The sequence below is a fragment of the Pinus tabuliformis genome, chromosome Q, assembly GCF_031772625.1.
Source record: "Pinus tabuliformis cultivar Carrire ecotype Pingquan chromosome Q, CPIR1, whole genome shotgun sequence".
In the NCBI taxonomy this organism is placed as follows: Eukaryota; Viridiplantae; Streptophyta; class Pinopsida; order Pinales; family Pinaceae; genus Pinus; species Pinus tabuliformis.
Window position 1 is genome coordinate 162,986,991 of NC_142296.1, and position 72,089 is coordinate 163,059,079.

Genomic DNA, 72,089 nt, shown 5'->3' on the forward strand with positions numbered 1-72,089 from the left:
TAAAACCATAAATTCTATCACAAAACAATTTCCTAAGAGATGTGCAATCTTTCAAAGCCTCTAGAATGGACGATATCAAGTCATTCTTATTAAGTAACAGACATTTTAAGTGATGCAACTTGCCCAATCTTTTCGGGATTGTGCTATAGAAACTATAAAAGTGAGGTTCAACATACAAAGAAAGGAGATGTTTCCCAAATGTGGAGGTATAGTCCCTTGCAGGCTCATGTTGTATAGATTTAGGAAAGATACGCATAGTTTCTGAGGATGGTAGGTGACACCAGTCCAATTGCAGACATGATTGGCAGCAAAATCCTAGTTGGCCAAGGCGTGAGAAGGATCATATGTGAGGGAGGTCTTGAATGCTTTTATGGATTCTATATCGACCTGCAGTCATTCACAACTTTTCTCATCATAATGATAAATCATGAGATGGGTGTTTGCAGAAACAAAGATGAGCATTAGTGCGGTGATGATGAGGATGAAATCCGTGGAAGCTTCCATCAGTCCTCAGATGGGCAATCGATAAAATTAAGGAAGTTTCTATTGCAGGGAGAAATAAAAGGAAGTGTCTGCTATAATCAGTTGGACTCAATAAAGGAGCAAAGGTTAATTATTTTTTCAAAGCATCAAATGAGCGTTGCGCGAAATCATCCCATAGAAATGGGACCCCTTTCTTGAGCAGTCTCATAAATCCTTTAGTAATTTCGGCATAATTAGTGATAAATCTCCTTAAGAAATTGTCTTTTCCTTGAAGACTCTGAAGTTGACGAATAGTGGATGGGGGAGGCAAATGAAGTATTTCCTCAACCTTGAAGGGATCTACACGAATCCCTTCAGTAAAAATGATGAATCCCAACAACTGACCAGACGTGACGGCGAAAACACACTTATTTGGATTCAAACGGATTTTGTAGAAATGACATCGTTTGAAAATTAATCAAAGAATCTTGGGATGATCAATCCCCTTTCGAGAATGAGCAGCTAAATCATTCAAGTAGGCTTCGATAATATGTTTGATATCGTGGAAAGCATATGACACGGCCCACTGAAAGGTAGCTCTAACATTCTTAAGTCCAAAAGGAATCTTCTTATATGCAAATGTACCCCAGGGGCAAATAAAATCTGTCTTATTATGATCTTCGGGAGGAATAGTGATTTGATTATAACTGGAAAATCAGTCCATAAAAGAGAAATTTTCATTACCTGCACACTCATCAATAATCTGATCAATAATTGGTGTGGGGTAATTATCTTTAGGACAAGCCTTATTCAAGTCCCTAAAGTCAATGCACGCACGAATCGTTCCTTGCTTCTTGTCAACTGGGATTGGATTTGAGACCCACTCAGTTAAAGGAATGGGGTATATGAAACCCGCCTTAAACAATTTTTCAACCTCAGCTTTGATAGCTGCTGCTTTCCTAGGTTTTACTGGTCGAAGCTTCTGGCGAATAGGTTTTTCATTTTCATATGTCTTGATCTCATAGATGGATATATCCCAGGCATTTCCTCATAAGACCAAGCAAATACGTCTCAAAACTCTTTAAAGATATCGGTATAAATTCAAATTTCTTCAGGGGATCAATCAGCTCCAATGAAGACATTCTCGATAACATTGGGATTCCTAGAGATGTTCACTGGAATAGTTTTTGAAATGACATACATGTTACCTTCGCCTGAAACTTGCGTTGGAGCCAAAGGATTTAAAACTGCGTAAACATCACCAGTAGATGAAGGACTGGGAAAGCTTGATTCTACTTCTCACAAATCAGGGAGGAAACATGACCGATGATGCAAATCATCCCACGACCTCTCAATACGCATCATTTCTTCTAGAATTGCTTATTTGGATGGAAAAACAGTATCTAGGAAATCCATAGTAGAAGTTGAATCTAGAGTTCAGGACAAAGCCACATCCCCATCCAGATCCTCCATTGAAAGAGGAGTAGGATCAGAGTCTGCAGTGTTAACTATAGATTCATAATGAATTTAAGCCGCAGACATAGGAAATGCCATTCCACCCACTTTCCCCTCATCTAAGGTGGTGGTAGAAGAGGGTAAGGGCCAAGGATTCGAAAAATAATGAGTTCCAAAGAACTCTCTTCGAGAAGGTGCCTTGGAAGATGAAATAGCACTAATACGAGCAATAGGAACAGGAAAATCAAAGGTAGCCATTAAGGAAGAATACATCCCAACTCCTAGATTCTCAATAGGCTGCTTTGGATTGTTCACTAAGGGAACCGTAGATTCAAAAGATGCATTGGATTCACTCGGAGAATAATCCATATGATTAACCGTTACAGTTCTCCCTTCATGAGGAAAACAGAGGATGTGGAATAATGATGATACAATAACATCCATCTCGTAAACCTAATTTCTTCTCAAAAGGATATTATAATCCAAATTTGCACCAACTATTTCTACTTCGATATTTACAACATTGCCCCCAACATAGATGGGAAAGGATGAAATAATCCCATGTGGCCTGGTGTGATCCAATAGCCTTCCAACATGATATAGAAATTACGCATGTGGAAGCTCCCTCATCAACTACGATTTGAAAGATATTGGTCTTTCGGTATGTAGACTTGATTTGAAAAGCCATATGATGTGGGAATCTCTTCTTGATATTCAACATGTCGAATGTAAGGACAAGAGAGTTCTTTGGATCTACCACTCCGATCGTAGTGAGCAATGCACTCCTTTGTGTTGGGCATGACTGGAGTACGTCTAACACTGACATGGCATAAGGACTCTGAGCTAGATCTTCTACAATGGAGTAGTTTTGAGCTGCCTTGGCATTGGGGTTGATTTTCGAACACTTTGTGGAGCCTTTCAGCATCTGAGGTATAGGCTCAACTATGGGCCTCTCGATATGGAGTGGCTCTGAAACATCAAGAGTACTCTTGGCCTTAGATGATTCTAGTTCACCATAATCATGTGACTGTGTAGAAATGTCAACATGTGAACTCATCATATAAACATTTGATGGATTTTCCCCTTCCTCGTTTCCCCCAGCTGGGGTACAAGTACTAGAATTCACGCCAACTAACAACTGCTGCCCTTAGGGAAAAGGGTTAGTTAGCACAACCTGGGAGCTAGAAGACCCTTTCTGAACCAACAAGTGTTGAGCGTCCTAAATATTTGGGAAAATATGAGTCAAATGGTCACCATTGCATAACCTGAATGGAAACTTGACTCTCTTCTTGGACTCATTTTTACCTTCCCCAGCATCACTGCCAGGCTTATTTGCATTTCCCTTCCCATCCTAATTCTTTTTCTTAACATGTCCTTTCTTCTTCCCATCATATTTTTGATTTCCTTTGGGGTCAGCAGTTTGAACGATGTTGATAAACGAAGGTTGAGAAGTAATGGGCACTGATGGTGATGCCTGAATAGAAGAAGTAGTTTGCAAAGACAACTGTTGCAATTGGTTTAGCAGGTTCATGGGGCTTCACTCATTGAACCTCTAACATAGCACGTGCATTCGTGGCATACTAAACAATACCCTCAATTTGACTACATATTGGAAAATACCTCTTAGAATCACTTTATCTAACCCCCTACCAATACTAACCCAATACACCTTCCCAATTTGAAAAGCCCCTAATTTCACTAGATATTGTAGGTATTAATTTTTTCTTACACATTTTTTATTACCCTTTATATTTATATCCCTTTATTTTCGTTAACAATGGTAAGTAGATTATGCACCTAGAAAGAATAACCTAAATACTAGGTAGCTAAAAACTTGAACGTTTTAATAAGAAGAGGCAGATATAAGTTGGTTGATTTACAAATAGATATTGTGAAATTTTTAATGGAAAATACATAGATTTGAAATCTCAATTGCATCTATCTTCTATTGAATACTGAAAAAGATGCACTACAATAGTTGAAAATAAAACCTCCATAACCAAAACAATGATGCGCCTTTTATCTTTCTTATAGAATAAGAAGAGGAGAGAAAGTACAATGAATATCGACACACACAAAATACTATTTGGTTGGACTTTATCAAATCATAGCCCTAACCTGATCACCTAGTGCACCATATTTGCATGCTAAGAGTGCCAAGTAAGTGTGTCTCCATCAAAAAATGAACTGGAGCATGCAATCATGTATCCCTTCCTTGAGATCTGTGTCCTCTACCTAATATGGGAATTTCTCATGCATACGCATTCTAATTGACTAAGGATCTGCAACCTGTTAGTAAGAATATAGCATGCATGCTAAAAATAGCATAAGAAAATCTCTAATAATAGAAAAAATCTATCCAAAATTGAAATTTCTAAATTTGGAACAACATCTAAACTAGAATTAATTGAAGATGTGACATGCGTGCCCTTAGCATGCATGCACTCTCTTCAAAACAATATTCTATTTCACTATATCCTATGGCATGCATGTGCCCTCTACCAATCAATAGTTTGTATCATTGTCTCCTTCACTTTCATTCAACCTATTCATCACTAGTGTAAGGAAAGGGTGAAGGTGTCGTATCTTTTGTCTTCTCTACTGCCCCATCATTGGGAGGATTGCTAGCATAGCAATAGGAAAAAAATCTTAACACACACATTAGAAATAGATTATATAGGTATTAGTAATGTGATACATGTCTGTTCTAGAGAAAGACTTCTTGGGACTGGAGGCAGAAGCACGAAGCGAGAGTAGAAGCGGGAAGTGGGAGTGGAAGTAGGAGTGAGGAGTGACATTTTCAAAATCTCCCAGGTTGGGAGCGATTTTGGGAGTGAATTTTATATAATATATAGTTTTATATATTTTGATGCATATATGTCAACAAAAGCTTGTAGAATGATGAATTTGTGATAAAAGCATAAAAACATGGATTAAACCATATAACATTATTCATCTAGTAGTTATAACCTTCATCAACCATAGGTCCACAAATTACAAGTTCTCAATTATATAGCATGTAAGGGTGCACATAAACAAAATAACATCAAGTGAAATCCATCTATTAACCAAAAATACATCAACAAATAGGCTTTGGATGACCTCTAGCATCCAAAAAAATCATGCCACATTAAATACCTACATATCATAAAAATCATTTCCTATCTTGGGATCCTTGCCATTAATATCAACCTCTAAGCATTAACATAAGATAGAAAAAACATAGCATGTTAAGTCAATATTTCGTTTGAGTGACAGGTACATTTTTAGTAGGGTCATGATAGATGAGTTTGACAACCAATATCACTATCATCAAGGCACATAGAGGGCTTGGTTATCTTGATTAAATATGAGTTCCATACCCTAATACATGACAAAATCCAATGGAAATGTTGTGGTCGCCCCAATCCTGAAATCCTGAAAAACTAATAAGTCTGTTGAATTTTAAGTGAGATCTAAAATTCTACTTTCTCCATATGAAATCTAGTGAGGTCAGAACCACTCTCAAACATCCATAGGGTTGAATATTAGGCTAATGTGGACCAAATATTACCATAGATTTTTCATTCTCCCTCCCACAATACTCTTGAACCTCTATTTCTCCAGCTCACTTGTTTTTTGCCTCCACGTGGCGAATGTATTGTATAAAAAATACCTTATAATACACATATTGCTATACAACATATAAAATCCCTTTACCCCCCTATTATATGCTCAATATATTATTTATTTATTTCCTCATTTTTTATCCCCCAATATGAACGCACGTGATATGGTATTGCTTTTTCAGCGAAGCCCCGTTGAGCAAGTTAGCCGTGCTATTATCAATTGATCCGACTAGCCTGTCAGCATGGGGACCCAACTTCAGCTTGGAAAGATCAACCTTAGATCTAGGAGCATCAGGTAAATTTTTCTCAAGAATCCCAAATTGAGAATATATGAGTTCTAGCTGTTGGGCTCTAAAAATACCCTGTTCTTCGGTGAATACACCAGAGAGCGATATATCCTTAGAAATTTCAGGCTACAAAGATTTGAGAAACCATTCAAGAAGGAATTCTTGGGGAATATTAGCTTTAATGAGCCTCTTCCTTCTCCTCCATTGTTGGATGTGATCAGAAATGTGGGTTGCCTCGTCTTGGTGGAAATTAGCTAAGAGCTTATTTCCAGCATCATAACGAATGAGCAACTGAAAATGGTTTAAAAATATGGTGGCCAAGCCAAATGAAGCGAAGGTTCCACGTGGATGCTCAATATACCATTTAGCCACATTCCCAGTAAGGGTGTGTTGAAATAGTCTCAACCTGATTGAATCATCAATTAGGAAGTTCGACGAACACCATAAATGGAAAGTGGTTATATGGTCAGTTGGATCTTCACCAGTCTTCCCTTCGAATTTGGGTATGTCCGATGGAAGTTTGGATGGAATCGGAGGCCAAACTGAGTTGTATCGGATAGGATCATTAGTCAACTTTGATAGATCTGGCAAGTTTAAAGTTGCCAGGAAAGGTAAGCGCAGAGGACCTTGAGGATTCCACCCACTCTGGGAAAAATTCCCAATGTTCTGAAAAGAATATCCTGGATATGTGAAGGCACCAGGTTCCCTGAGGTGATTCGTAGAAGTGCTTGAACCATAAGGAAAACCTCGTGGCCCAGATAAATTCAGAGTTTGTCCAACTCCTGCCGAAAAATTGCCATATCCAGTGAAATTTCCCCCTAGTGAGGTATTAAATGGAGCACAGAGCCCTTGGTAAAGGTTCCATGCATTAGAAAAGGGAGAGAAACTCTGAAATGAACTCATGGAGGAGTACGACATGTTCCCCTATTGGCTGAAAGAGAATTGATTCCCGACTCCCAAGTTGCTAACATCTGGATTAGTCCATCCTTGGAAAGGATTATAACCTTGATCTTTGTAGGGAAAACGTATTGATCCTAGAGACAGGTTAGAATGTGGTATATGACCACTCCCAAAAGGGAAACCTTGAAAAGAAGATGACCCACTCGCCATGGAAGTCATAGACGTGGAAATAGCAGATGGAAAAGTTATGGGAACAGAAGGAATTGCATTGGAAGGAATTCCAAAGGGGAAAGAACCAGTGTTGGAGGAAAAAATCTTAGGTTCCCCACTCGAAGATGGAATGGAGGCAGAGCCAAAGATTGTAGTGCTAGGAGTGATGGAAGGTACAAAAATTGTACGTCCTCCTTGTACTGAGAAAGGAGTATGTACACTAGTAGCACTCATAGTTGAAACCATGCTCTCAACAGTGGCCATTGAAGGAAAAGACTGATATAGATCAGGGCTCGAAGGCCTGTGGGTCAGGGTCCCGATGTATAATAGAACATCTGGATAATTGGGAGGGAGAGGAGAAGAAGGAGTCACAGGAGACTGAGGGAGTTCTTCAACCTCTATAATGTCTTCCGATTGGAAGAGGACTCTAGAAAGGATTGGAGTTTTCCTCTCCAAATCAAGCAACTTCCAAGTATTTTCGTTTCGGGTGATGAGGACTGAACACCAAAATACAAGAAAGTGAAATCAAGGACCTTTCAAAGATAGTTTGGGATAATGATGACCCAAACCTACCAGTGAAGGTGATAGAAATAGTTATGCTGACCCCCAGACAAAATCCTTTGCCGGTGAAAGTACCCAAGATTTGCAAGGGTACCCTCCAGAAGTACTAATGAATGTGATGCAACATCTACCTCAGGTGCTGCGGGATTCCCCTTCGTAGTGACCTATGTGGTCCCTAGGAATAACAACTATGGACACCAGTTCGTATCAAAAGTTGGGTGGAACAGTCTCAAGGCAGGATCCAACAAGTAGGAGAGGGGGTATCTCTCTTTCCTTGTCTTCACTCTCCCTCATGCTCGACTCCCAGTAGAAAGGAGCTTTCCTGGTCTTTCTAATGACACTGGATTTCACTCATTATTCAACATCTATGTTTAACAGTTTGAGTGGCCTTGGAGAGTTAAATCTCCACTCACCTATTCCAAGGCCCTAAAGAGCTAGAATTGTTGATGTAATTAATGACAAATAAAAAAATTTCTAGTTCTTTTTAATTAAGTGCTTGATTTTAAAAGGTTGTTCTTTAGGTTACGCATAAAATGAGAGTGAAACTTGTGGTGTTTTGACGCAAAAGAAATCAATAGAAACTTAGCTATATGAAAATGCAGCTATTTTTCTTCAATGAAAAGAGATTTCTATAAGGTTCTACAAATAAACTTGTAAAAACAATTTTTTTTCTTTTTTAGAAAAAATGCTCCACACACTCAAAATCTAACAAAAAGACTAAAATGCTTGTAGTGCAAATTAACTTAATGCAAACTATAATGATGGTGCAAGATTCTATGGATGCTCATACAATAATAAAATGTGTCCCTTCACAAGATAAATAGGCCAACTTGACTACAAGGAGGGCACAAATTCAATGACAAAATTCCCTCGAAACCAAGCAAAATTCCCCTGAAGTTCCAAGGGTGCCACACCACTTGCCCTTCAAGCATCCAGTGACTACGAGGGGAAATTATAGTGCAACGTCATAGACTACTATCATCTCTTATGTTGCCTGCTATAGTGAGACTAATGGTGTTGGGGATCAAGGAATCCGCCTTGATGCGCGCCCCCCGGTAAATTCCTCATGAGCGAACCAACTTTGGGACCTGCCCTCATGGCATCGTGATGTTTTCATCTTTTTATTTTTTAAAGAACCCAAAGAATTTTTTGAGAACACAAAGACTACTAAAATTCCAAGACCAAAAACAAGAATTAAGAGTCCCAAAATTCACAAGTTTTGCACATCATTAATATAATAAAACTTGAAACAACAAAGGACTACATAATTGCATAGATTGATCTGAAAAACAGTATAAGGGACTTCAGAAAACCAAAAGAACATCAAGAAAGACTTTCAAGATTTCCAAAGAGGCACTCAAAAACCATGAAAAACAAAATAGGTCAACCAAAAAAGGAAAGAAAAGAAAAGCAATCCGAAAGTTGGGTTATAAAAAAAACTGCAACAAATTTCTTATTCCGCAAAGTCAAAACAACCAAGAAATTCTACAAGAAGCCTTGAACCCAAAGCCCACACCGAAACTTTACTCAAAAAGAAAACCCTAGGTTGACTAGGTTTTTCAACAAGAAGAAGATTAGAAACTGAAAACTTGCATGAAAGCAAAGTTTTACTCACAGTGAATGACTAGAAAACAAAAAAACCACCAAGCAACAATCTTAACTGGGTCTAAGATTTTGAAAAATTTATTCAAAATAAGGTATATGTGACTGTGAAAAGACAAAGAAGTGTGTATATGTGACTCAAACAAATGAAACCCGCGTATACGTGAGTTTCTTTGAAGAGACTAGTGTGTATACACTACTGTATCCTCTGAAAAGCGTGTATATAAAGCTCAATAAATAAAAACAAAAAATCCATTTCTGATCCAAAAGATCAGACTTGATGCCCAGGAAGAAAACAAGTCACAGGCACTATAAAAGAAAGAGATCAATCAAGCAGGCCCTGATCAAGAAGAAACAACCCAATCTAGGAAAAACAAGAATGGTTTCCCTAGTGGAGTCACCAATTCTATTTCGAGTAGAATCACCCTAGGGTCTTGGGTTGGGAAGCCCAATAGAGCGGAGGGCATACAACATAAAGATACACACAAAAAAGTAGTCCTAATGCTTAAACAGTTAAACTTGGTACATAAGGTCTTACCCATAGATCCTATGTTTGAGGTCGTTCCCGTAGGGTTCAAACCCTCTTCTTCTTTCTTGCACTTTAATACCTACAATTCATTCAAGGCAAAGCATATACACCAAAAATAATAGAAAGCATGTTCATGATATAAAGGTTAGATCATATAATCATGTAAGAAAATAATCATTAACATGATATTTTATAAGCAAACCATGACATAAATTAATGCATAAAGACCATAATCATCAGGAAAACGACAATGCCTCTTTATTAATGTAAGCTAAAGAAAATATGGAATAAATACAACCTGAGTCGTCTATTGGCTCCAAGCGAAACCATCCTCTAGATCCGTCCTGCCCAGGCCTTAGCAATCCTCCTCCATAAGTATACACAAGGATGTCATGAAGGGATGATGAACATCTCAAGAAGGAAACAGGGGTTTCCTATGACTAGGAGTGCAGAAGGCATAGGGATATCTTCAGACTTGATCATGGATGTAATCAACTATAATATCAATATCTAATCCTTCCCATTCCTTTAGGCCTTCCCATGGAGATGTATTTATACTTCTCCAAATTAGTTTTTTCAGTTGGGAAAGAGTTGGGCCATGAGCTATAGTAGGTGGGTATCGGGTCAAACCCGTAAACCCCACTCGAATTAAGGGAGATTATATAGTTTTTAATGTTTTAACGCATATATGTGGGTTGGATATAGGCTGATCCACGTGTACACATGATTTAGATAGGGCATAATCGCGTATGGGATTTAAAACATTGCTTTTTAGAAAATGGACCAAGTTTGGTAGGGAAGGGTTGCCCTAGGCCATATCATAAAGCATCAAATCTACCAAGGGTGGTAAATGTTGCTATAACATATAGTGAGCTTATTTATGTACATTCTCACTTTATTTGGGTGTTCGACCTAGTGTCCTCATTCTCGTGTAAAATAAAAATTAAAACAAGAACGCACCATGAAAAGTCTTCAAACAAAGAACTTGATATATTCTCTTGAAACATCCTCTATTTTTGGCTTAAGAATGTCGTTATGTAGTCACCCACAGGGTCATAGAACTAACCAGTGAAATTTTTAGTTGCCTTATTTTCATGAAATATCTACTGACCAATATCCTTTTGATGAGGGTAGCCACAAACACTACTTGGCTCCTTTCCTTCTTCACATATGGGCCAGGAAAGGGAGGGTGATTTCTTTTCTTTGAGGACTTCAGGCTTAAAGCAATTTGGATCTAAAAGTCCCTTCCCCTTCTCAACTAGCCTGGGAGGCTCTTCAGAGGGAGTGCCTTCGTTTTGGTCGTGTCCCATTGATGTCTTTCTAGATGACCGAAGAGCATTTCTATTGTGCAACTAAGCCATTATGAAATCGAAGAACTGCTTGCAGCAATCATCCATCTCAGCATCATTTAGCGTTACATCAAGATCATCCTCCTCTTCTTCATGCGTCTTGACTTCTTGTTCTTCGTTAGAGAAAGAGGAATATTGTCATCGAAGGTTTATATTTTCTAACTCCAATTTTATCAGTCTATATAAGGAGTTCTTTATTAAGCTTTCCATCTCTTCCATTTCTTGACAAATGTATCTGCCAGAGTGTTTACAATTAATATTCAGACAGTGGAGTCACCAGGGTGATGAATGATAATGGGGGTTTGTGGAGTCACCAAGGTGATTATGAATGCAATAAGAACCTCTTTATTCACCTACACAAAGTGTGCTCAACTTGTCATATCCCAGGGGGAAAATCCTTCAATACGTTATGCGGCAATGGCACCAAAAGATGTTGTAGCTCCCAGAGACAACCTTGGATTTCTTACAAGACCAGTGCTTGGGCACATCTAGATTTGTGTGTCTAAAATGATTTGCAGGAAACTGGAGACATCACTTATGTTCTCTCTCTCTCTCTCTCTCTCTCTCTCTCTCTCTCTCTCTCTCTCTCTCTCTCTATATATATATATATATATATATATATATATATATATATATATATATATAGATATATATATATAGGAATTGGGCTGGTTCATTCATACAAAGATATGAGTTATGTATTTCGGGTATTTCTTCTCGTACACAGCTCACAGAAATATAACATAAAGGAGTGGAGGCCGATTAGTTTGAGGACTTACAGCTCAATAAGATTTATAGAGAAAATGAAAGAGGATAAGGAGAAGGATAACTCATCATATAGAGCTCATGGCATCAAGAATTCTATATTTGACACATAGAGCTTGAAGCAAGTAAGAAATCCTATACTTATTTCAGTTACAAGAAGATATAATGGACTGAAGGGAAAATGGGTGCTATGATTCATGTAGTGTAGTTTAAAGAGGTGGTTTTAGCAATACTCACAGGCACATGCATCAACCAATCAATACTCGTGAATCTATAAGGAGGTAAGAAACATTTCTAGCATCTATAATTGGATGAATTCAGAAGAAACATGAACATAATGGGTTTTAAAAGAGAGAAAAATGTACTGTAATACTCAAAGGGGGAATCACCACCATTTATTCATATTCTTAAAGATCTATATCTTAAAATTATAAAATCTGAAACAACATGTCTTTTTCTTGTAGATTTTTGAACCTAAATGAAGTCTTGCTTCCTCCTATTTATTCTGGAGAGGGGCACATGGACATTCATTACAAAAAAATATCTTTGGCCGAGTCTCAACTGTCAGGTTGACTAGCTGTCTCGGCCGTGATGGCTCTGTGGCCCAAAAATATTACGGAATTAATGACCACATTGAAAGAAGGCATGTTACAGGACAAAAATAAGTTAACAACTAGACATAAAAGTAAATGAAAAGTCTTTGTTCCCATCCTATGATCTCCTCTGCCTCAGGCTTTAATTTTCTCCCGGTATGGCCTCCTGTGCTACTCGACTGACCTCGTCACTTCTGCCTTTACTGCTTGAATGCCTTGTTATGTGGAGTATGGAGTGGGTTGATTGTAAGTGCCTATTTTGGTGGTCCTTCGTTGTGTATAGGAGTGAGGCTCCATGACGAGCCATTTAATATTACTGAGCCCCCCATACTATCTTCAACACTCTTCTTCATACTTACTTTAATGCCACAACTGCCGATCCATCCACCTTAAGAGCCATGTACCATGTTGTTGGGGTTGCGAGGCAACAAGACTTTTACTCTTGAAAGCGTTGCAGAGCGGCGGGCTGTGATGCTCCTTGTCCCCTTTTGGTTTAACACCTTTCTTATTTTCTTATCATATGACTGGGGGCTATGACCAAGTGTTGAGTCCTCAGGCACTAAGGCCTTTAGGCTCCTGTCCGAGGTATTTTTCCTTTGTTTTATGAAATCCCGCACTTCGGCGCTTTCCAAGTGTTGCCACTGTTATTTTCCCATGAACCCTGTGATCACTGATCTGCAGGGTCGGGCCCACCGGAAGTATCGCAATCACAGCACCGGAGAGGGGGACCTTCTACCTTCTTTCGCAACACTGGTTGCCTGTCTGGACATAGGAGCTTTATAAGCCAGATCACATAATATATCGCGTCCGGGAGGATCCCCGCTTATTGCAATCGCAAGCCTGTAAGGAACTCTGGTGTAGGATCACTTTAACCTGTGTGACCATCGATCGCCGATCTACAGGGGGTGATGTCATCACTGCCACGTGTCACCTTGTGATTGGTGACACATGTCACCCAGAAATGCCCCCATAGGACCCTGAAAACGCCGAATCTGTGTGCCACATTTCACCCATACTGCCACGTCAATAATGACATTAGTTGTCATGTCAGTTATAAGGGCCAATCATATCCGCCACGTGGCCCTCTAGAGGAGAGAGAAAATGTCCTGCCTAGCCTTGGTCTATTCGTGAATTCCTTTGTTAAATAGAATCAGCCCCTTCCCGGCGATCTAACACTATATCACAAATCGGCGACATCACAAGATTTTTAAGTTAAAACCTCTCCGCCATGCCGATCGCTGATTTTCCAGTCTTGCAGGACTACGATATTGCAGGATGCATGACTTTGACATGGCTGATCTGCGCATTTCATTGTGCCCAAGGCCCCCGACCTCCAATAAACCCTACCGCCATGTGGAGGATAGAGAAAGGGCCCGCCTGTCCCTGTCTTTGCATGCATTTCCTTTGTTAAACTATTTCAGCCCTCCCTGGTGATTTCACATTATATCGGTGGTTCCCCCCCACAATTCCTTAAGGATGGCCCATCAAGTATTGCGGGGGCCATGCAGGATTGTGTGATGCGGGATTTTCCCACCGTTGATTGTCGATAAGCCTATGAACTCCTAGGGCCCACCGATATGCCCGATAAGCCAATGTACAGGATTGAAATGATGTGAGATGCGGGATTGCGGGACTATGGGGTGCCCAATATGCTTGACTTACTATGCCCGGGGTCCTCTAATAAGCTCTTTTCCTTCATTTCAGGGCAATAAAACTCTTGATCTTCAACAGGTCATATCTTCTGATCCAGAAGTCCATTTTGGGACTTCTATATATTGTTGGAAAGCTCATTCTGGGCACTATGCAATGGATTGGGACTGAGTTGGCGCTGAGAGCTTCTATGGCCTGGGAATGTGGCTTCAAACTTCACTTCTCTTGGGCAACCTTGACCAACTGAAACCCACAATGCAGTGAGTGACAACACATGGGATACTTGCCTAAATATCCTTTGGATTTTATTTTTGGAAAATATGTTGCTATTAAATGTAATAACGACATAGACAAAGCAAGAAAGTTCACTGAACAAATACAATTAGTACACCAAAAGGTTCAAGAATAGCTTGAGAAAAGTCAAGGCAAGTACAAAGCAAGGCACGAAAAGCATTGTCAAGATCACAAGTTCCAAGTTGGAGATGAAGTTTGGATTCACATTAACAAAGAGAGGCTCCAAGGAGAAGGTAAACATCTCAAACCAATTAGATATGGTCCATTTAGAATTTTGGAAAAGATTGTTAACAATGCCTTCAGGTTGGATTTGCCTTCATATATGCAAATTTATGTGGTTGTTAATGTTGAGAATTTAAGGTTGTATGAGCCTCCTTTGATTGAAGATAAAGGAGAGAATATTCAAATCCCATCTATTGAAGAATTTTCTCGAGAATTCCATGATGTGCTTCAGCAAGACACTATACTTGACAGAAGAACAAGGACAACAAAAAGGGGAAGTATCGATTATCTTCGAGTGGGGCTCAAGGGTACAATACCTTCAAAAGCCAAATGGACAGAGGTTGGAAATGTGAGGGAACTATACCCTCACCTGTTGAACAATTGAAACTGATCCTTTTTGGGTCCAAAAGGCTTCTAGTGCGGAGGAATGATTAGGTGCTCAAAATTAGGCTCAAAAATCAAAGTGTCAGAATCTTGTTAAACTTTTCTTCAGATCGAAGAGCTCATCATTTTGATTCCAATGGTGTGAGTGACACTCAAATTTGAGCTCATATGCAGAAGTTAGAGCAAGTAAAAGTTCAGGTTTGATTTGGACACATGGTAGGATTGGATGATGTGGTAAGGTCCTTCAGTGAATGAGGAGGTGCCAAGTGGCAAGCCACCATTGGCTCCTGCATGTCACAAATTGCAATTGTAGGCAGGTCAGCATTAAAACTTGGCCCCTGGGCAGGGAAGGGTTGCGATGCGATAAGGCAGGCGGGAAGGCATTGAAGAATCAGCTGGAGGCATGATGCGATGGATTGCAATCACACATCGACAAAGGGAGGTCTTATAAAATCCCCACCCCCCCACCGCCTGGTAATATCAGGGTTGCGATGTGATATCGCAATCACATATCACAACAAGACAAGTCCTGCATTTGTATAGGACCATTGGTTTTCTACCTATTGTGATATCCCAGATGTGATAAGGTTAGGCTACAGTTTAATGTCCCGTCGGGTCCGCCATATCGCAATTGCACATTGCTCGCCACGTTCATAAATCATAAGACTTGATAGACTTCGCTGATTGTGATTTGCGATGGACAGTCAGTGCTGACAGATTATGGCCCACTGCGTGGCAAAATTCTCACTCGGTTAGCAGATTTTTGGAGCGAAAATGTGGGTTCCTGTCAGATGTGGAGAAATTTGTGAAGCGAATAATGGGAAAACAAGTGGAAGTCATAACTTCATCATTTTTCCACCAAATTGGATGCAAAAAGAGGCTAGATAGCCATTTTTTAGTATTTTGGACTAATTGGAGCAGGTTTCAAAAGCACTTGAGCATTGTAAACAAATATTTTTACATTTTTAAGCATAATAGAGAGGCCCAAGCCATTGGAAGCTAGACCAAGGAGATGTAGCCCAGGAGGGGTGAACTCCTTTATCATGTGATTTTCATAATGTGTTTTTGATGATTTTTTTTACATGTTTATGATGTTGTTCAGTTTCTAGTTTATGTTAAATTAATTATAAAATTAACATAAAAACTCTTCATTTCACTTGCAAAAAATTCATGAATCCTTAAGCATAATGAAAGCATTTTGTTAATAATCTGAGGAAGATATTAGCACTACAAACTAATGTTCTAAATCAGATCAGAGGGACAAGATGAGGTAGAAGGAAGTTAGTAGAGATAAACAATGGAAGCACTAACTTTGATAGGTTTTGGTGCCTTCATCATGTGGGAAGCACTAACTTTGATAGGTTTTGGTGCCTTCATCTTGTGGGAAGCACTAACTTTGATAGGTGGAAGATACATATTTAATGGTTGTGGCTTGCCACTTGATAACATTTCAAAACTCTTTGCCACCTCTAACTACATAAGTTTCCCTTGTGTGTGATTTTTCTTGTGCAACATCAAGATTAAATAAATAAACTTCCATGAGGGAAAAATTATGCAAATTGTAAACACATAATTTAATATGAAAAATATGAATCCCACCTATATATATATATATATATATATATATATATATATATATATATATATATATATATATATATATATATATATATATATATATATATATATATATATATATCCCCTTTGCAATGCCCAATTTTCAATTATTCACAAATAGTAGGTGCAAATCCTATATGTTTGAATAAAGAAACCATGAAACGTATTTCACTAAGTAGAAGGAAAGTTTAGTAGGTCAAACATGGGAAACAATGATGCAACAGTTCATCAAACATCCACCAATCAAATCTTTGTGGGTGCTTCATATCGGTGATGTGTGGTGGGTTGTAATAGGTTATAGAACAAGGATACATGGAAATGTTCCATAGGGAATTAGAAAATGATGAAATATTGGAGAAGAATAGGCCCTTTTGGAATGAACAATTCTAATCATTCTACTTTTAAACCTTTTCTAGTAATCATCATTGAAATATGACTAAGTAGTGGTTGGTTAGATTGGAATTTCCATTTCTTAAATTGTATTTTTGAATGCATTAAGGGAACAATGCCTTGAAAAACCCCTATCACACCTGACTTATGTAATTGTAACAACTCATATTTGTGAAACCTGTTGTAGCCAAATCCTACCAGGCAAAAATGATAAAGATTTTTCAAGATAAACTCATCGAATGTTTTCTATCTCACAGGGAGGACAACATTTTCATTGGGGGCTTGATATCACGTGACAAATTCCTTTTTAATTTTTTGCTGAGATTTTAATTTTATTAATTTTATTGGGTTTTATCCCAATCTCCAACCAAAGTCCACCAATCTACAACCATAACCCATAGAAGACACCAAGGCAAGAGCCCAAGGCCAAGTGGAAGTAACATTATATATGCACAACGCATTGGAAGGCATTGTGTATGATGGTAAATGTAAAGGGTATATTGTTGCCTCATAGATGTGGGATATTTTTTTTCAAAACAAATATGCATGTAACTAGTGCAATTTTGCAGTCAAGGAAGGTCAAGGTATTAACTGTTCTACAAAAGTTGCTCTATACAACAAGATGAAAGGCAAGATATTTAATACATGTAATTATTTGATAGAGTGAATTACGGTAGGTCTGGGAGAATATAAAGGATACCAAAATTGGAAATGGTGTTTACCTAATTTGGAGGAGCAAGTTGGAAAATGTATGCTTATTTTAGGAATTGTGAATTAAGTTCAGCGAATGAGTAGAAAAAATTCAATCTGACATGGATTAGGATGGTGGGATATAATGGCTTATGTAGATGAAGATAGGAATTTGAGCTTTCAAGGTTACTTAACTGAAATTCGTAGACTAGTGGGTCACCTAGTTGGATGTCCAATTATAGAATAATTAAGATCAATTATTTCCCACAACCCTGCAATTATGGAGGCATTTGGTTCACTTTCACAAAAAAGAGGAGTTGTTGATGTGGCACCTGAACAATTGGCTAACATTGAAATGCAAAGGGCTTCTTTATTAGAACTTGAGATATCCTACTATGCAAATGTTGAAGAAATCACTAAATGGAAAGTGTCACCTGAAATGGCTATCGAAAAGTGTAGGGAAACCTTTCTTGGAGAGAAGCAGAGAGCTTGCAAGTCAAGCCTAGCTGGATAAACAGAAGGACGCATGGGACTAGTGAGATTCTCAAGCTTCGACACTTATGAAGAAAAAGACAAGTGCACGTGGTACTTTTCTCGCAGCTGAACAACGGTTTGAGTCTCTTATAACTATTGAATGAGATGGAGACATGCATCCTATAAGGGGTAAAAGTTTTACTTGCAACATTTTCTAGGCCATTCTCTGAACTGGAACCCTACGATCGAAAGTTTCCTTTTTTTGGCATGAATCCTCCTTGATAAAGATCTCAGTGGGTCAGACAGAGATTGTCACTTCTACTTTTTCTAGATTTGAGTCAATCTTGAAGGTCACTAATATTTTAAAGGACCATACATTCTTTGTGTGGAAGATTGGTACTATCAATGCTTATCTTGATTCATGTATCTGTATTGTTTCACCAACTATAGATCATACCTTAGGTTTTAACCAAACAGTTAGTAGTCAAAAGAGAAGCTCTATGCACAACTAATGAATTTGTTGCAGTTTTATGAGGAGTTTGAGATAGGTGACCATGTTGGCACTCAACTTAGTGATGATAATGTTTTTCTAGTGAATTTATCTCAACTTCAAGATGTTCATGTTTTGGTTTTAAACGAAATTCCAAAACTCTGAAATCTAGTATTGACCAACATGGGCTCAGTTGAAAAATCATAATGATTTGGTGGATGTTGCCTAGATGAAGATTTTGAAGCATCATGAGTTGACAAAAATTAGTTAACTTTTGTGTGAGTACCAAAAGAAATCAATGTTTATTATATTCCTTTTCCAGATGACCAAATTTTGATGGGTCTACATATCCAAAGTTTAACAAGACTCAAGGTTTCACAAAATGGTATTGCAAAACCAACAATACGATTAATGGACGGTCCAGATTTATTGCACCACCCCTACCTCATTTTTCCAAAACCACGAAGAAGGGTGGTGCAAAATGGTTTTTGGTTTTATAAAACCACTAAGAGTTTTGATGATATACGCACAATGAATCTGGGACTTGCACATAGTTTTCCACTGCCACCAAGGTCTCCATACATCTAGGTCATCTCCACATGGCATGTGACAAAGATCAGACATGCACAGATTTAATATTTTTGTTTTAGTTAGAATGCCGATATATGTTTGTATTGTGATTTGCTTTTAAAAGGGCCAAAGTTTTATTTTTAACAAGGGGTCATATTTAATATATATGATATTAAATTAATATTTCTTGTAATTTTATTATTTCCAAACGCTTCAAAAAACTCATTTTTATAATTGTTTCAAGAATCTGTTTTTGAAACTGATTGAGACAATCAGTCACAGGGGGAGAAGCAAAAGATCAGAAATGAGTAAAAAGTAGGGGTTTGGAGTGTGAAGCTGATGATGATATGTAATGAAGGCATCTCTTAGAAACTTAAAAGTAAATACCAGTTTTGATTCCAATTCTTGGGGTAATTGCAGAAATATTTTCTTCTTATGTTTTTATCATTCATTAATGTTTTTGTTCCACTAATATGAGTGTAACGAAGCAACAGGTTGATTCAAATCAATTTTATGAATTTTCCTGGAATTAATGGCACTCATATTTTTGGTTTGAATCCCTTAATGGGAACTCCACCATACCAAGCATTCACCCATATTTCTTGTTCTTTGCATCATTTACTATAAAAGGACAAAGGTTGAGATTCTTAAGTGCCTTAATGATTAAGTCTTGTTTTCTCCATCTGCTTCTAATAATCTATTGACACCCTAAGCTCTGCAACCCTCACTTATCTTGGCCAATCCGGTTGTAAAGATAGGTTTCAGAATTAGATCACTCATTGTTATCCTCATGGTATATTTCTTCGACCCTATATTTTATTTTATTTTATAAATCTTGTAGATGTCCTGGGCACTAGTCCCTTTGTAGCTAGGAACTGTCTCCATCGTTACAAAAAAACCACCAATTCGATTAAATTTCTAGTCGGGTTTTGGGTAAAAGCGATTAGAAAAAAGTACTGAGGAAAAATTCAGTAAATATAATGTTTAGACTATTTCTTTACAAATTCCATTGGTGTAAGTAGGATACCCTCAACATGGGAAAGGGATTTCCTACGTGAATCCAAATGGTTACAATTATCAAAGGTAAGAGGTAAAGTTTTTGGATGGTCCACGAATAATCAATAGAGGCTTCACTGAATGTCACAATTAAGAAGGAATTGAGGGTCATCAATATATTTTAAGGTCATTTTTTTGTGTCAGCAATACAACTCAATGAGAATTGAAAATCACTGGATTGGATGAGATCAATAGGCCATAGTTAATGAAATTACATAAAACAGTATCCTCAGGCATATGCATGGTGCTTGATGCTCATGTTGCTATAAACCCCTGCCCTTGGGCCTCCTTTCCTCTTCCCCACTAGTTCTCCCCATAACCCTTTTCATGTCCTCTTCATAGCCACATTGGACCATGTTATATTACATTTTGAAATAATATTTACATATATTGAGTAAATATTGGAAGGTACAACCACATGGTACATAGAAAACATGTTTAGCACAATTAGATTCCTAACCACTCACGAGTTGGGACTTGGCCTTGTGCTATACACTAGGAATTGACATGAAATATTTACATGACTTTCACATATTTAAGATCATATTCTTTGACCCTCATCATAATGACTTATTTATAATTTATACATAATTTAATTAAATAGATCCAAGGGGCCAAAGCTAGAGTATAAGCATTGAGATACTCCTATAATATGATAAACAAGGAGAAAAGAACGACACCTAGAGATGATCATCCAAGAATAATAGACATTAGAAAATCCTTACGTATGAGCTACATTACTTGCTCAAGTACCCAATGGGACGCATACCAATACTACTCCTTGCCTTGATAGGAGTTGTAGCTTTCAACATAGAAGAAACTACTATATATGCATTGTTAGATCCCTATACTACTAGTGTAGCCCCTTATTGTGATTAGTGCAACCCCCTTATTGTATTGTTGTGCCCATGTAGTCCCCATGTTGTTATTATTGTGCCCCATAGAAGCCCACTATTATTATTGTTGTGCCCCTACAATATTATTGTTATGTAGGCTTTGATTATATTGGGACCACTTAGACTCCTATATATAGAAAGGAGGTATTGTCATTTGTATCATCCAAGAATTGCTCATTTGTGTAATGTAAAGGGGGTTTCACCCTTAAAGAGGTTGAGTTTGAAGTCGTTGATCTATCTTTTCTATATTTTTGTGAGCTGAATTCATAACATTTGGTATCAGAGCTTTGGATTCTAGGGTTTCACTACTCCAAACAAGTCATCGTGGCATTTTCGCTATAAATTTTTCTCTACGAAGTTTGAGAAGCTAAAAAAAAAACCATTTGATCCAAAATCGTTATGAACGTCGGGTCCAAATTTCAGATATTGTCTTGCTATATTTTCGGAGGTATGATCTGAGGAAGTTAGGGTTTTTGCAGGCTCCAGAATTCCATCTCAAACAAGTTATCGTGGAATTTTCACTATAATATTTTTTCTGCGAAGGTTCAGAATTTGAAATTATAACCCATTTGAGCTGAAATATTGGTGAAGCTCGGGTCCAAATTTCAGATCTTGTTTCGCTATATTTTCGGAGATACGGTCCAAGACATTTAGGGTTTTTGCAGACTCCCGAATTACATTCCAAACAGGTGACGATGGGAAACTCATCATAACTTTCTCTCTGAGCATAAGATTGAAATTTAGTAAGAAGTTACCGAAAGAGGATGGATTTTAATTTTCGGTGTATGTTGTTATGGTCCGAAGGCCGAAACAGTGACACGTGGCAGGTCGTACAAGTTCGCTCTACTGAACGAGTCTATAATTGGGTCATCGTAGGAGATTTAGCATAACTCTTTATTGAAGAATCCAATATCGATTAGAATGGTGGGGTTAGAAAGAGGACTCAGAGAGCTACCATAGGACACAATTTCAAAACTTTAATATATGAAATTACAGAGTTATAATCGTTTAAATATCGAGTTCCTAAAAGCAAGAAAAATAATGACTCGAATCAAGAAAATAGAAACACCTAGTAAGAAAAATTGGATGGATGATTTGAAGAATGTGATTGAAGCTAAGATAAATAGTTTTATATGTGTCATGGAAGCTAATATCGATGGTATGGAAGCATATTTGAAGAAAGACATGGAAGATTTTAAGAAAGATATGGAAGGTTTGAAGGAAGGTGGGACAAAGCTGCTACAAGAAAGGCCTCCTAATGACGAAAAGGTAGTAGAGGAAACTCATGATGAGAAAAAAAAATGTTACTCATGATTTCATAGAATCTAACAATGGATTGAAAACCCACCACATTCCAAAGATCGATATGAGGAAGTTTGATGGCAAGGATCCCATAACATGGATACTACAGATGAAGAAATATTTTGATCTACATGATGTGCAACTATTACAAAGGTATGTATTGCATCTTTATATTTAGAACCAAATCAATTTTTATGGTATAAAGGGCTTTGTTATCGTAAACCACTTGTCACTTGGTCAATTTTCATGGAAGAAATGATATCACATTATGAGGATACAAAGAGCAACACCTTTTTTATCTAATTGATAAATCTCAAACAAAAGTGTTCAATGGAAGAGCACATTGAGGACTTCCAAAAATTGAATATAAAGGTAAATGATATTCCATATAAGCAGAAGATTGATGTCTTCATAGGGATTTTAAAGGATAACATTCAACATGAGATTCATCTTTGGGAACCTGATTCATTGGAGCAGGCATTCAGGTTAGCAAGAAAAATTGAAAGCAAAATTATGGCAAGAAGAAATCCTACCACTCACAATTATAAAGATGGAAGTGTTGTTGCTCTGAGCCTTCCACAACCTACAAGGTTGACACCACAACAATTGGAAGAAAAAGGAGAAAATGACCTTTGTTACAATTGTGATAGCAAACACACTAAAGGTCATAAGTGTGCTAAGAAGAAATTATTTTACATTGATTGTGAAGAGGAGGAAGAAAAGGATCAAGAAACGTCAAAAGAAGAGGATATACACCAGGAACCAACCCTAGAGAAAGAAGAAATGAATCCGACCATATCTTGTAATTCATTGGCAGGAATTACCACTCCTCAAACTCTCAAGATAGAAGGACATATCAAGAAGAAAAATGATAACCTCACTTTCGCGCAAAATTGAATGAAACAATAGGGAGATCAACATCGCAGTGAAAGAAGTTTTGACATAGATGACTAGGTATTTTTACGACTACAACCATACAAACAAATGTCCCTGAAGCAAGCTAAGAAGGATAATAAATTATCACCAAAGTACTATGGTCCTTGTAAAGTGATGCAAAAGATTGGTACGATGGCATACAAATTGGAGCTTCCTGTATCTTCCCGAGTGCCCCCAATTTTCCATGTTTCATGCTTAAAGAAGGTTATAGGTGACAAGGTCCCAGTTCAAACAATATTGTTGGAACTTGACGAGGAAGGAAAAATCATATTTGAACCTGAAGAAGTCATGGAAGCAAGAACCCGACAACTACGAAATCGATCAATTTCAGAGTATCTCATCAAGTGGAAGAACTTACCCGCTGAAGATTCCACATGAGAGGATGAGAATTTTATATAGAAGCATCCAGAACTACTCAAGCTTTGAGGACAACACTTTTTGAAGGACAGGGGCATGTTAGGTCCCTATACTACTAGTGTAGCCCCTTATTGTTATTAGTGCAACCCCATTATGGTATTGTTGTGCCCATGTAGTCCCCATGTTGTTATTATTGTGCCCCATAAAAGCCCACTATTGTTATTTTTGTGTCCCTACAATATTATTGTTATGTAGGCTCTGATTATATTGGGACCACTTAGACTCCTATATATAGAAAGGAGGTATTTTCATTTGTATCATCCAAGAATTGTTCATTTGTGTAATGTAAAGGAGGTTGCCCCCTCGAAGAGGCTGATTTTGAAGTCGTTGATTTGTCTTTTCTATCTTTTTGTGAGTTGGTTTCATAACATGCATTCCTTAAGATTCCTACAAAGGAAACATTGTACATCCTTTACAAGGAGAATCATTATTCCAAGAAGAAACCAAACATATTCATTACCTTTTCATTAATGGGATTAGTAATATAAGGATTGAAATTTTTATGTAAGTTGAGAGTCGTCTGTGTGAGCCTTTTTCATAAAATATCAATTTCATATTTAGTTTTCACTCTATATTTTTTTCAAATAAATAGGTGAACTACCACCAATCATAGACAAAACCATCATAGTTAGATCAATAAAAGTGATAATTTGTAGACAACATTCATCAATGTTGTAAACTCGCAAACAATCTACTAACAATAAGGTAAATTGAGCGTACTATCTTTGCTTCCACCAAGTATTGACAAACATAGATGGAAATGTTCCATATGGCATTAGAAAATGATGAAAACTTGGAGAAGAATATGCCCTTTAGAAATGAACAATTCTAAACATTCTACTTTTTAAACCTTTTATAGTACATCATCGAAATTTGACTAAGTAGTGGTTGGTTAGGTTTTAATTTCCATTGCTTAAATTGCATTTTTGAATTCATTAACACATTCAATACCTTGAAAAAACCTATCACACCTGACTTGTCAATCTCAACAACTCATATTTGAGAAACCACCAATTCGTTTTAATTTCTAGCTAGATTTTGGGTAAAAGTTATGAGAAAAAAGGTAGTTAGGAAAAATTCAAAAAGTATAATGTTTAGAATATTGTTTTACGAATGCCTTTGGCATAAGTAGGATACCCTCAACATGGGAAAATGAGTGTTGACGTGAATCTAAATGGTTACATTTATCAAAGATAGTAGGTTATGTTTTTGTATGGTCCATGAATAATCAATAGAGTCAGCACTCAATGTCACGATTAAGAAGGAATTGAGGGTCATTGATACATTTTAAGTTTATTTTTTGTAGGTTAGCAATGCAACTCAATGACAATGGAAAATGATTGGATTGGATGAGATCAATAGGCCACAATGCAATGAAATCAAAGAAAACACTATCCTCGGGCGTGTGCATGGTGATTGATGCTCATTGTTGTATACCCCTGCCCTTGGGCCTCCTTTCCTCTTCCCCGCTAGTGAAACCATAACCATTTTCATGTTGTCTCCATAGCAATGTTGGACCAAGTTATATTACATTTTGAAATAATATTTACATAGGTTGAGTACATCATGGTATGCACTACCACATGGTACATAAAAAACATGTTTAGCTGAATTAGATTCCTAGCCACTCATGGATTGGGCCTTGGGCTTGAGCTATACACTAGGAATTGACATGAAATATTTATATGAATTACACAAGGGTTCATTTATTTAAGCTCATACGGTTTGACTGCCATCATCATAATAACTTATTTACAGCTTATACATATTTGAATTGAATAGATCCAAGGGGTCAAAGGTAGAGTAATTACATTGACATACTTCTACAATATTATCAACAAGGAAAAAAGAACAACTCCTAAATATGATCATCCAAAGAATAATAGACACTGGAAAATCCTAACTTATGAGCTACATTACTTACTCAAGAACTGAATGGATGCAAACCAATACGACTCCTTTCCTTGATAGGAGTTGTAGCTTTCAACATAGAAGCAACTACTATATATGGATCCTTTAAGGTTCCTATAAATGAAACATTACATCCTTTACAAGGAGAATCACTCGAAGTATTCCAAGAAGAAAGCAAGCATATTCATTACACTTTCATTAATGGGATTAGGAGTATAGGGATTGAAATTTTTGTGTAAATTGAGAGCCATTTGTGTGAGCATTTCTCATAAAATATCAATTTCATATTTAGTTGCAACTATATAATTTTTTTCAAAGACATGGGAAAACTACCACGAATCATAGACAAACCATCATAATTAGATCAATAAACGTCACAGGAATTTGTAGACAACATTCATCAATGTTGTAAACCTTGCAAACAATCTACCAACAATAAGGTAAATTGAGCACGCTATCTTTGGTTTCACCAAGTATTGACGAACATTAGGAATAAATCCAAATAGACAAGATTGAGGGTTCCTTAAGTCTAGAATAAATGCATTATTGCCAAGAATAAAACAAAAAATATTTAACGAATCAATATACATATTTAGAATGCATAAATAATATTCGAGTGTTTAATAAATCAAATGTCAATCCATGAATGCACTATTGAGTATCCCACTTATGGTGGTCCAAAGTATGATGATAGCCACCAATTGTAATACTAATGTGTAAAATAACTAGTAATATTGAAATACAATTTATAGGCCACTATTAAATTGTCAATAAAACTTTGGAAATGATGGTCTAAGCTATCATCATACATGAATTAGCCCTTGGCAACTTGTCAAAATTACATCATTATAGAATTTTATAATTATATTAAATCTTTATATAACAAAAAAAGGAAAAAATAGCATATCAATTTTATTTATAAAATAAGCTAATAAAAAGCAAATCCTAAACCATTAACTATACATAAATCCCAAAATAAATACATAATTTTAGTTTACTATAAATTCTATTTAATAACAATTATTCTTAAAAACTTAAAAATAAAAATAAAAAAATATGATAATAATAAAGTTAAAAATAAAAATAAAAATATATGATAATAATAAGAAAATAGACTAGTTCAAACTATTTATAAAATTGTTCTCAATATAATCTCTTTCCACTTAATATTATAAATTGTATTCTATGATTATCACTGTGAACCACTAAAAAAATTATCTTAATCAATAATCATTATTTTTAATGATTAAAAAAATATTTTAACTTATAAAAAGATATTCCAAAAAATGTATGTTGTTTTTTTCCTATATTGAAAGAAGATTTCATATAGAAAAAAATCGATTAAAAAAATAATCATATTGAATTAAAAAATTAAAAAACACATTTATATTAATTAAATAATAATAAAAATTATTTTAAAATAAAAATTTTATTTTGATTACATAAACACATTTATATTAATTAAATAATAATATAACAAATCTCTTCACCACATAAGAATATAAGAGATTAATTAACTAGAAAATATCTCTGGATTTAACTACTTCTAAAAACCTATAATCACACTTACAACAAATGAAAATGCAAAACTAATTATCTAATCTAAACTAATCATTTTCCTCCAAATATATGTGCTGACCACTAATCATTTTCCTCCACATATATGTACTAACCATTAAATGGAGCAGCGTAATCTAATCATTTTCTTCCACAACATGCCCTAATCAGATTCAGAAATGGCTTCGTCAGTCACCTGTCCAAGGCGGTTCAACTCATTTTCTGAATTCTTTTGGATTTTGGCGACTAGCTGCTCTAGCGATGCCTCAACCTCTCGAAGAGTCGGTCGTTCATGAGGATCCCTTTTACTGCACATCACACCTATCTTCGCCAACAGCACAACAATTCCGTACCCCATAAATTCACTTACATCATGTGATTCATCTTCCATTCTAATCTCCTCCACCAAAGTCCTGTCAATCACCTCCAACAATCTGTCGGGGAATGCATCGCCCACCCAACTCTGCAATGATTGCTCTTCTTCTGATAACACTGCATCTGTGGGCTTCTTTCCCGTTATCATTTCCAGTACCAAGATGCCGTAGCTGTATACGTCCCCTTTCATGGACGGGCGCCCTCCTGTACCATATTCTGTAATCAATTTTATACATGTAAAACATTTATTAGTGACTCACATATAATCCCATATCAGCATTTATATATAAAACCTTTATCACTGACTCAAATATTTCCCATATACAACATTGCTCAACCAATCTAGTGTATCAGTAGTATTTACCTGGTGCAATGTAACCAACAGACCCGATCACATGACTGGAGGTGTCCCCTGAGGCTGCTACTGTTGAATCGTTCATGAGGCGTGAAATACCGAAATCTCCAACATGAGCCGTCATCGTCTCATCCAGTAAAACGTTGGAAGGTTTCAGATCACAATGAACAATGGCCGGAGAACAGTAATGGTGAAGGTATGCCATTCCATGGGCCACGTCCTTGAGAATGCTAAGCCGTCTTTTCAGATCCAACCTGCAATTATTTTCCCTACAATGCAAATGCTTATCCAGGTTTCCCTGCGACATGAACTCCATAATCAAAGATTTGACCTGCAAACTTGAGCATACGCCCACCATTCTCACCAGATTCCGATGGCGGACTCTTCCCAACGTCTTGCATTCTTTTATGAGTCTCTTGTATGCACCTCCTGATGTGGCTGACTGTATAACCTTCACAGCAACGATTGTGCTATTGTCTAATACGCCCTTATACACTGACCCATGGCCGCCACATCCCACTAGGTTATCCGGGTTGAATCCTTTGGTTGCTCTGTTCACCTCTTCCTCACTTAAAATCTTCGTCTCGCGGAGTTCGCTCCTGAGCATCGTCCCTAATCTGGCCGAAGTAGACTTTGCACTACGAAGTTTTTTCAAAACTATTAAGACCAGACAAGATAGCAATGTTAAGCCAACCGAAGTGGCCAACATAACTACCCTTCTCTTGGAATCATGATGGTGCTTTGTCGTCAATTTACAATGAGGTAACTCTATCCATCTGCCACAGAGTCCAGTGTTTCCTAAGAATGATGTAAAATTCAGTTTTCTGAAAGCTCCAGAGGATGGTACTTCTCCTGTGAAGTTATTGTATGACAAGTTTAAATGCATAAGCTTCTGTAATTTCTCTATAGAGCTAGGCAGGGGACCGGAAAGCTTATTGAAAGAGAGATCCAAATCTTGAAGTCCTGCAACTTGATCGATTGATGTCGGAATGGTGCCTTCCAATGAATTGTGAGAAAGATTAAGGTAGTCAAGTCCAGCACAATTCACTAATTGGCTGGGTATGCTCCCTGAAAAATTATTGTCAGAGAGATCAATTGCTTGAACCATTTGCATTCCTCCCAGTTCGGCAGGCACCCTTCCTGTGAGTGCATTATGTGAGACATTAATGTAGAACTGTAGGTTATGAAGGCTAGCCACTTTGGATGGCATCACGCCGCTTAGCTGGTTGTAACTGAGGTCCAGAAGCTCGAGATTGGAACAATTCCCTATATCACTGTCCGGTATATTACCACTGAATTTGTTACAGCTGAGATTTAATCTTCTTAGCTGCTGTAAACTTGCAAAAACATGATGAATTTCTCCAGAAAACGCGTTTTGAGAAAGGTCCAGTTCAAACAGAGCTTTCAATTGACTGAATTGATAGGGTATATTACCTTCCAAGTTATTCCGGTGGAGGTCCAGCAGCTGAAGAGTAGACAGCCCTCCTAGTGCAGAAGGAACGCTTCCAGAGAGAAAATTGTTCTCTAAACGCAACAGAATCAATCCGGTGAGGTTGCTCATCTCCTGGGGTATCTTACCAGTGAAACGATTCCCACTCAAATAGAGATAAAGCAGATTTTGAGAAAGACGGCCTATGCTTCCAGGCAAGTCTCCCTTAAGATCATTGTTGGAAAGATCGAGTATTTGCAGATTGGTGCAGTTTGAAAGTGCTCCAAAGATGGAAATGGATTCCTCACTATACAAATGATTATCAGAAACTTCCAGATCCTGTAGAAGACGGAGCTTTCCAAATTCCAGAGGTATGCCTCCCATTAAGAAATTTTGAGAGAGTTCGAGCCATAAAAGCTGAGAGCAATTTCCTAAAGATTTCGGAATGGTACCTCTAAATTCGTTTCCCCAGAGCAGCAGAACCTCTAAATTTGAGAGCTTTGTACCTATCTCCCACGGGATTTCTCCAGTAAGCCTGTTGGCATGCAAATATAAGATGCGTAACTCCGTGCAATTAAGCAGTGAAGGCGGGATTCCTCCACTGAGCTGGTTTCCATGAAGAGACAGTTTTTCAATTTTAGAGAGCCTGGTCCCTATCTCCCACGGGATTTCTCCAGTAAGCCTGTTATCATCCACATATAATGCGCGTAACTCCGTGCAATTAAGCAGTGAAGGCGGGATTCCTCCACTGAGCTGGTTTTCTGCAAGAGACAGAATTTTAATTTTAGCAAGCATGCCAAGCTGAGAAGGGATAGTCCCGCTAAGGAAGTTATTTGCTAAACTCAGAAATTCCAGCGCAGAACAATTTCCCAAGGATTCGGGCACTTTCCCAGTCAATCCGTTTGTGCGCAGTGAAAGATTTCGCAGGTTTTGCAATTGGCCGAGACCACTCGGAATAGTCCCTGTCAAAATATTGAAGGACAAATTAAGCAGCCTGAGAGATGTGCAATCTTTCAAAGCCTCTGGAATGGACGAAATCAAGTGATTCTCACTGAGGAACAGACGTTTTAAGCGACGGAGCTTGCCCAATTCGTTTGGGATTATGCCAGAGAAACTGTTCAAAGTGAGGTTCAACACGCCAAGAAAGGAGATATTGCCCAAATGTGGAGGTATAGTCCCTTGCAGGCTCATGTTGTAGAGATTTAGGCCAGATACGCGCAGTTTGTGAGGGTTGCAGGTGACACCAGTCCAATTGCAGACATGATTGGCAGCAAAATCCCAGTTGGCCAAGGCGTGAGAAGGATCATATGTGACAGAGGCTTTGAATGCTTGCAGGGCTTCTATATCGACCTGCAGTCCTTCACGACTTTTCTCATGATAATGATGAAGAAGATGGGCGTTTGCAGAAACAAAGATGAGCATGAGTGTGGAGGTGATGAGGATGAAATCCGTGGAAGGTGCCATCGGCTCCTCAGATGGGCGATCGATAAAATGAAGGAATTACAAAAATATTTCAGAGGGTTTGGGCAATTGTGGATATCAACTACATTTGTGAAATTCCTTCCTGGCATAAGGAGTCATAAGGATTTTGGTGGATTTTCGTTTTCTTGTTGACTCAAGTGGTGTTAACTTAACCCAGATCGTCCATTTGAAGTAAGACGTGGTGTGTTTAACTCAATTTTTTTAGCGGATTTTTCTTTATTGACTGCAAGTCGTCCATCTTGTGTACCCAGACGGTGTTATTTTTGGTTTTGGTCAAATGACGAACTGCTGGTCGTTTGCTTTAAAATATAAAATTCATTTATTCAAAAGAACTAATATATGTGTTTACTGTGTGTGTTGAAAGCACATTAATATTCAATGGACAACTTGACGTTATGCCCGATAAAGAGACATATAAAACATATATTTCCAAAATATACGGCCATGACTGTGCTATGTTTTCGGAGTTCCTTAGTCAAGTTTGTTTTGAATTGCTGCAAGTTTGATTTATGAATTCTAGACAAATTGAGTGTTTTATTGGATATATTTAAAAATAAATTTTAAATAATAATAAAAAATTATCATAATAAAAATATGTTTTTTAATTCCAATTAAACACTTCAAAACATAATTCCAACCAAATACTTCAAAACATAAAAGATTTAGACAATATACATTAAAAATTTGATAAATGCAATTAGTGCACTGACACCAATAGAAATTGTAAAATATGAACAAAGAAAACCTATCTACTAATATTAGAAGTCTTTTGGCCAAAGATTTCTAGGATGATATAATGAAGGTGTGCTAATTTTATTGTAGAGCTATGATTAAAATAAAATCTCATTAAATAGTTAATAAAAAAGTTGTAAATATAGATTTTGTATTAAAAATATAACACAATGATCATGTTGTTACCCATAATTCTAACTCATAATTCTAATGTAATAAAAAACCAGAAATTCAATATTAAATTAATTTAGAATTGTCTGCTATTTCCATTAATAAAAAAACAAAATTCAATATTAATTAATTCTTTTTTATAATTAATAAAATAAAAATATAATTTAATTAATTAAAAGAAAATCTTAACTATGTAAAATATACTTAATATTTAGATACTTATTTTGAATCGATGCTTATTAATATTCAGAAATCATTTCATTTATACAATTATACTTGTTTAAAAAATAAATTAACTTATACATTTGTCCTATAAATAATGGGTTTGTGAATGTATAACAACCTAGCTATCTTCATCTACCTTAGACTTCATTCCATTAAGTAATGGTATCAATTCAATTTTATTTTTAGCAAATTGCACAAAGAAATAACAATAAGAACCACTCATGTTATGTAATTGGTTTCTGAATGTGTAGCAACCTAGCTATCTTCATCTACTTTAGACTTTTCATTCCATTAAGTAATGGTATCAATTCAATTTTATTTTTAACAAATTGCACAAATAAATGACAATAGGAACAATTCCTTTAAGTTGTTGAATAGAATAAGGTATATTCTTTGTAATAACTTATGAGTTAGGATATTTAGGATTTTAGAACATCATGTATAAGTGGATTAAATCTTTCAACTTGTGTATATAAAATATATAACACTTCTAAAATTTACCCAACATTATGGTTGAAATTAAAGTTAGTTGTGGAGTTTAAAAGTTTATTTATGTAATTGTGTAATAACTTTTTGGTATCATGGTAAAATATGTGATATTTTTTCCATATATTTTTTGAAATTTGAAAAAATAAAATTAAAAGATCAATATTGTAGAAGGATTATCAAGATTAAAATTGACTTTTTTTGGATTATTTTTCCATGTAATATTTTAAATTCAATTTTATTTTGTTTTTTTGGTGTGGGCCAAGTAGAGACTAGTGGTCGTTGGGGATGATCATTTTTAGAAATTCCTGAAGTAGAACAAGAAGAATTTGAAGTGTAATGACATAATGGAGTGAAAATTGACCAGGACATGAAGGGTTTACAAGATTTGTCATATTTTTGGCTACCCATTAATGAACATGAAAAGAATACAATGATGAGAGTAAAAAAATTATGTGAAAACTATGCTTTTAGGTGGTATATTGAGATCTCTACACCAAGGTTGTGAAGTCAATACCTAGTTAGCTAGTGTTATCCTACTTTATTTCATGGTTGGAAAGGCTCCATTCATGGTTAGTAAGGCTCCATTCTTCTAGGACAGAATATGTTTTCACTGAGTTATCTGTCTAGACAAACTAGTTGATGAAGATGTGAAAGCCAAATTGTTCTTTTATGCTCTAAGATTTATGAATATAATACTTCCATAAAGTATCCCTTGTATATGAAGTTATTTCATAAATGTAGCATGGTATTATACATTGATTGGAATGCTTTTATCATTTCTTTCACTTGTATCATAGTTGTGTTGCTACCATTTTTCCCACTAAAGATAGAAATCACATTTTGTGTAATGTAGAATCTTAATTGATACTACACTATCCAAATGTTATCTCTAAAATGTTTTCATTTTAAATTTAGTATAATAATTGTAGAACTGACATTTAATTCTCATCATATTTGCATCAAATAATTCTGCAAATCTTTAATAAATCATCCAAGTAGATGTGGAGATGCCCCTATGTGTGCATAAAAACAACTTTCAATCATAAGGTCATATTGAAAAAAAACAATTGTATTAATGATTCCTTTCCCAATGTTTCATACACACACACACACATAACATTTCAATAAAAATCACATTGATTTGCAGTTTTAGATACTTTATTAAGTTTCTACCCACAACACACCACCTCCCAAAACTAACTGAAAACAAAGGATGATAATGGGGTGAACTAGGATGGTGGAGAAAACAAAAAGGGGAGGAGGGTATAGTGATAAGAAGGGTGACAATAAATTTAAAGGTGATGGTAAAGATAAGAAGGGAAACTTGATCTCTAGATAAACTTAAGGTGCTTAATCTATATAATAGAGATGGATTTCTTCTTAAGTATCTATTGATATTGTTGTTTTTTCACATTTTAGAATTAGAAACAATGGTTCAAATCACCATTTTCAATAGCAAGAACAAAAAACTAAAACTATTTTTCATTATTTTATGAGAGTGAAAAGAGTAGGAAATAATGAAATAATTATTATTAAGTATTTCTCATTGTTTCGTGTTAATGGGGATGGGGGATCATGGGAAACACTTATTATTAAGTATTTCCCTCCACCCGAATCTTCATGGCGGTGGGTGGAAATATTGGGAAATACTTGTTATCTTTGGTCCTTAATCTCCCCACCTTCATGAGGGTGGGGATGGGAATGGAGGGAATAACATGAAATACTTGTTAAGTATTTCTTATTGTTTCCCACTCTCATTGAAAAATAATAGGAAAAATATTATTTTATAAGAATTATCAATAAATTTGTCCATGGGGTCTTGGATAGACGATGATCAGGTGCACTGTTAAGGCACTCCTACATATTAAGTCATTGGTTCAATTCCCCGCCCTATTCAGGTGTTATTCTTGGACACGACCATGGTGTAGCCTCATTGTTATCAAACTTACACCAAAAAAAATTATCAATAAATTTAAATGCCTAAAAATATATATATATATATATATATATATATATATATATATATATGTATATGTATATGTATATGTATATGTATATGTATATGTATATGTATATGTATATGTATATGTATATATATATATATATGTATATGTATATATATATATATATGTAGATGTATATGTATATATATGTATATGTATATATATGTATATATATATATGTATATATATATATGTATATATATATATATATATATATATATATATATATATATATATATATATATATATATATATATATATATATCACATAAATGAGTACTTGTATATTAAATCCATGCCTAGTCATGGAAAATATTTGGGAGAGTTACAATGTTGTTCTTCTCATGGGCTTCTGGATTGTCAAATTGCAGTGATCTACCCTCACCCAGAATACATCAAAATTCCCCAACCTTGATAGTACTTTATTATCCTAAAAGTATATATTCGACAAAAATGAAACATAAGCAATACACATTTAACACCATTCATTACATAGATTCTTAATCAGTACTATCTGTAGGGAAATTGAGGCTTATGACTCAAGGAGGTTCCCCTATTGGGCTCATCGATCGATTATTCTTGTGTTGCAGATCCATAATTATTCTACGCAGAGCTTCAACCTCATCCTCCAAGCGTGTAATTCGTTGTTGTTGAACTTCAACTAATTCCAATGTGGTGCAATCAGAGGCTTGTTGTTGATACAATATGACTTGTAAATCATAAATTTCAGTGTTCATTGCTTCATGCACCTTCATGTAATGTTTTCATACGATTGAGGCATTGGAGTTTGATTTTGAACTTGAATCCATGAGTAGGGCTTGCTGAGACCGAAGCTAGAAGAAAGAAGAAGGACCTATTGAAAATGAAGTAGCAATGGAACCTCTAGTTTCTTTTCCTACGCTCAGAGATGTTCGACCATATAGCCTAATTTCCAATTTAGGGACTGGAAACCGAAAAGGAAAGGGGAAATAGAAGAGGAAAATATAGTTCATTCCAAGATGCAAGGTTCTGAACTCTAGTCAGACAAAATTCTCCCTAGTGCACACTAAACTAATTAACCAGAGAATGGACACAGTTACCTCTAGGCCCAAGAGAGCGAGATGCCAAACTTCCTAACTACAATGATGCTTGACTCCTTAACAAATTTCCCAGTGACAGAGGACCTAATTAGCAACCCAAAGCTCATCAAAGAGCTTTTATTTTCCCCAACTACACAACAACCTTGCTAACAAAACTTCCATTTGATTAAAATTTAGAGGGTGGCTATACCATAACCATCCCCTCTCACACAGAATGGAGAGAACAAAGCTACCTCTCCTTAATTTAATCTCTCTACCAACAGATAATCCCATGTGATTCTACAAGTTCACATCACTTAAGCTAGGGTCCCAAGGTGAAGTAATCATCGCCCAACTAATTGAGAAGACATCTTCCTCGTATGCCATGAACTATGCGTTACATTCCCATCTAATATTCCTCAGTCCACATGAATGAGGCACACTGATAAAGATGATGGAGAGAGATACCAAAGGATTTAGTTGAAGGATATAAAGGGGCGGCGTTGGTGCCAATAAATGCAACATGTTTTCATGCAATTGATCCTCATGAGGTGCCACATTGGGCTAGTACGAGACTAGCCAAATTATCATTGCAAGTGGGATCATATCATCAATATGCCTAATGATCATACATGGAGATAGAAATTAGGGGAAAGGAGATAATTTAGGGTTGTTCAAATGAGAAAAGGATTTTGACAGTGGATCTATAAATGGATAAAGGCACATGTTGAGATTGGGGTTACAAAGATTGATCATGAGCTTCATTTAGGTGATGACAACTTGACCAACAATACCATTAATTTTTTATTGCCCCTTTTCTAAGAGGCAAGCCTTATTGGTGAGAATATCAGGTTCACTATTGAGAATTTGAAGAATATGGAAAGAGGGGGCACTAGAAAAGGAGCAAAGGATATCTCTAATATGATCGAACAATAAGCTTAGCATATTATCTTTTGGAGGTGTATTGGCTCTTAGAAGTCGAATGATAATTAGGAAGGAGTCTCCCAAATAGTTATGTACTTGATACCACTCTTTTGGGCTATTAATAGCCTCAAGTAAAGTCCATACATCTCTATTTGATTATTTTTTTTCCTACCAAGTCCCCATAAAATTTTTTCCAAAATTTCCATAATTTCCTTCAGGATTTAGAAGAATCCCTCCCCCTCCCACCACACCCTAAAAATTCAAAATATTATTAAAAAAAGTAGGCAATTAATTAATAAATACATAATAGATTTTATTATAAATTTGTAGTATTGATTTTATAATATTTTAACCTAAAATACTTAATAAGTAAACATGCTTTAACTTCGAAGTATTTTATTTTTTTAATATTTTAACTTAGAAAATTGAGTAAAAAATCTTTTTTTTAATTGAAGTAATTTAATAAAAATATAAATATATGAAAGAATAAACAAATTAGAATAAACAATTTGGAAATAAAGTTAGTAGATTTTAGAATATTCATTTTGTGTAGTCTAACTATTCTATTTTTTGCATGTTTCTAGGCATATTTTCTGGTCTATTTTGTCCAAAATCTAATTGGGGTTTATTGGAATTATAGGATTGAGTTTTTTATGCCAACCCCCATTACTCACATGTGGGGCTCCCCACATGAGGAATTTCAAGAAGATTCTAGAAGGTCCAAAACCATAATATTAATTTAGAGGGTAGGTATGTGAAAATCCTAACCTTAAAGACTATCATACTAAGTTAAGTAATGGGTGGCTAAGAGGAAAGGGAGACCTTACAATCTTTTATCATTGTCCTTGTTCCATAGTTGAGTAGAACACCTAGATAGTGGGATCTGAGAGCATAAAGGAGGTAGAAGAATGTGTAGCATCCATTCATGCCATAGTGTCATTGGAAAATCCATTATGAGTGCCCTTTTTTGTATTTGTAATTTGATGACTGAAAAAATTGGAGAGTAGAGCATAGGCCTCACCTTCTACCAAGGTTTTATTTTGCATTAGATTTCTTAGGAAACATCTTGTGTTCATTTTCTTATTGTTTCATTTTCATATTTTAGTTATTTTCATAGATGAGAGTATTATTCTAGTAATCATAAATATTGAATCTAAGAAAATAAATCAAAGGTAATTTAAAAGGTTTTAGAATATTGCAAGATTTATTGAGACAAGATATTTGAATTGAAGATCCACAACAATTTATAAATCATTTTTAAAGATACATAATAAGAGGACTTGAACATTATCTATACATCTTAATTTAAGTCATATTCCACAAATAATCCTTTCAACTTCAATTTTATTGAAACAAGTTAATTGAAATATGAATTTTAGGTTAAGTGGTTAATTATGTTTACTCAAGCTATCTAGGTAGTTTCAAACTAGAGTGGGTTGTAGTAAATGAACTACAAAGAACATATCTAATATCCACCCCATGTATTATTTTCGTTTTTGGTAGAAGTAGTATGTTTGGGTTATGCTAAGTAAGGAGATGATGGGCTTTCCAATCTTTAAGTTTTTCAATTGAGTCTATCTCCATTCTTAAACATTTATCTCCACTTATTACTAAATTACATTTATGACAACTCATCACACCATATGAAAACTAAATGTTTAATTCACCTTGAAAAGGGGATCATCAACTACTATTTTTTTTTCATTCACAAGCATTTACCCTTCTTCATAATCAAACCATGTTGAGGTTAGTTGCTAGAATTTGAATAATAAAATGTGAATAAACATCGTGAACAATGGCATTCGAAAATTAATAGCTACAAATAATAAGAGCCCGGAATTCTTATAAAAAAACTTTCTTGTAGTAAAACCTCCACTCTTATTGAATTTATTAATATGCATCACATTATACTCACAATCATTTTAATATTCTTTTATATAATCTTAATATTTCTTTATATAATATTTTAGGTTAACTCTTATAATAATTATATTCACTAAGGCACTTTCTAACAAACTTATTAATGAATATCAACTAACTTACACTATAACCACCAAAAATTGTATACCAAAAATTGATATATACAAGCGAGAATGCATATAAAGATTATGGAGGGAAAAATGAAATTTTCCCGCATGCTTCCATCAAATACCTACCTTGTGGAAAAACTTGGATTCTTTTGTTCACTACTTACATTTTCGAAAGTCCTTTTCTTCTCGACTACTGGGCTTGGTTCATTGCATTTATTCCTAGAGATTCATATGTGGTTATGAAACATGAACACTTCATTCTTTGGTGTGAGGACCAGGAAAAGTCAATATCATACTCTTTTCTTCGTCTGCAACTTTCCATCACTTGCGCTGTGGAAAAGCTTGGATTCTTTTGTTGACGACTCACCTTTCCAAATGTCTTGCTTTTCTTCTCCGCCACTTAATTTTGTGGAACGATTGGTTCATTGCATTGTGGCTGTGAAGCATGAGCACTTCATTCTCTGGGGTGACGATGGGGAATCACACCATAAAAGCTTGGATTCCTTTGTTCACGACTCTTACTTTTCTTCTGGACTAGTCCACCACTTAATTTTGTGAAACGACCGAATGTTCATTGCATTGTGGCGTGACGATGAAGAAATCACGATCATGGTGGGGTCTTGTTTACTGCGAGTTTGTGAAAACTCGTAGCTAATCGAGTATTGAATTATAGTTATTATTATTATTATTATTAAAGAAAAATTAAGCTCAAATAAAAGAATAACATTATATAAAAATAAATTAAAATTGTGAGAAACAACAGAAAGGATCAAGAAAATAGATTATTGGCAACCACTTAAACCTATAATACAATTTGGAAGACAACTACTGTTTTTACCGTTATGAATTGGTCTATGGCAAGGAGGCTCTGCTCTTAATTTGAGGATGGCAACAGAGTTGGACTTAGATGTCACCAAGGCTCAACATTTAAATCCATCACTCTCTTTTCTCTCGTCTGCGCTCGCCATAATGGTGGGTTCTTGTTTATTGCAAGTTTCCATCACATGCGTTGTGGAAAAGCTTGGTTTCTTTTGTCGACAACTCACCTTTTCAAAAGTCTTGGTTTTTGTCTCCGCCACTTATTTCTGTGAAACGATTGGTTCATTTCGTAATTCCCGGAGATTCAATATTGTACTCTCGTTTACTCTACTCCACTCCACTCCTCGAGATTGGGCCACGTTTGAAAAGTCGAGTATTGAATCACCGCTTCACGATTGGAAGAAAATAAGGCCGTCATATTTATTATTATTATTGTTACTGCATACTTCTATCTCTTTAGTTAATTTAAAATAGGGAAATTATGTATATATATAAAAACAAGATTTCGGGTAAGAAATGAAAATACAACATTATTCTCGAATAAAAATAAATTAATAATAATACATGTGAGATATAATATATATCTTTCAAAAAATATAATACAATGAATTTTAAAAAATCTTCTGAAAATATGTTAATTTGTTGTATTTGAGTGAATCATTTAGTCTTCAATTCTAAATTTAAGAAATGAAAATACAACATTGGACTCAAATAATAATAAATTAATAACAATATATGTGATATATAATATCCATCTTTCAAACACTATAATACAATGAATTTTAAAAAGTCTTCTGAAAATATGTTAATTTGTTGTATTTGAGTGAATTAATTTAACCTTCAATCCAAAATTCTAGTTTTTTAAACAAATATGTTTCATTTTATTAAATCTCATTATAAAAGGACAAAAACCAACTAACCTCTCATTAAGGAGGTGTTTAAAATGTCTTTTGAAAATATGTTAATTTGTTGTATTTGAGTGAATCAATTTACTCTTCAATCCAAAATTCTAGTTTTTTAAACAAGTATGTTTCATTTTATTGAATCTCAATATAAAAGGACAAAAATCAACTAACCTCTCATTAAGGAGGTGTTTAAAAAGTATTTTGAAAATATGTTAATTTGTTGTATTTGAGTGAATCAATTTAGTCTTGAATCCAAAATTCTAGTTTTTTAAACAAATATGTTTAGTTTTATTGAATCTCAATATAAAAGGACAAAAACCAACTAACCTCTCATTAAGGAGGTGTTTAAAAAGTCTTTTGAAAATATGTTAATTTGTTGTGTTTGAGTGAATCAATTTAGCCTTGAATCCAAAATTTTAGTTTTTTAAACAAATATGTTTCATTTTATTGAATCTCAATATAAAAGGACAAAAATCAACTAACCTCTCATTAAGGAGGTGTTTAAAAGGTCTTTTGAAAATACGTTAATTTTTTGTATTTGAGTGAATCAATTTAGTCTTCAATCCAATATTCTATTTTTTTTAAACAAATATGTTTCATTTTATTGAATCTCAATATAAAAGGACGAAAATCAACTAACCTCTCATTAAGGAGGTGTTTAAAAAGTCTTTTGGAAATATGTTAATTTGTTGTATTTGAATGAATCAATTTAGTCTTCAATCCAAAATTCTAGTTGTTTAAACAAATATGTTTCATTTTATTGAATCTCAATATAAAATGACAAAAAACAACCTCTCTTCAAGGAGGTGTTCTTAGCAAGATGAAATCAACCAATTAAGCTAACCTTCAACACCATATATATATATATATATATATATATGAAATTTTATTATAATTTTTAACTGTTTTAATATAAACATATTTTAGTTATTAAAACTAATTAATTAAATTTAAATATAATTTTAATTTGAATGATTAACAAAAATATAAATATTGAAATAATATATAAATAATAAGTAAATTTTAAAATGTATATTTCTATAAATAATATGTTGTATGCAATTATTGTTATACTGGCCTAGATTCATCTTAACTCTGGATCTATCATGGGTTGAGAGGGATCAAACCTATTTTCACTTTAAAAGAGCTTTTCATCTCAAGAAATTTAATCCCTCTCCACCCTTGGTACATCTGAAGTTAAGATGGATCTAGGTTGGTTAATAGATTACAACATCTCTACCATACTAGGATCAATTTTTTACAGAAGAGTTAAGTTTACTTATGAGCCTCAAATATAAAGACTTTCTTTTTAATAAAAGGTGAATCAAATATTTATTACCACCTCTACCGAACTAAATATTACATTTTACTCAATATTCCCCCTCACCCTTGCTAATTTTATAGTTGAATTGGGTTACTTTTAAAGTTCAAATATAAAGAAAAATTAAAATAATAAGTGGTTCCATTGAAGGTAAATATTGGGTAAAATGTCATCTTATAGTATTATATTTTACTCAATATAGGCTAGTCAAAAGTGGATGGAGGTAGGCAGAAATATTAGATAAAATGTAATAATTACATTTTTCTTAATATTTCCCTCACCATGACCAATGCAAACATATCCATAAACATTATATCAAACTAAGATGGATCTAGGCTAGTTTAATTTCCCCCTTAAATAGGTTATATTCCACATGAATATCATGGGCCAATACAATTGAGTAGTAAAACCATGGGTCAATACCATGGATTGTTTTTATTTTTTATTATTTTTTATTTTTTATAGGGTTATTTTTATTTTATATTCTTAGACCCAAAATATTGACATTACATTATGTTACACATTTCTAGCATACTATAGACATTAGATCTCAACTCAATTATGGAATTGCATATATCCCTCATACTAAAAAGTTCTTTTAATTTTGAATTTCAATTACTATATCTCACTATATAAAGTCTCATGTAAGATAAAAGTGAAAATTGAAGTATTTTATTTATGACTGACATTTATTTTTAAAGTAACGTTATTATTTTATTATGCACAACATCTCTCATGTCTCTCTCTCTCTCTCACACACACACACATATATATAATGTAACTTTACATGACAACATGTCCCCCGTGTAAGTTTGTAGAGTGCCTCTCGGCCCAAAAACTATATGTAAATTTTTTACATATAGATCAAACAAAATTAATCTTGTTGTTGAATTAGAAATAATGAAATTAAATTGTATTAAAGAAATTTAAAGATATTTAAGAAACAACAAAAAAGTATATGGTATTATGTCTTTTGTATTTATAACTAAATAGAACTAAAAGGAAAAAAAAAAATTGTTTTGTTTCATTTTTTGTTTGTTTGTTTGTTTGTTTTTCTAAGGCAGGAAACAATCACATAATAAACTTTTAGTAGAAATTTATATATAATATTTGGGTTGTAGCTATTGGTTTACCACTAAGAAAACTAGACTAGTAGCAAAACATAAATTTTTAGACCATGTAAAGAATTTGAATAAAATTACAAAACCAAATAGATATCTGCTACTATGACAACTATGTCATGTGTTTGAGGCTAGGAAGCCTCCTATAACAAAATATATAGGAAAACTAGAACTAATGACTGACATGACAAACATGATGGCAGAAGCTAAGTACTTGGAGAATCCAATTCTAAATAGTATGAACTGGACCTATTCATCCTCAGAATTGATAATGTATGTATTTGCTAACTTATTTTCTAGCGAAAATACCTTATTATCTAACTTCCAAAGTTGACACTACACTTCATCCACACTAAATAAAATCTCATTTTTCTCTTCTAGTCTCTCAAACAAGAGTCTACCCATGATGGTCTTCAATTGCTATTATATGTTCATAGTTTGCATATACTAGGTTTGCCTCTTTGTGACACTACTTGTATTCAAGACCCAATTTCTAATTTGGTACTCAACTTTAGCATTTGAAATAAAGTGATGATCTATCCTTACACCATATTATGTTTTTTCAATATCTCTTCTAACTAAATAAAGTTTCTTGAGATAACATTGACTTGAGATCCACTGTCAAATAATGTATCAACTTTTGTATGTTTTGTAATGACCTTGATATGAAAGAGCTCACTTATTTCTTTATCATTTTGAGATTCAACAAGTTTTCCATAATAACTAATACTTGCATTAGAAGTTATACCTTTCATTCCCATGGATGTGATTTTAGTTTCATCCCCTGAATCAGATCCTAGATCTTGTTGAGTTGCAGCAACAGTCTTTTGTTTACCCTTGTTATTGAACTTCTTTGGTATCACTTATGGATGTAATTTCCAACATTGATCTAAATCATGCTCATCTTTTGAACAATGTTTGCAGGTAAGTTTATCTCCCCCTTTCTTAACTATAACATTCTTCTTGCCTTTTCCTTTTGCTTTCCCCTTTCCTTTGTCTCTGTATTAGAGGGTTTCTTGTTGGAGTCTCAAGGAGAATTATTGCCTCTTGACTCTAAATTAGTAGCGTGAAAACATACTTCATCTAGATTGGTGCGATTAAAAATAAGTATGGTATGTTTCAAATAACTATGCAATCCATGTATATATTTAAGGAAAGTGTCTTGTGAGGTCTAATTAACACCCAGGATTAATGCTCTTTTTCTAAATTCTTGTATCTTTGGGCACTCTAGCTTGTCTAAATTTTTTTTAATCGATTATTTATTTTTTCATATAAGCTAATGGATAAAGTTTCCTTCTTAATGTAGCTATAAAATTATTCCAATAAGAGATCATTTTACCACTTTTCTTCAAATCTTCTTGAGTTTTGGCCTCCCATGAAATAAGAGTTGCACCTTCCAAACAGAGAGAAGCAAGTTGGATGCTTGTGACGTCATCATTAATATTTTGGATCCCATAATAAACTTCAATTTGGCGAACCCAATTGTCCAACATTTCAACATTTACTTCTCCATTATACATTGGCAATTCAAACTTGATATCAAGCTTAAGCAAAAGGAGACTTAGCATGTCCTCTTGGATATGTTGGAGGAATTGGCCTAAGTGAAGAAGGAGGTGAATATGGAGGTGAAGGAGGAGGAGTAGGTGGAGGCTTTCCCCCATTACCATCATCACCTTTTGGTTATTAGAACTTTCTCCTTGCAACCCTGTTGTTATTTCATTATACAACACTTTCACCATCTCAATCAAATCAAAGAAATATTTTCTAAAATATTTATCATCCTGAAACATCAATTGTTGTCCTTGTCCTTCTTCATGTGCCATGATTTGTGGAGAATGTGGTCTTCATGAGAAAACTTGAGGGTTAGGTTCTTCAAGTGATCCTTCTCCTCTTCTCAATCTATACCTTGTAAACATTCAAAAACCTTGCAAAATTTGTCAAACCTTCACAAGAAAAGACCATGCTCTAATACCAAACTGATCTAAAAATGAAAGTGAAGGTTTCATTTAACAATTTTCAAGCTATTTTATGTCCTTTAGGAAATGTATTTTGGTTGCAAAAGTACACAAACTTAAGTTAATTTCCAGAATTTTTAACAGTTAAAAGAGAGCAAAAGTGCAACATCAAACACAAGAAAATTGATAACGGAGTTCACGTATCTTGGGCTACATCTCTAGGTCCAGCTTCTAGTGTTGACTGCTTTATTATATGCTCAAATTCTCAAAACATCAACATACAAGCTTCAATTTGTAAAAACAACACTACCATTGTGTCTAGAATTCTAAAAAATCCCCATCTAGGGAGTTGTTGGTAGCTTCCCTTTTTATAAATAAACAAGCTAAGGAACTCATTAGGATTCAAATTTTTATTATAGCTAAGAGACCATTGAGTTGAAGAACTTGTGATTGTTATTTTGATGATGTATTTGAAATTTCTGGAATGATAATGAGAAGTTTTCTTTTGATCCAGCACTAAGTTAATTCAGAGGGTTGAAGCTCTTGTGTTAAGGCCCAACCCTAGCAGTAGAGGCCCCTCTCATGTATCTATATTTCTTCTAGCCTAGAATTTTGATTAGTTGTTGCAGTTAAGTAGAAGCTTATTAATATTTTTGTTAGCTTTAGAAGGATGATTAGTTGTCACTTATTCATATTTATATTAGCTTAGAAGGTTAATTAGTTGTTGCAGTTCAGTAGAGTAAAATTCATAAAAAAAAATTGTGACTGTGACCCCTATCTCATCTCCCTCATCGGAGCATGATTAGAGGACCCCACCATCACAACCCAAAAATAGAGTGTGATTTCATGTTCATTACCTAGATCAATTTCTTAGCATTAGTTAGATGGTTTTCCAAATTCAAATAATCTTTTCCACACTTGTAATATTTTGCAAATGAAAAGAGGAACATGTGCATGTGTTATTGCAGGTTTGTTGAATTTGTAGGTAAGGAATGCTTTCACAAAGTGTATCTAGGACATCTCTATCCTTTTTTTATCCATGCCAACCCATGGTATTGATCTCTATTTTTTGGTCACCGTGGTCAACCATATTAGCCAAAATCTAGCCCTCTTCACGTGTTGGGCTTGGTTAGGGGTGTTGATCACCTTCCCTACATTCCCCACATCTTTCATACAAGTTTCCATCACTTCACCCTATAATTCTTAGCCTCTAAACCCTCTTGGCCAACTTCCTATAGCAATACAGGACTTCTTGTAGGAGTTACAAGAATCATGTAGAAACATCTTGTAGCACACCTGTAACAACGTGTTTTGACCCTATTTTGACCTGCAATGATTGCATAGCTTAGTTTAGGAGTAGGTTGGCCGTTGATCTTGGACTCCATGATCATAAGTACCACCTAGGCCATTCCCTTCATTCCTTTTCCTTTCCTGCAAGGTCAAACAACATTAGTTCTTTCATTCTGAATTTAGGAATTAGAACTTTTCTTAATCTGCAAGTGTAAATTAGTAAGTTAATGCAATCCTATGAAATACATTTTGTCATGTCAATTGCTGGGGGGGAAATATTAGAAATGGATTGTCATTTTGTAGGAGTTTGATTTCGAATTCATCAAATCCAAATAAAATAAATCTCTAGTTTTTGCCAAGCTTCTTTTCGACCTTCCTCTACCGATATCGATTCAATAACATAACCATAAATTCCGAATGAGTCTCTGTTTCTGATTTCATCATCTGACCCATTGTATGGAGATATATTGATCTATCTCCAAACCTAAACTCGAACGTTTTGGATTGCAGCCCTATGACATACATTTTGTGATGTCAATTGCTGGGGGGAAAATATTCGAAATGGATTCTCATTTTGCAGGAGTTTGAGTTGGAATTCATCATATCCAAATCAAAGAAATATCTAGTGTTTTCCGAGATTCTTTGCGACCTTCCCTCTACCGATATTGATTCAACAATGGAACAATCAATTCTGGATGAGTCTCTATTTCTGATTTCGTCATCTGACCCATGGTATGGATATATACTAATCTATCTCTAGAACTAAACTTTTTGGCCCGATACCTCTTGCTCGCAACAACGACTTATATGATACCAAACCAAATATTATCTGATCATTGGTGACACCCTTTACTGTCGTGGTATCGATACGATTTTATGGAGGTGGCTCACCCATGAGGAAGCTAAGAAAGTTTTGAATGCTTCCAATTCTGGTGCTTATGGTGGAAATTTATCTAGTTATGCCACAAAAGATTCTCGGTGTTAGTCACTTCTGGCCAACCATATTCAATGATTGCATTATTGCTGTCAGAAGTTGTCATGTATGCCAGATCTTTGACTATAAGAATCGATTACCACCTGCACCACTGCATCCTATCATCGTTGTTGGACCATTTGCAAGATGGGGCATCTATTTAATCACATGTAACCCTACCTCAGGCGGGGGGCATGGGTATATTATTGTCTTTGTGGACTATTTTATGAAATGGGCCGAGGCCATGTCTACATTAAACAATAGTGGTGAGACGACTGCTCTTTTTTTCTTTAACCATGTGGCTGCACAATTTTTTGTACTAGAAGCTATAGTTATAGATCATGGTTCGAATTTTCGCAACCATATGATCACTGAATTCACTGCCAAGTTAGGAGTTTCCCATGATAGTTCTTCTCCTTATTATCTGCAAGCTAATGGAAAAGCTGAACCTATCAACAAAATCCTTAAGTGAATGCTTCAATGAATGATAGGAGTTCATAAGAAAAACTAGAATTTAATCTTGTACTCGTCTTTGTGGGCTTACCGAACCTCAGTGAGAAATGCAACTGGATTCACACCTTTTTAATTGGTGTATGGTTTGGAGGCAATATTTCCTATACAATGTGAAATTTCATCATTAAAACTCATGATTGACCTATTACATAACATTTCTGATGAAGAAGCACGTTTCTTAGAGCTCATCCATCTCGATGAAACACGTCGTGAAGCCGCTTTGGCTAACAAAACACATAAGAAACGAATAAAGGCATAATATGACTGAAACGTCAAACCTCACATTATATTAGAAGGAGACCTCGTCTTGCTTTATGATTAATAAGTTGATAAACTAGGAGCAGGAAAATTTGAACCATTATGGATGGGCCCCTATATTGTCAAGCATGTTTTGTCGAAAGGCACTCATGAGTTAGTTGATTATGATAACATTCCATTGTCGCAGCCCTGAAATGGGTTGTATTTGAAACATTACTATGCCTCATTTCGCATAGTAATAAACACTGTATATATGCTTTGATTGCATGTGTGTGTTATAGTGTGACTTTAAGAGTTTTTATGTGGTTAAGTAATCCGCTTTGCATTTGTTGTAGATGTCGAAATCTTTGGAACCATTTGTTGGTTATGTCGATGGTGCTAGTCGTAGTACGCATAACCTATATTCTGAAGCATGGGCCATATTCGTTCCAAGTGGCGAGTTAAGGTGTATGAAACCAGCCCACAAAAAGATAGAAAAGATAGATGAACGCCTTAGAATTCATCCTCTTCGAGGGGGAAACCTCCTTTACATTACAAAAATGAATAATTCTTGGACGATTCAAATGAAAAAACCTCCTTTCTATATATAAGAGTCTAAGGAGTCCCAATATAACCAAGCCGACCTAATAATAATAATATAAATGCACAATAATAACAATATGGGCACAATAGTGGCACAAAAATATTAATAAGGGATACAACTACAATATTAATGGGGGCATGACTAGTATTATAGGGACCTAAGATGCCCCTCTCCCTAAAAAAAGTGTTGTCCTCAATGCTTGAGTAGTTCTGGATGCTTCTGTATAAAATTCTCATCCTCCCATGTGGAATCTTCAGCTGATAAGTTCTTCCACTTGATGAGATACTTTGAAATGGATCGATTTCATAGTTGTCGAGTTCTTGTTTCTATGACTACTTCCGATTCCAATATAATTTTTCCTTCCTCATCAAGTTCTGGCAATATTGTTTGAACTGGGAGCTTGTCACCTATAACCTTGTTTAAACATGAAACATGGAAAACTGGGTGCACTCGAGAAGCTGTAGGAAGCTCCAATTTGTATGCCATAGTACCAATCTTTTGCAACACCTCGTATGGACCATAATACTTTGGTGACAATTTGTTATCCTTCTTAGTTTGCTCAAGGGACATTTGTTTATATGGTTTTAGTTGTAGGAATACCCAATCACCTACATCAAAAATTCTTTCACTGCGATGTTGATCTTCCTGTTGTTTCATTCTATTCTGTGTCAACACAAGGTTATCCTTTAAGAGTTGGAGAACTTGTTGTTGATGCTCGACGTGATGTTCCACTCCTTGAACCTTAGAATTTTCACTTAAATATGATGTGATGGATGGTGGCTGATATCCATAAATTGCCATAAATGGAGTAATTTTTGTTGTAGTATGGAAGGAAGTGTTATACCACCATTCAGCCAAAGGCAACCATTTGACCCATTGTGTCTATTTATCAGATACAAAGCAATGAAGATATCCTTCGAAAAATTTGTTTACTATCTCTGTTTGCCCATCAGATTGAAGATGATAAGATGAGCTATGAGCTAACTGAGTACCAAGACAAGAAAATAATTCTGTCCAAAAATTTCCTGTAAAAATGAGATCCCTGTCACTTACAATAATCTTTGGGTTTCCATGTAACTTTTGAATTGTTTCCATAAATTCCGTAGAAACTGTACTGGATTTAAATGGAAGTGATAATGCAGAAAAGTGTGCATACTTGGTAAGTCTGTCAACTACCACCATGATGAAACTCTTTCCCTTAGACTTGGGTAAACCTGTGATAAAATCCATTGAAACCTCCTCCCAACATTGGCTTGGAAAGGATATAGGTTGTAATAGACCTGGCATCTTAATTGTTTTAGCTTTATTTTGTTGGCATACCAAACATTCCTCCACAAACTTTTGAATATCCGATTTAAGGCCATCCCAAAAAAATTCCTTGTTAACCCTATGGTAAGTTTTTAAAAATCCTGAGTGCCCTCCTAGGGGAGAAGCGTGCAATTCCAGAAGAATCTTTTTTTGAGTTGGGAATTCTTACAGAGGTATAAGCGATCTTTGTACCATAACGAATCATTTTTCTAGCTAAATGTATCAGATGTACTGGAATCTTGTTGTAACTTTCGAATAAGTTCCCACACTTCTTCATCATTCTTCCATTCCTCCCTTGCTTTATTTATCCAATCTAGTTGGATAATAGAAATGGCGCACAACAATGCTTCCACATCCTGATCCTTTCTTGAGAGTGCATCTGCCACAACATTTGGCTTCCATTTTTTGTATATGATTTATAAGTCATAACCCAACATCTTTGTGACCCAATTTTTGTTGTTCTTTAGAGGATACTCTTTGTTCTAGAAAGTATTTAAGTCTATCATGATCTGTTTTTACCTTGAAGTGTCTTCCCATTAGGTAGGGTCACCATTTCTTAAGTGCATGTAGTATTGCCAACATTTCCTTCTCATACATAGCTTTGTGTAAATACTTTCCCTTGATTGGATGACTTTCGAAAGTAATGGGTCTTTCATCTTGCATTAAAAAGGCACCAATTCCATTTCCGGAAGCAACACCTTCCACAATAAAGTTTTTTGTGAAGTCTGGTGTAGCTAAGACCGGTGCTTGGCACATTGCCTCTTTAAGATATTTAAAGGTCTTTGTTGCTTCTGGAGTCCATGAAAATGCATCTTTCTTCAACAATGTTGTTAGAGGTGCTGCTATTTTCCCATAATTCTTAACAAACTTGCGATAATACCCTGTCAACCCGAGAAATCCTCACAAATGCTTTATGAATTTGGGGATTTCCCATTCCTTAATGGCTTTAATTTTGCTAGGGTCTACCTTAACTCCTTCATGAGATACAATATGACCCAGATATTCCACCTCTTGTACTCCAAAGAAACATTTGCATCTTTTTGCATATAATTGTTTCTCCTCCAATAGTTGTAGCACCCTGTCAACGTGTTCAACATGATACTTCCAAGTCTTGTTGTAGATTAGTATATCATCAAAAAATAATAAAATAGATTTTCTAAGGAAGGGCTTGAAAATGGAATTCATCAAACCTTGAAATGTAGAAGGTGCATTGGTAAGGGAAAAAGACATGACCAAAACTCATGGTTGCATGTAACATGGATCATTACTTCTATCTTGAGAAGCATGATCAAGAGCAAAATGATCTTGTCCTCTGAACAAATGTAGGAAGGCATAAGTCACACTAGATGAAAACAACATAATATGTCGTCATATGAAGTATGAGGTAGTTGAATAAGAAACTCTAATTAAAAGCTCCTAGAAATGGAATGTGTGAGGAAGGAAGAGATCGTGAGATATGCAACCATGATGAAGGTGATCAACATCCAAAAGACCAAGAAGATTTGACTAGGAAATCTCTTGGAAAGATATGAAAACTCTGATGAAAGTCTGAAAAAGATGAAGACCCTTGACAATGGATATCTTTGGAAGATGTGTCAACATGTATGCAGGATGTTGATACCTATAGGGAGATGTCGTCATGAAAGGTACAATATGATTTACCATTATGTTTTGATTTCTTGAATAATATTTGGATGACTTCATGCAGGGCTACTGGCACAAGAGTTAGAAGTACAAGTACAACTAGAATTCATGTGGAGGATGGAAACTCCTAAAAGAAACATGATGAGGAAGAAGTAGCCATATGAATAAGATTCCAGATATGTACCAAGAAGTCCACTTTCGATGAATAAAGGAATGACATGATAGAATAAGAAGGAAAGTGATCGATGGTTGTTGCCTTACAAGGAAGAAGCTCAACTAAATTTCATGACATCAAGGAGGGAAGTTGATCAAGCTAAAGGACCCACAAAGAAAAAGTTGTTGAAATATATAAGAGTCCCTAGCTAAGAGGGAGATCTAATAGGTCCCTAATCAAGAGGGAGTTTGAATTAAGATCACCCCTAATTACAAAGGAGTGACAATTGTGTTTTTCCATGTTATATCTCATGCACTAGACTAGGACTTACAACTGTACATCAAGATGAAGGCCATGAATGGAAATGTAGATACATGATAGACACAAAATTCTTGTCTTCAATTGGGAATAAAGAATGGGAGGATTGGGTAATCATATGGCATCTGATACTCTTTGAGGATGTGTAGGGCGTCTAAGATAAGAGTAGGCAAGAGGATCAATAGTCTTTAAGGGCTCGGAAAACAAGATAAGAATATTCCTAGAAGGTCATACTGAGTGAACACCCGGGTGGGTATGTACCTTGAGAGACAATGATAAAGGTGTATATAAATTATTGGTCTCACCAACATTGTAGCTCATTGTCTCATGGAGAGATGGAGTTGTTAGTCAAGGACTTGCACTATGATAATGTTGATTGATATGATGCTATACAGATGGGATTACCAATCTGATTCTTCTTATGAGAAATTATTTAGATTGAGAATAACCAAGTACCATTGCAAATACCTCCCTAGTTAAGAGGGAGTGTTGAAGAAAAGTGTAACTGGGTTCAGTATTTGTCAATCTAAATTTGATCTTTGTACTTGTCAAGAAAAGAAAATATTATTTTTATAAAATTATATGAATGAGTTTCTTTCTCATTCCATAGGTCTAAGGAATTCAAAGAGTCAAGATTATGTTAAAGAGCTCTTTATGAGCATTTATGTAATGTACATGGGTCAACCTAGTGTCAAGAATCCCTCCAAGACAAGCACCATTCTTCAACAAAGAAGACTACAAGCAAAATGATGAAGAGAACATCATGTTAGCCTACAAAATGAATTAAACAACTAAAATATGACATGTCAGCTCATATAAATGACACAACAGTTCACTTGGTCATGTCGACTCAAATACAGGGCCAAACCACTATAAATAAGCGTGTAAAGTTCAAAATTACAGTTAGAAAATTTCAAATATCTCTGCAACTTCTGAGGTATAGAACTCAGATCACCTGTAATTTTTGGATGGTACAAGAAGCTCAAATTTTTGTAGGGTAGTCACAGGAGGTATTTCAGAGGTCACGGTGAAGAATGTTTCGAAAGTCTATCTTGGTTATCACGGTCTCAGTGATCACAGTCTTGGCCTACAGAAGCAGCCTCAGATGCCTTAAAAAAGGGCTCAGATCTGTCTCCTTACAGTCCTGCCATACTTATGATATGGAGGATCTCAGAGATCTCATAATGACACACTTTGTCTCAGCATATAGTCTAGAAGCAGTCATAGATGTAATTATTGTCTCAGTATAATAAATACAATGATGACCTTGATGGAGAAGATAATTATCTCGGTGAATCTAAGTGAAGCTCTCATATATCTCAGATCTCATTGTTATCTCTGTGAGGATGCAATAGTAATGATCTCGGTGGTGTAGGAGTGATGATATCACTATTTTAGTAGTGATGATGATCTCAACAATGACAAAGGAAGAGTATTGGTGTCTTGGTCTTGGAGTGGCATAGAGGGTCAAGTTTAATGATCTTGGTGTTCGTCAATTAGAATCTCTATAAGAAGAATTATGTGTGTGTTTTCCTCTCTAAGAGGGAAAGGTTTTGGCCCTGGAAGAATGCCAACTTCTTATGTTCTTGTCTCTTTGTTTTGGTAGCTGTTTGATGAAGTAAACACACACACTCATAATAAGAAGAAGATCAAGATAAGATAAATAGTTAAATCATTTCACAAATTGTTATCAAGTATAGAAGAATCTATAATATTCTAACTACCCTAGATTCTCCAACATAACTGACTCATCTAAATACTTGATCTCAATTAACTGAGTTCAAATAAACATAACTGAATTAGATTGATAAATTTGGGCAATCACTACATGCATAAATCTACTTCTAGCTCTAACTCAAATTCTCTAAGCTAACTAAGTGACAAGGCCATGTCACTCAAGACAACTACAACCCAAGTCATGCGATGATGTGGAAATTCAATTTTACTTAGTTTAACTAAGGAAAAGGTCAAATTGAGCTTTCTTGCTACACTTTCTAATAGATAGAGGAAAATTTTCCTCACCTCATTCAGTAAAAAAACTTAGAGGCTAAAAGCCCACCTAAATGGGGACGTATGATCTAGAATGGATCATTATGTGCTCTATCATTTATCTTGGTACTTTCTAGTTGAAAAATTGGAGCAATTAGCTTGCATGTCCTATTTTAGTGGTAACTCCTAGTTTGGATATTTAGGGTTTAGAACTTTCCATTGTCATTTTGGTTCATCAATTGGCACTATCCTGGGTCAAATAATTTTTGGCATATCTCGAAACCCCTCAAGACATCAAGACCCTTCAAATAGTGTGAAAATCACCCCCAACAAAATTTGTATGCAAAAGTTATTTCTCCCACAGGTTGACCTACCTTATTGAACAAGTGGATGTCATGTCAACCCCCATTACTCACATTTGGTGCTGCCCACATGAGGCTTTCAAGAAGATTACATGATATTGAGAACCCACTACAATTGCTTGCTTCAAGTATGAAGCACACCCTGCACTTACAAACTTGTTCTCCTGCTTCATCTCCTACATTAGCCAACACTTAACTAATTCTCAAAGTCTAGAAGATCTTATTTCCTTGTGTAATTAAAGAGAAATTGAGCTCACAAATATTACAAAATTCCTTATTTCCTTGTGCAATTCCCAAGGAATTCATCATCTACTTAATTATCCATCCTGTTCACTAAAATAGTATACATATCATAATTGTAATGTGCCTTTGACCTTCACTCAAGTTGGGAAATTAAAATTCCATGCATGTAGAGGCTGTATTTCAATTATTGATTAGTTAACTCATAGATGAGTCAGTTAACAATAGTTCTACTACTCAATTGACCTTTAACTGACTCATCTAGATACTTGATGTCAATTATCTAAGATCAACTAAACATAACTGAATTAGATTGATAAATTTTGGCAATCACTACATGCACAACTTTACTACTAGCCTCTTACTCGAATTCTCTATGCCAACTAAGTGACAAGGCCATGTCACTCAAGACAACTACAACCCAAGTCATCTAATGATGTGGAAACTCGGTTTTACTTAATCCAACTAAGGAAAAATTCAAATTGAGCTTTCTTGGTACACTTTCTAATATATAGAGGAAAAATTTCCTGACCTCATTTAGTAAAACAAATTAGAGACTAAAAGCCTCCCTAAATGGGGATGTATGATCTAGAATGGATCATTATATGCTCTATCATTTATCTTCGTACTTTCTAGTTGAAAAATTGGAGCAATTAGCTTGCATGTCCTATTTTAGTGGCAACTCCTAGTTTGGAGATTTAGGGTTTAGAACTTGCCATAGTCATTTTGGTCCATCAATTGGCACTATTTTGGGTCAAATAATTTTTAACATATCTCAAAACCCCTCAAGACATCAAGACCCTTCCAATAGTGTGAAAATCACCTCCATCAAAGTTTGTATGCAAAAGTTATGTCTCCCACAAGTTGACGTACCTTATTGACCAAGTGGATGTCATGCCAACCCCCATTACTCACATGTGGGGCTCCCCACATGAGGATTTTCAAGAAGATTCTAGAAGGTCCAAAACCATAATATTAATTTAGAGGGTAGGTATGTGAAAATATTAACCTTAAAGACTATCACACTAAGTTAAGTAATGGGTGGCTAAGAGGAAAGGGAGACCTTACAATTTTTTATCATTGTCCTTGTTCCATAGTTGAGTAGAGCACCTAGATAGTGGGATTTGAGAGCATAAAGGAGGTAGAAGAATGTGTAGTATCCATTCAAACCATAGTGTCATTGGAAAATCCATAATGAGTGCCCTTTTTTGTATTTGTAATTTGATGACTGAAAAAAGGAGGAGAGTAGAGCATAGGCCTCACCTTCTACTAAGGTTTTATTTTGCATTAGATTTCTTAGGAAACATCTTGTGTTCATTTTGTGGATGGTGTGTTCATTTTATTATTGTTTCATTTTCATATTTCAGTTATTTTCATAAATGTGAGTATTAATCTAGTAATCCTAAATATTGAATCTAAGAAAATAAATCAAAGGTAATTTAAAGGGTTTTAGAATATTGCAAGATCTATTGAGACAAAATATTTGAATGGAAGATCCACAACAATTTATCAATCATTTTTAAAGATACATAATAAGAGGACTTGAACATTAGCTATACATCTTAATTTAAGTCATCTTCCACAAACAATCCTTTCAACTTCAACTTTATTGAAACAAGTTAATTGAAATATGACTGTTAGGTTAAGTGGTTAATTATGTTTACTCAAGCTATCTAGGTAGTTTCAAACTAGAGTGGGTTGTAGTAAATGAACTACAAAGAACATATCTAATCTCCACCTCATGTATTATTTTCGTTTTTGGTAAAAGTAGTCTGTTTGGGTTATGCTAGGTAATGAGATGATGGGATTTCCAATCTTTAAGATTATCAATTGAGTCTATCTCCATTCTTAAACATTTATCTCCACTTATTACGAAATTACATTTGTGACAACTCATCACACCATATGAAAACTAAATGTTTAATTCACCTTGGAAAGGGGATCATCAACTACTATTATTATTTTTTCATTCACAAGCATTTACCCTTCTTCATAATCACACCATGTTGAGGTTAATTGCAAGAACTTAAATAAAATGTGAATAAACATCATGAACAATGGTATTCAAAAATTAACTGCTACAAATAATAAGAGTCCATAATCCTCATAAAGAAACTTTCGTGCAGTAAAACCTCCACTCTTATTGAATTTATTGATATGCATCACATTATACTCACAATCATTTTAATATTCTTTTATATAATTTTAATATTTCTTTATATAATATTTTAGGTTAACTATTATAGTAATTATAATCATTAAACCACTTTCTAACTAACTTATTAATGAATATCAACTAACTTACACTATAACCACCAAAAATTGATATATACAAGTGAGAATGCATATAAAGATTATAGAGGAAAAAATGAAATTTTCCCGGATGCTTCCATCAAATACCTACCTTGTGGAAAACCTTGGATTCTTTTGTTCACTACTTACATTTTCGAACGTCCTTTTCTTCTCGACTAGTGGGCTTAGTTCATTGCATGTATTCCTAGAGATTCATATGTGGTTATGAAACTTGAACAGTTCATTCTTTGGCGTGAGGACCGGGAGAAATCGCACCCAAATACTGTACAAGTCAATATTGTACTCTCTTTTCTCTCGTCTGCTCTGTGGAAAGCTTGGATTCTTTTATTGACGACTCATCTTTTCAAAAGTCATGCTTTTCTTCTCCGCCACTTATTTTTGAGAAACGATTGGTTCATTGCGTAATTCCTGAAGATTCAATATTGTACTCTTGTTTACTCTACTCCACTCCACTCACGAGGCGAGTATTGAATCACCGCTTGACAATTTGAAGAAAATAAGGCCGTCATATTTATTATTATTATTGTTACTGCATACTTCTATCTCTCTAGTTAATTTAAAAAATGGTAAATTATGTATATATATAAACAAGATTTCTGGTAAGAAATGAAAAAACAACATTGTTCTCAAATAAAAATAAATCAATAACAATATATGTGATATATAATATTTATCTTTCAAAAAATATAATAAAATGAATTTAAAAAAAATAAAATGAAAATATGTTAATTTGGTGTATTTGAGTGAATCATTTAGTCTTCAATTCCAAATTTAAGAAATGGACTCAAATAAAAATAAATTAATAACAATATATGTGATATATAATATTCATCTTTCAAACAATATAATAAAATGAATTTTAAAAAGTCTTCTGAAAATATGTTAATTTGTTGTATTTGAGTGAATTAATTTAGCCTTCAATCCAAAATTCTAGTTTTTTAAACAAATATGTTTCACTTTATTGAATCTCAATATAAAAGGACAAAAACCAACTAACCTCTCATTAAGGAGGTGTTTAAAAAGTCTTCTGAAAATATGTTAATTTGTTGTATTTGAGTGAACCAATTTAGTCTTCAATCCAAATTTCTAGTTTTTTAAACAAATATGTTTCATTTTATTGAATCTCAATATAAAAGGACAAAAACCAACTAACCTCTCATTAAGGAGGTGTTTAAAAAGTCTTTTGAAAATATGTTAATTTGTTGTATTTGAGTGAAGCAATTTAGTTTTCAATCCAAAAATATAGTTTTTTAACAAATATGTTTCGTTTTATTGAATCTCAATATAAAAGGACAAAAATCAACTAACCTCTCATTAAGGAGGTGTTTAAAAAGTCTTTTCAAAATATGTTAATTTTTTGTATTTGAATGAATCAATTTAGTCTTCAATCCAAAATTCTAGTTTTGTAAACAAATATGTTTCATTTATAGAAAATGAAATTAACTCAGAAAAATATATAAAGTACATATAATAAACTAGACACCAAATATTGGCGTAAAAGGCTTCAGCCTCATGGCTTTCTCAGGTATTCTCACTCATTTCATTTTAAAATAATTGAATATAGTGTTACAAATAAATAGATGAGAGACAGTGTTCTCAAGATAGTGCGTGCTATCTTAGACACATTTGGTTGAGATAATTTCTCACCAGACACACGCCAATATAGGAGTCACCTAAACTAACTCCTATCTTAGAGGAACAACCCAAGAGTTAGGCACAAATTCCTAACTTGGAATATTTAATTAATTTATTTATTTTTGTATTTATTATTGTTCTATGAGAGAGGCTAACATTCCCCCCTTCAATGATAAATCCAAAATAAGAATGAGGAACCATCTTCCAAGTTCTCATGTTGATACTCAAAAACATTGCCTGAAAAAACCGCCAAATCTGGATGCTAAAGAAAATGCAATATGAAGACACTGAGTCAGCTGCATGACTGGTTCATCTCTGAATAACGCTTGAAAACTCTATCATGTGCCAAGCCGCAAAAGGATCCAACTGTCCTTTGCTTGAAAACAACATCCGGTGTCCACTGACACAATTTGATGAATGCCCACTGGCGTATGTGCTAATGATGATCGCTCACTGGCTAAAGATGTCGAAAAGCAACTAAATGTTGTTGTTGCTATGATGAAAGCTGCTCACTATTGATTTTTTTGTCGATCGCCCACTTGCGAATTTACTGACGCTCAATGCTGATGAAAAATTCCCACTGGCTGATGAAGATGCCCACTAGCTGCTTCGCTGATGTTGTCGAGACTTTCAGTCTGACAACCACTTGTCAATTTCATTGAAATTTTCCCCCCTTTGTCAGCTAAAAGGAGAGACAATCTTCTTCAAATTATATCTAAATTCTGAACTCCCCCCCTTCAGGTGTAGGAGAGTTTCACTGTTGTACTCCCTCGTTCAATGACATGAGAATACCATCATCATGTCACTGTTGGCTGCACTATGTGTGATTGTAGTCGGTTGTAGAACTGAGACAATCGTTTGACTGTGGATGACCATTCCCAAGGATCAATCCATTCATAATGTATCTTCAATCTGGCTTATTTTTGTTGGTTGCGACATTTTCCTGAGGAATGATTGGGCTTGCCATAATGGCGACAAGGATGGAGATCAAAACACTATTCTTCCATATGACCGGTTCTTTGACAATGAGAATATTTCGGTTGGACTTCAACTTCAGGTTGCGTGCAATTCTAGTTGTCTGCAACTTTCTCAGAACCTACTAAGGTGAGTTGTGCAAGAAATCTTGTACTGATGAACTTAATTGGCTTGGAATAATCTAGGATATGTAAGTTGGTGTCATTAGTGACATATCCTAATCCTCGTCGATTCTTGTTATTTTGAATTTCTTCCCAGGGCTTGATGATGGGTTTGGAAGAAATTTTAATTGGAACAACTTCGACACTTGAAGCTGTTGGGATGAATGACTTATCATCTGGATGGTTCAAAGACTTTAAAGTATCACTCTTTTCTTGCAATTCATTCCTTTGAAGTTGCGACTCTAGTTGAAGAAACTCAATGGTTTCATGCATTTGTCGTAGATGCCGTGAAATATCAGCAAGAGTTTCTTTGTTGATGTGCACCATGTCTTCATCATTGGAGATGATTGAACTGTGAAGAATGTTTAACAACTGAATATGTTGCGCCATCTGAACTTGCTCACTTGAAATCAAGCTCTCTTGTCGTATATGTTGTGTTTTGAACTATTTCACTTCACAGGCTTGCTTGCTATGGGACTTGAATGGAATACTTGCTTGATGTGTTGCTTATTGCACTTGCTGGGAACACTTGCTAGAGTTGTATAACTTTCTTGCTTAAACTCTGGAATTCATGCTCGCTTGATGACGATCGCGTTTGCGTGAATGCTTACTTGCCTTACTTGATGACTTCATGCTTACTTGAATGAATAGCCACACTCGCTTGATGTTGATCTCAACTTTCTTGATTGGTGTTAGAGTTGAACTTGTTTGCTTGCTTTAATAGTTGCTGCAATGAACTTCACTCTGGCTCACTTGAAGGTTTGAACTTTGTATTATTTTGACGCAAATTTCCTGAATGAATACTCACATTCACTTGCAAGAGATGTGAACTTGTTGTTTGTTTTCTTTAGAGTTAAAATTCGTGCATTCACTTGATTCTGCTTAAAGGAAGGGTGTCGAACACTATCGAAAATGCACCCAAAAAACGCTTAATGATTTAATGACTCACTGTAATGAATTAAATTTGACTCAAATCAAGACTTGGGTGTCGGTTTCAACCGAGAATGAACCCTTACAATTCAATGTAATTTGAGTTTGATTACAAGTTGAATAATGTTGATGTAAACTGTGCTCCGAAACATTGAAGTTTACAGATTCATTAACTTAATTGTAGTGATGTAGACTTTTCTTTGAAATGATGGAGTTTGAAGATTCATGAACTTGATTGTATTGAGTGAATTTGTTTGTTGAGGTAGAATTCCGATGTTGAAAACTTTGATTATTTGTTGTAGTGACGCAAATGCATGTGTTGAGCTTAATTATCCTTCCTTGCAGCTATTTCATTACAGGTGTTGTGCTTGCTAGCACTGTATTTTATGTGTGCATGAAATGAGATCAGTTACGTCTCAAAAATAGACACAAATCATAAGCAAAAACATGAAGCATGCACCATCATCAACACACTCTTCATGTACCTAAGATCCCCTTATTCAATTTCGGGCAGATATAGGACACATCAACACCGCAAAAAAATGTCTTTATTAAGTATTGAAGTTCATCAATCTTCACCTTCACAAGAGCATGAATGAGATTTCTCAAACAATGAGAATGCCAAGCTTACAAATTCTTGAAGCAACTTGTCTTCAAATTTAAATGGAAGTTTTCAAACCGCAAGTTACAACCTTATCACTCCAAAGATTGATACATCTTTTCTGTCCATTAAAATTTTTAATGCACCTTTATCTCATCCAAAAATTCTATGATCACTTATATCTCCACAAAAAAAAAAGAATTCCCAAAACGCTCCTCCACCTCAGCTGGACTTCCGACATTTTCACCATCCTTCATCATGAAATAAACTGCGTAAACAATGAAAATGCTACGCTCCTTGAATCTTCTGGAAAATCTGACTTTAGACAATAGATTGTCAAAAGTCACTCATGTCTCCCATCTGCAACAATAAAACACAAACATATTTCTTCTCTTCATACTCTCTATGAATATTGTGTCTCTCTCAACTCTATACGCAAAATTCTCTTCATCTAAGCTCTTTGGCCAGTCTTTTAGAATTGATCGAATTCATGGTTTGTCAGTTTGGCTGAGACGTTGTTTCCCAACGAACTAGTTGAAAAAGAAAATCTCTGTAGCTACCAGATGTTTCTTTGCATATTGCTTGCTCTAATGAAATTCCATATTTTTCACGATACATAGCGCTTTAATATCTTCCATGTCTACCGTTCCAAGGATACACGAAGCACCTTTGAGAAATATTTGGCTGGGTAGAAAATGCATTTGATTATAATACGGAGAGCGTATTCAAATTTCCCAGATGTTTCCCTCCTCAATGCCTTCAGAATGTCGTGACCGTAAAATTATTTGTAGTATCTGAATGCCACTCGTAGATGGTTTAGATTTCTCTCACTGAGTAATTTAAAAATTTCTCCTTCATCTATTCCAATTCTTCCTTCCCTAGCCCCATACAATATTTTTGCATCACATTTGGCCTACCAAATATTTACATCTCTCGATGGACATTGTTGTGCTTTTGCCAATGCAAAAAGAAGCTTTTGCTGAGGCCCAACTATTTCTTGAGCAATGTCCTCTTCTAAACAAACATTGTATAGGTGGAAATATGCTTCTCTGATCCGAAGAATTTCAGCTGGTGTGCGTGAGTAGAGTATCTCTGTTAGAGCCCTAAAATCTAGGTACTGGCTCAACAATTTAGTTTTGGCAATAATGGCATCCCTCTCTGCTGGATCATGCATCGAAAGAACCACCACTTTATGGGACGACACCGGGAATTTTGATATAATAACACTTACAAATTTCAAACCTACCAAATCATTGATTAACCAGATCTACTAATTATTTTAGAATTGCATATACTTCAAATTAGTGTAGATGAAAAAATGCTGAACAGAGAAGCTAGAAAAGAGGTTGACCAAAAACGTGCATTGGCTGCAATACTCTCTTAGCCAAGGTAGCAGGAGTGCGAGGATGTCGAGGTCTTAACTGACACATCCAACCCATCTAAACATCAAAACAAAACTAAATCTCTTTCCCTTTCGATTCTTGCACAGAAACCCCGGTTATCGAATCTCATGTTCCTCACAGGTCAAGGGCTTGATTCACGATGTCCACCTCCACGATGTGGGAAAGCATGGATCTATTCTCAATAATCTCTTCAATCATTAAGCTTACGGATTCTGTAGCCTCTTTCAATCCGTGCACAAGCTCTGCTGAACACTTTTACACAAGCTCTGATACCACATATTGAAAAAATGAAATTAACTCAGACAAATATATAAAGCACACATAATAAACCAGACACCAAATATTGGCCAAAAAGGCTTCAGCCTCATGGCTTTCTCAGGTATTCTCACTCATTTCATTTTAAAATAATTGAATATAGTGTTACAAATAAATAGATGAGAGACAATGTTCTCAAGATAGTGCGTGCTATCTTAGACACATTTGGTTGAGATAATTTCTCCTTTGGTTGAGATAATTTCTCACCAGACACACACCAATATAGGAGTTACCTAAACTAACTCCTATCTTAGAGGAACAACCCAAGAGTTAGGCACAAATTCCTAACTTGGAATATTTAATTAATTTATTTATTTTTGGATTTATTATTGTTTTATGAGAGAGGCTAACATCATTTTATTGAATCTCAATATAAAAGGACAAAAACCAATTAACATCTCATTAAGGAGGTGTTTAAAAAGTCTTTTGAAAATATGTTAATTTGTTGTATTTGAGTGAATCAATTTAGTCTTCAATCCAAAATTTTAGTTTTTTAAACAAATATGTTTCATTTTATTGAATCTCAATATAAAAGGACAAAAAACAACTAACCTCTCATTAAGCAGGTGTTTAAAAATTCTTTTGAAAATATGTTAATTTGTTGTATTTGAGTGAATCAATTTAGTTTTCAATCCAAAATTCTAATTTTTTAACAAATGTGTTTCATTTTATTGAATCTCAATATAAAAGGACAAAAATCAACTAACCTCTCATTAAGGAGGTGTTATTAGCAAGATGAAATTAACCAATTAAACAAACCTTCAACACTATATATATATATATATATATATATTAGCAAGATGAAATTAACCAATTAAACTAACCTTCAACACTATATATATATATATATGAAATTTTATTATAATTTTTAATTTTTTTAATATAATCATATTTTAGTTATTAATTCTAGTTAATTAAATTTAAAGATAATTTTAATTTAAATGATTAAAAGAAAATATAAATATTGAAATAATATATAAATAATAAGTAAATTTTAAAATGTATATTTCTATAAATAATATGTTGTATGCAATTATTATTATACTCGCCTAGATTCATTTGAACTCTACATCTACCATGGGTTGAGAGGAATCAAACCTATTTTCATTTTAAAAGAGCTTTGCATCTCAAGAAAATTGATCCCTCTCGACCCTTGGTAGATGAGAAGTTAAGATGGATCTAGGTTGGTTAATAGATTACAACATATCTACCATACTGGGATCAAATGTTTACACAAGAGTTAAGTTTACTTATGAACCTCAAATATAAATATTTTTTTAAATAAAAGGTGAATCGGATATTTATTACCACCTCCACCGAACTAAATATTACATTTTACAGAATATTCCCCCTCACCGTTGCTAATTTTATAGTTGAGTTTGGTTACTTTTAAAGTTCAAATATAAAGAAAAATTACAATAAGAAGTGGATGCGTTGAAGGGAAATATTGGGTAAAATGTAATCTTATAGTATTATATTTTACTCAATATAGCCTAGTCAAAAGTGGATGGAGGTAGGTAGAAATATTAGATAAAATGTAATCATTACATTTTTCTTAATATTTCCCCCACCATGCCCAACTCAAACATATCCATACATATAATATCAAACTAATATGGATCTAGGCTAGTTTAATTTCCCCCTTAAATAGGTTATATTCCACATGAATATCATGGGTCAATACAATTGATTAGTAAAACCATCGGTCAATACCATGGGTCAATACTGTTAGGTCCCTATACCAATAGGGGTCATAATATATGAATGGCTGAGATTAACTCTGTAATATGTACATACCTTTGCTTTCTGCAAATATTTTCCATATTCAAAAAGTTCAAAGAAATTAAAAAATGTAAAGAGGGTATGTCCTAAAAGAAAAAATCAAAGGACAAAAAGAATAAAGAAAAGGGTCAAAAAAGATGAAAAAATGAAATGCATGAAAAAAGAAAAGACCATGAAAGTGTACAAGTCAAAATGCCACTACCAATTACTTTGATGCAAAATAAAAAGATTGTGTGCAACTTTTTATTCATGCCACAATCCATGGTAATAAAACAGTTTAATCTTGGTTATTCCATGTTTTGAATTTCATGCTTAGAGGTAGAGAATAAAATCTAACCATACTGTTTAATCTTGGCATATAAGTAGATAGGTAGTGAAAATAAAAGGAGCTCAACAGTTTAATCTGAGCCCTTGGATGTAATAAGGATAGACTTAGATAGTTTTCATTGTAAAAGAAAAGAAAAATATTTTGATGAGGGTTTGCCAGCTTAAGTGCACCCTAATAAAGAGTAGAAAAAATTGTAGGATGAGTAGATACGTAAGTAGTTGCATGGTTGTAGAATTGTGATGAATGATTAGCTAAGATCATATCATTTACTTCCATCATCATGTTTCTAAAGTATGGATGATAATTGAGAAGTTAAATAAAGTCAAGTGATTAATTTACACATTCATTTTACCCTTAAGTTTGCTAATTTCCCATAGGTAAAGACAAAAGTACCTAAAACCTTAAGTTAAAGGGGCTTAGAGCATTTCTCTGACTTCTTGAGGGATCGAACCCTCGACCCAATAATTGACAGGTTCTAATTACTAAAAGCCCCCTTCAATTCATTCATTTTCCCCTAAAAATCCCTTTTCCTAAGGTAAAATCACTACTTACCTAGGGAAAGTAATCACCCCCATACAAAACCCCTTTTTTCCACAAAACCCACAAATATGTGTTTAGCCTAAGTTATAATGTTTAAATGAGAAAAGCCAATAAATCCAACATACATTATACTTAGTGCATTTTATGTTCTGCTTTGATTCCATATTAACTTCTAAACATTATTAAATCCCATAGAAAACCCCTTTCCCATATGTTTTATAAAAAATCCCATATGTTAATATCCTGCCCCAAGGTTTGAAAAATAAGACTTATTAATAAACTAATTAAAATGATTAATTAAGTCAATCAGTGACTAATTAATAACCATGACCCATCGCCATATAAGAAATTAATTAATCAATCAATGATTAATTAATAATCTTCCCCCACCAATGAAATTACTCCCGACATCATTAAGCCTCCCTAATCCGCGATTAATTACACCTTCCACTCATTAAAACCCCATTGGGCCCCTCCATTAAACCTCACATCAACTCATCGCCCTGATCACCATGCAATCTGACTCCCTCATATCCAACGGTTGACACTCATGTCGTGCGGCCTCCGAAGGCCGACCTTTACCCATCCGATGTGAGTGGTTTCACTGTTCACCCCACTGCTACATGGCACCTGATGAATGGCATCGGGAAGCCTTTCCCCAAAACCACTTTATCCCAAAAAGTGGTGTGATGGATTCTGCTTACCACCTCTGCTACATGGCAAAAGGTCACATCCCTCGTTGGCGCCAACTTTCCTTTTCCCATTGTACCTGCCAAAGTCATTGACTTTACGAATAAAACCAAAAAACTTATAGTTTTTTCGTTTTATCGTGAAAAAGAACTTTCTAACCTCCATGTAAACACAGAGTACATGCAACTGTCAGCCTGCGACCAACTGCCAAAGTTACCAAAGCTGCTAAACTCCAAACCACCTCGTAGACCCGTGTGCTTCTTGCAAACAGTGCACAGTCGCCATTTCTCGGTCCAAAAGCTGAAACCAAGTATTTATCTCCATTCATTGAAAAACCCTATTTTGTTCCACAACCTAGACTAAATTTCTTCCAATTCCTAAGTAATTTAGTAAGAAAATTGCCTGATGATTCCATAGTACCTGAAATAGCCTAGCTTTTCCCAAAATTCACTGAAACCCTTTGTCCCCGTCCTTGAATCCACAAGAACAAAGGATGGATGCCCCAATTGCATTGAATGTCATGCCCATTTCTACTCCTCACAGGGCTTTAGATCATCTTCCCCTGGAAGACAAAGACTTTCAGATTAAAGACCTCGTTTTTGAAGAATCCCCATTGAAATTACACTGCAAGCACAAAGACAATTATTTAAACCATGCAGACAAGATAGGTCTCTCGGAATCAAACCTGCCCAAATATCAATTCCCCAATGTCCATATCTTCCCAGAAATTGTTCACTATTGTCATGCAAGCTATGACACCATCTTTAGAGCAGTAATGTCCCCAAACCAGACAGTGCTTTTCACCATCACTGCAGAGTCCATAAATGAAATGTTACAGTTACAACCTGGTCAAAACCTCACTCCTCTTACCATTGCTGACTTGCTTGATAGATTCTCCAAGCTCCCCCATTCCAAAAATGCTCAAATACTCCATACTTTCATTGCAGAAGAAAAACACATACCAAAGGATCCCCCTCCTTACATGTTAGCCTTCTTTTCTGAGCTTGGCAAAGACATCACATCAATGATATTCAACATTCTAGGCTTTTCTACTAGTGAATATGTAGATGAGATCATTTTTACCTACATGTCTATTTTTACCCCTAGGCAGCCCCCTGCCATTATGTTCGACTATGCAAAATTCATCTCAGACAAAATGCATGATCAGTTCATGAGATTGGAAAATGAGAGAGTATTCAAATATTCAGCAGTACTATACCATCTCTTTCTTTACTATCAAGCTGACAAATTTCCCTTCACTATCTAGAAGCTTGACACCAAGGGAAATCCTAGATCTGTGGTCTTCTAGACCCCTCTGTTCCACAAATATAACTCTTCATACCCCTATACATATTTTATAGATCTATTTGTGCATTAGTGGCTACCATGCTGATAGGAATCCCACCTCCAAGAATTAGTGCAGACATCAGGAGGGTCCTTCATCTATCCAAACAGTAGAAAGTGGGAGATTGGTATTTATACCAAAACCACACAAAAGTCAAGATATATGGCTGCAAACTGCCACCCTACAAAATGCCAAGATACCTCCTCATTAGATTGTTTGCCTTGGAGTACTACAGGAAAATTATCAATTCCGATGAAGTGCATTTTGTGAAGGCCAAGAAAAAGGCACAAATTAGGATAACAGACCATCTAGGACCCTTCATATGTAATAGTAGGGAAGTAGGGAAGGAAGCAGAGTAGATCGTCCAAAGACAGAGACTGAAACAAAGTTTTGTATGGACTTATGATCCCTTTGATGTCATCTATAACAAAAGACAAAAACAATTTGTCTCCATACATCCACCACAAGATTCCTAAACTTGAATAGTATGCTAATCAACTTGAATGAGTGGAAAACACTTTGGTAGACCGGGATAGCATAGAGGTGTCTATTTATAATGTATTATTTGATTTAGAAAGAAGGCTTGATGAGGATTCATTTGTATAGGTGCTAGGAGATACTCAATCTCAAAGAGAATCACAGGGACATAGTGGGCAACGAACAGAAGTAGGGCCATCAAAGCAACCAGGACCTTTAGAGCAGCCAGAGGAAGCTGAATAGCATGAAATTTCAGAGGAACTTTCTCAACCAGAACAAATCATGATCAATCCTCTTATTTTACAGCCTCCTCTAAATGAGGAGAGAAATCCAAAAAGAGATAGGGAAGAAGCTAATCCTTCTAGTAAACATGTTTCCCAGACCTATGCTAAGAGGCAAAGGTTGAATCCATTTTATGAACAGGTGTTTACTCAGGAGATAGTAGGAACTACAGGTGCAGAAGGAGCAGAAAGCATGCATACCAGTCCTTCAGGGGGAACACAAGAACCTTCCACCCCATAGGCGCAAATGCTAGGAAGGCAACCGAGCATGGAAGTGTCCTCCTTCAGGACTCCTTCTGGCCAGAGCCAAGATATTAAAGAGAAATACAAAGAAATAAAGGCAAGAAATGAAAGATTAAAGGCCCAAACTTATGCACACTACTTGAAAATGGCTCCAATAAATCAAACAATGCTAATGTTAGCCTTTGACATAAAGGAAGGTAAGATGCAGATGAGATTTTTGAAGCCAACCACACAACAACTGAGATCAATGGAAAATTGTCTAAAAACAGGCTTTGAAGTATTGGCAAAGGATATCCATCCTATTGACCAAGTTGAGTTACATAAGAAGACTGGGGAAATGGTTTACTCCACTCTTACTAGCAAAGAAATTGCAACCCACCAACTCCAGAAATTGATGAATAATATATTAGCGCAATTCCAGTTAAAAAAGGCCTCTTCTCAAGCCAAAGACACCAAAATAAAATCCCTAGAGGACTTAGTCATAGAACTGGGCCACGATCCTAAAGATGTGAAGGCTGCAGAGAAGCTTATCAAGAAGAAGAATGATGATATAGCTGCACTGAAAAAGTAACTCAAGATTCCTCCACTGCATCATCCTCAGACTACTGAAGTAATGGAAACCAAGAAGGAGGAAAAGCTTATGGACCTGGTCCTAAAGCTTAATGAACAACTCAAAGAGACATAAAAGGAGCTAGACAACCTGATACAATTTAAACAGAGTGAGTTGGCCACCACTCCTCAGACTATAATTCCAATAGTCTCCACAGCACTACCCTCCACATTGGCTGCTGCATTAGCTCCAACAATTACACCTGCCACTTCTTTGTCAGTCACAAGTAAATCAGCCACAAGTACATCAACCAGTATAGGGACACCAAGAGAAAAGACAACTGAATTAATAAAGTCCATGGAAGAAATGAGAATTCTAGCAACTGAGCTTCAAAAACTCAGAGAACAAGTGTCAAGTTTGGAAACAAATTGTAAACTTGCACAGATACAATAGAAAGAGGTAGCTCAGAAAAGTCAAAGAATAGGAGAAAGAATAAGAGTCCTTGAGAAGGACTTAACATTGCAAAAACCTCTTGGAGACATGAAGGAAATTCTATGGGCCAACATCATTGATTCCATCAATGATGTTTGGCCATCTATTCAAGTTATTTTTGAACAGACTGAACTAGTCAATGTGGCTACAGAAGCCATAAACAAGACAATGGAAGAATTGGGAGAGAAGCCTGAAGAAGCCAACCAATTGATAGAATTTTTGAACAGCAAAAATAGGTGCCATCTTGATGAATTGGAAATAGATGACAGAACAACAACAATCATAGAAATCAAGAAGGTTCTCACCAAAAGGAACCTTATGCTCAATCTAGAGAAAAGGTGTCAAAGCATCCAAGCAGACATTGATAATTTTATGATAAAGTATGGCATCTTAAGAGAAAAATGACTTCCCAGTCCTATGGTAATACATGACAAGATGATGACTCAGAATGATTACATCGAAAGACTGAACAAGATGGCCAACAACCAAGCTAGTACTTCAGAAGTAAAAGCTCTTCCCACTCGTAAGGTGTTATATGACAGCCTTGAGAACCTGTTTTTCATAGAGCATGAGGTAAAGCACTTGTTTACCACTAGGCCAACTTTTGCTAAGTATACAGAAGCTGAAAAAATATACAAGAAAATGATATGCATAAAATTACCTAACAGTGAATGCTGGACAAAACTTACATATTTACTATAAGTTACTGTATTAAATCTACATGGTAAAAACATGGCTGCCAGGCAAAACAGGTTAGACAGAGTCAAAGTAGAATAGGTAAACAGTATCATTAGGTAGAAGATAGAAAGTGATTCCAGCACACAGCTACAAAACAACTGAAAGAGCCAGATCCGAATGACAACAACCAACAGAGTCAAAATAAAAAGGGATAGCAAGAAGACAGTTCTCCATCTGTCTCTATCTTCATGTTAAAGATATTTTTAGTTTCCTAGAATAGTTCTCGTATTGTTAAGAGATATTTTGTAACCATTTTTTGTATAAATACTTCACAAATTGAAGTAATTAGGGTGGTGTGGATTAAATACATTTCTGTAGACTTTATTTTGAGTCAAGGAGCTATTTTATTCAAGATTGGACTGGTTGTGTTGGATATGAAATAAAGCTGAGGACATTTCACTGGATTCTTGTGCACAGTTGGAACAAATAAGTATTATCTCTTCATGTTTAAATATTGTATTCTCTTCATGTTATAAGTATTCATATGTGTTTCTTATGAAATATGAGAAGTAAATAAGGAATGATATCTCAGAATTAGCTTAAATGCTCTCTGTTTTAACTGTTTACTTTCTATATGTTTTCTACTAAGCTACCTGGGTCTCGGAATTCTTAATTTCTCCCCTACTTCCATAGTTTACCCCGCTTTGGTCCATAGTATAGGATTCTTCATTGCCCTTTGCTATTGATCATCCTTCCTTTCTTCATCTTAATCTCGGTTTAGGATTCTTCATTGCCCTCTGCCCTGGTTAGGATTACTGCATCCATCTGAAACTTGCAAATTTGCTTCTGCTGTGCTAGCCTACCCTTTGAACTCTTACCTTAGTGATTGATTAGTCCATTTCAGCCACTCTTGATTGAATCCATAGCCCAATGGCATGAATACTTGCTCTGCCCATCTGTTTTCTTAGTTCCTCCACCCATTCAAAACAAAACACCTTGAGCAATAATAACTAGCTTGAAATCTACCCAAAACAAAGTTAAATTATAAACAGAGAGCCCTCTCTGGACTTAGGTTGGCTAGAGCCTTAGTCTAAAATATTAGGTTTGTGGTTACCTCAGACTATTCCTTCTTTAATAACTTCTAAGGAAAACATTTGAGTGATAACATAGTGGCAACCATACTGGGAAATCAAACTCCCAGTCTTAGTAAACTTTTGAGAAAATCAATTTTTTATTCTTAAGCATCTTAAAGGGTTATTAGAAGTTATTTCGAAAATTCATAAAAAAAGAAAATAAATTTAAAAGCTCGAAATCTGGCTTCAAGGAGAACTCACTATATCAAGGCCAGCCCTTAACCAAATCCTCCCCCTGTATTTGACAATCCCAACCTTATTATGAGAATAATCAAGAGACAAGAAAGTTCAATAAGCCCTAGACCTTTATTCAGATCCAATTCATGCCCTATTGAGTGGTTATTCCTAGAAGACCTCCCCTTTGACGGGTATTTCAACAATTATCTTTTTAGGACTAAGTCTGAGAGTGAACTTGAAGACACAGTTCCAAATCTAGAATTTACAGCAGAGCTTGAAATCCAACTAGCAAACTTGTCAATCGAACAATACCTTCTAAATTCCCATCAGTCATCCCTTACCACTGATAGAATCCCTGAACTTTCCGAAACAACTTTGACTTCCTTTAGTTAACCATTGTTCCCTCACCCTTCTGAAGCTCATTCCACCCATCCATTCATACCTTCACCCCTTCAACCTATCACTACTCATCAACCACCTAGCACTTCTAGTTCTTCATCAACCACTGAAACACCACCTGTTACCCCTAGAGCCCCTGTTACTCCAACTCCTATTCTCAATCCTATCCAACTTAGACCCATGGCCAATAGATATTCCCCCCTTGTGATGCCTGCTCCCCAAGGTGCCATGCCATAGGACTATCAGAGCAAAATTGTCACATTTGATGGTACTGGAACATACACAGCACAACAACACACTAGGAAAATGACAAATTATTTTGAACTGCATGAAATTGACATAGGAGATGTCCAAATGAGGATTTTTTCCCAAACTCTAGCTGGAGAAGTAAGAACATGGTTTAGATCTTTGCCTAATAATAGTATAGATAGTTTAGAA

At 35.2% G+C, this 72,089-nt stretch overlaps 1 protein-coding gene and 1 pseudogene across 1 annotated transcript; both read right to left on the reverse strand.

Annotated features, from left to right (window-relative positions):
- Nucleotides 1-27,166: 27,166 nt before the first annotated feature.
- LOC149218759 (uncharacterized) lies at nucleotides 27,167-31,039 on the reverse strand. Its single transcript, XM_089382461.1, has 2 exons — nucleotides 27,917-31,039; nucleotides 27,167-27,768 (listed from the first exon to the last, which is right to left on the reverse strand). The coding sequence occupies exons 1-2, from the start codon at nucleotides 30,798-30,800 to the stop codon at nucleotides 27,341-27,343; spliced, it is 3,312 nt and encodes a 1,103-aa protein (XP_089238587.1). The 5' UTR covers nucleotides 30,801-31,039; the 3' UTR covers nucleotides 27,167-27,340.
- A 30,277-nt stretch (nucleotides 31,040-61,316) lies between these two features.
- Nucleotides 61,317-72,089, reverse strand: part of LOC149218760 (annexin D8-like) — an 18,016-nt pseudogene continuing 7,243 nt past the window's right edge.

Coding starts and splice junctions, on each gene's coding strand:
- LOC149218759 (XM_089382461.1), bottom strand. CDS start 30,800: ATGGCACCTTCCACGGATTTCATCCTCATCACCTCCACACTCATGCTC. Junction 27,769..27,916: donor TGTTGGTTACATTGCACCAG/GTAAATACTACT, acceptor AATTGATTACAG/AATATGGTACAGGAGGGCGC.